The following is a 50,944-nucleotide window of genomic DNA, read 5'->3' on the forward strand; positions in this document are numbered from 1 at the left end:
GGGGGGTGATGTGGTCTCGCTTCGTCTTCCTCAACGTCAGCCTGGCAGCAGCGTTCTGGACTCGTTGTAGGCCATGAATGGATGAGGCGGGGAGGCCAGTCAGAAGGGAGTTGCAGTAGTCCTGAAGATGGAGACAACCAGCTTGACACAGGCGTCATGGGTGATGTAGCGACGGATGGAGGCGATGCGTCGTAGGTGGAAAAAGCAGGTCTTGATGATGGAGATGTGTGTCTGCATGGAGAGAGTGGAGTCGAGAAAGACGCCAAGGCCCTTGACAGCAGGGGAGAATGGAACAGTCGCGTCATCCAGCTGGAGGTCGGTCACAGTGAGGGAAGCAATCTTCTGTCGTGTTCCAACGAGAAGGGCCTCCGTCTTCTCACTGTTCAGCTTCAACTTGTTCTCAGTCATCCAGTTCTTGATTTCAGTGAAACAACTGGAGATGGATCCCAGGAGATGGTCAACGTCCTCCGGTTTGACGCTGTTCTGGAGCTGCGTGTCATCGGCAAAGGAGTTGTAGTTCAAGCCGTGGCGTTCGATGACCAGGGAGAGGGGTTGGGTGTACAGGGTGAAAAGGACAGGGCCGAGGACAGACCCTTGTGGGACGCCGAAGCGGACAGGGACAGGCTGAGAAGAGAACGAATCAGTGGTGACAGTCTGAGAGCGGTTCTGGAGGTAGTTCCGGAACCAAGAGAGGGCGGTGTCGTGAATGCCGAACGTGGAACTGAGGCGATCGACGAGTAGCTGGTGGTCGATCGTGTCAAAGGCCGCGGAAAGGTCCAGCAGCACAAGGGCAGAGACGAGACCGCTATCTGTTGCGTTCAGGAGGTCCGTGGTGATTCGCAGGAGCGCCGTCTCGGTGCTGTGGTGAGGGCGGTACGCTGACTGGTACACTGGCATCAGCGAGTTCCGAGACAGGTGGTCGGCTCGGCGTTTAGCAAACAAACAAACAAAATACAGTATTTGATTAAACATTACTTTCTTCCGTAAAATTATTACACTCCAAAACAAAAACAATCATGGTCTGAGTTGCACTATACTCTGTCTGCCTTTAAACAAGACTGAACATTCCAATAAAAAAAAGAGTGAACAGCGACTCAAAATAAAAACCATAGATGCATGTGTAAGAGGACTACAGCCAGAACTTATTAACAAAAAACTCGACCACTCCAAGGGCTGAAAAAAGAAAACACAAAGCTTATTACTATTGGTGAGATCAACTTCAGTTGCCTGAAAGAAAAACAAACTAATGTGAGCCGAGATTTCATTAAAATGTCGCTGGGTACGTAAGGCCGCGTGATGAGTGGCTGGGCGTTAAGCAAACAAACAAACAAACGTGATGAGTGTCTTTTTCACCGCATGTGTTATGGAATCTACAGCAGAAAATATGGTTTGTTCATTCAGTGCTACACAATTCAGCATTGCACTGGCCAAAGAACCTTTTTTTATTTATTTTTTTACAGTAATAGACATGATTGAAAATGGTTTTAATCATGGATGTTACCATGTGAACTACCGGCACGGTTGGCCTAGTGGTAAGGCGTCCGCCCCGTGATCGGGAGGTCGTGTGTTCGAACCCCGGCCGGGTCATACCTAAGACATTAAAATTGGCAATCTAGTGGCTGCTCCGCCTGGCGTCTGGCATTATGGGGTTAGTGCTAGGACTGGTTGGTCCGGTGTCAGAATAATGTGACTGGATGAGACATGAAGCCTGTGCTGCGACGTCTGTCTTGTGTGTGGCGCACGTTATATGTCAAAGCAGCACCGCCCTGATATGGCCCTTCGTGGTCGGCTGGGCGTTAAGCAAACAAACAAACCATGTGAACTGAAAAAGTAACACACTTGCATCAGTCTCGAATAGCAATAACATGCTGAAGAGACAATGAACATTAATAACCAACCATAAGCATACACACAGCATTTAATTGAACATTCTTCCTTCTGTAAAACCATTGCTCTGCAGGTAAGCTGCTTCTTCTAAGACAATATTTACTGTCATGCCATCTCTGCCTTTAAAAGGGGACTTTATATGCCAGCCTTGTTGGAGCAGTGTGATGAAGAGGTGTCATAAAAAATTGAGGCCCTTCGAGGATTACGTTTTGTGGGAGTGTACAGCTCATCTCATGATGATGATTGTCTTCAACGGCTTCTGGTGCCGGAGCTGCCGTCGACACATGAGGACAAAGACAATAATGATGATGACGATAATGACGGCAGCCGAGACGCCGCCAATGAACCTTGGGTCCGGATATGTAAAGCCTCCCCTAGACGGTCCTGAGCGTGGGTCTAGCATCGCTGGCAACCATAGATCATCCCTTGACAGGATCGCCAACTCTGCGCGCGCGCCAACGCTGGCCCTGTTTCGAACTCCCGTCTGCGGCTGCGAGAGGTTTTGACAGTAACTTTACTTCCGGTGCAGTCTTTCAACACATGGAGAAGAAGACTTTCGAAGGGGCGGTGGAGTTTGTGGCTGAGGTATGTGAAAAGCAAACAAACCAATACAAAAAGATCATTGCTGATGATTGAAATGAGTCATGTGAATCAACAATAAAGATTCATTGTGGACGGCACGTCATTATTTTTGTTTTTAACACTTGAAACGCGAGAGCATCTGACACACTGGTAAATCCGAAGCTGTGCACGCAAGCTGATCAGCAGATCGTTTTTCTGCAGAATTCTCGCTCACATCGGCCACTATTTTAGCTCAGCGAACCGACACATTTGCAGCAGAACAATTTCTGAATGTTAGAAATTCGGCTGTAGATTTATAGATACCCTTTCTATTCCATGGTTGTTGTTTTTTCAGGGGGAAAGTACCGACATCTCAATCGCTGAAAAGATGACGGCATCACCACAAAAGAAACTGCAAGGATTGCCAAAAGTAAGTAAAAATATTGACAGATCTATGTAAAAGACTATGCAAATTTAGAACTGGAACAACAGATATTCAAGAAATAACTGTTAAGTGATATATTATAACTGAACCATTGATTGATTTGAATGTACATCATGCATGGAAGTTAAAAATGGTGCTGGAACTGAAGTCAGATCAACACATCAAAAAGATTAGTACAATATATTTGTTTTCTTTCCCCTCCAGCATAATTCTGTTTTGATATATGCTTGATGTCTTCTGTTGTTTTTAAATTCATTGTCACTTCTAAATTGCATGCTTTATTGCAGAACGCTTGTGCATCTATCAAGAATGACAACTGCCTTTCACCGGAGCTCAGAGGGCTTGTCGACCAATTCAGTAATTGAAAAGTAAGTTTTTGAGTAAGGCGGTATAAAAAAAATCGGCTTGCAAAGTCCCAGTACCTGAAAGATCACTTTCATTCATAGTTTTCGAGCAAAAATACTGCTTTGTTGCACAGAGAGGCTACTGTTTACAAATATTTTAGGTACATGCCTGCCACTACAATATTTCATGTGTTTTTTAGGATCATTAATAGCACATGTCATAGTTGTAAGACATAAGGATTCATGAAAGTGGTTTGTCAACACGTTCTATAACGACAAATGGAATACAAAATTTAATATGTTCACATCCATTCATGTAAAGTGTAGTTTTGGGTTGTTGTCGTGTGTTGTTGGTTTTGATTGTGTGCATGCATCTACATCTTCAGTTTCACTCTTGGGTTGATTTCTGCTATATTTGTGTGTTTTAATTATAATATTTTATTTTCTGTGTTTTAGGTGCAGATCTGGAAGAGAAACTTCTGCTTCTTCATGACTGCCTAGTTCCCGGAGGCAAGGTTGGGAATGCTGCCAAGGAGAAGGCGTGGGCCAGGTACTACTCTGCTTTTTCAACCCAGCATTCAGGCATTACTGAGTTGACAGTATCCCCTGCAGTTTCAGCCTGGATTGCCTTGAACATGTTTATACTGTTGGTGTCTTAAAGGCCTATGAAGAAAAACTAGGGAACCAGTAAGTGCATTAGAAATCAAAGAGGATGAAGAGTACAATGCAAAGTATGTTGGAGTATGTGTTGCCAAAAAGCTAAAACAGAGAGTTTGGTGTCTCAAAAAAGAGTGCGTACAGAGATGAGAAATTGCAGTGTTTGGAAGCCCTGACTTGCGCCCCTGAATTCTACAGTGAAGAGAGTGAAACCACCCCTGACATGACAAGCATGCTGAACAAGGGCAAACTGACCTTTGTCAAGCCCAATGTATTGCAGATGTATCTGTCCATGCAACACAAAGCAGAAATCTTAAACAGAATGAGGCAAAGCGTTGATGATATCAAATAACCAAAGGGAAGTAATTGCTCTTTATTCATACATGACTGTGTAATAGAGTAAGCGAGAGTTGTACAAAACCTTTTCTCCTGGCACCTGAGAGAATAACAAGCATTGAAATATACAAGCGACTTTCATCCTCTCGTGCCAGGAGAAAAGGTTCCGTACAACTCTCGCTTAATCTATTACACATGTCGTATGCATAAAGAGCGATTACTTCCCTTTGGTGATTTGATGTCCATGGAACATATTTTCTGTGAAACCTGTGCATCAACACACAGGCAAAAGCAGATGACTTTATTGAACCATGCAGGAACAGTGATGCTGTTCCGGTGTGTTTTTATGACACTTTGTATTCATTTGATCTTTCACAAGCTGTTCAAGAAGACACTTTGCAAAATGTACTGTTTTTTTTAAATAAGACTCCACCACAAACTGAAGACAATGATGGACAAAATGAAATGTACATGGAAAGAAAAGACTGAGGAAAAAGCTGAAAACATACAATGTTGGACAAAATGAAATGCACATGGAAAGAAAGGAGTTTGAGGAAAAAGCTGAAAACATACAATGTTGAGAACAATCAGGAAGGATCTCTGTAGTGTGTTGTGTATGATCTTTCTTCATGCAGTACAAACTATCCTATCTGATCAAGTGCATGTACATTGAATTTGAACTTCTTGATTGTTGTCTTAGGTGTCGATTTTTGGTGTTAAAATCTGCTGTCGTTAAAATGTACTTCTCTTCCTATTTCAGTATTTGGTTCAGTATTGTATCACATGGCTTGTTCAGTGCCTGTTCTGTATTTTCATGAGTCCATGTAAATTTAAGTCTGCAACATGAAAATTTGAAACATATTAATTTTGCTATGGTTCAAACCTAATTCCTTTGTGTACTTGTTCAAGATATAATTTTGACAGCGAGATATTTTGCAAACAGTTTTCATTTCAAAATCAATTGTCAACCACTTGATAAATGTCTTGCATCGATGCGTCTGATTGTTTTTATGTTGACCACTATGTACACTGGAATTTGCTTTGCTTTCCTAATAGAACATGTTCAGTTGCATACCAGCAACACTTTGTTATAACCTTGAATGGTTGAAAACGACGTTAAACACCAAATAAATAAAGAAAGAAAGAAAGCAACACTTTGTTAACGTTTGAATGGAATTGGAAGTTGTATGAACTCAAATAGAGCATATGTATCTTTGGTCACAGTGACACACACACACACCATACAGTGACAATTAATGCAGGGCCGGACTAGGGCTACCAGGGGGGGGGGATTATGGGGGTTGCGCAACCCCCCCTCCCCCCCCCTAAACATGTACCTCACTTATTTAAAAAAAATTTATTTTTGTTTATTTTATGCCGTTTCATGCAAGGAGCGACCATTTTCCTATCTCAGAATATGACCTACCCTTCAGCTTAAGGGGGGGTCACCCCCCCCCCCCCCTGCTTAGTCCGGCCCTGTAATGTACCAACATTCACTATCTCACTCAGTCTCAATTCACACAATTTGACACAAGAAAGATTCCTATTTATACACATGCATATATTTAATCAATGAAGTAGATACATTCTCAAGCAAAGTTTCAACATGTTGCACCCAAATTAAAGCATAAATTCTTGACATTTAATTTAATTAATTAACGGGAATTAATCAATGCTTTAATTTGGGAGTTTGAAATTTGTCGCAATAATTTCTTGGTCAAGTCTATTTACATTCTCTGCTAAAGAGCTTTACAGTCAAATCCAAATTTCCACACCTAACCTATAAAACACAACATTGCAAATGAAAAAAAAATCATTCTCTTGGCTCAGAATTGGTGTTGAATAATTGTAACACAAAGCGATTTACTGAAAATGTTAATTGTCACTCACTTCAACACTGTCGCCAAGCCAGTCTAAACTGCAGCACGCTGCTTCGGGGGGGGGGGGGGGGGAGGACTTTTTCCTTTACACTTTAAATCCAAACACCATCAGCTGCGTAGAAAAATCACTGAAAATGCTGACTCAAAGTCAAAGTCAAACCTTAACCAAGCTGGCCTCCAGGCTCCAGCACAACAACCTTAACCACCTGGTTCACCTCGTTCTTCGCGAGGCACCACGACTCGGGAAGCTGCTGTACATCACGACACAGTTCTTCAAAGTTGTAGTTGCAACAACCTCTGGCAATTCTGGTGCGGGACGGTATGTCTGAAAAAAAGCAGAACAATAAACCCTTAGTAAAACTAAATTTCTAGAGAAATAAGTCTAACTGTCCATACAAATAGCTGGATGATAGCTAATTAATGGCAGTTGATAGACGTTTGAAGTTGAACGATTTGGTGGAGAATAGGTCGACAAGCTCTCTGAGCTCCGGTGAAAGGCAGTTGAAAGGCAGAAAGAACAAGCGTTCTGCAATAAAGCATGCAATTTAGAAGTGACAATGAATTTAAAAACAACAGGAGACATCAAGCATATATATCAAAACAGAATTATGCTAGAGGGGAGAGAAAACAAATATATTGCACTGATCTTTTTGATGTGTTGATCTGACTTCAGTTCCTGCACCATTTTTAACTTCCATGCATGATGTAGTATTCAAATCAATCAATGGTTCAGTTATAATATATCACTTATCGGTTATTTCTTGAATATCTGGTTCCAGTTCTAAATTTTCATAGTCTTTTACATAGATCTGTCAATATTTTTACTTACTTTTGGCAATTCTTGCAGTTTCTTTAGTGGTGATGCTGTCATCTTTTCAGCGATTGAGATGTCGGTACTTTCCCCCTGAAAAAAACAACAACCATGGAAGAATAGAAAGGGTATCTATAAATCTACAGCCGAATTTCTAACATTCAGAAATTGTTCTGTTGCAAATTTGTCGGTTCGCTGAGCTAAAATAGTGGCCGATGTGAGCGAGATATCTGCAGAAAAACGATCTGCTGATCAGCTTGCGTGCACAGCTTCGGATTTACCAGTGTGTCAGATGCTCTCGCGTTTCAAGTGTTAAAAACAAAAATAATGACGTGCCGTCCACAATGAATCTTTATTGTTGATTCACATGACTCATTTCAATCATCAGCAATGATCTTTTTGTATTGGTTTGTTTGCTTTTCACATACCTCAGCCACAAACTCCACCGCCCCTTCGAAATTCTCCTTCTTCTCCATGTGTTGAAAGACTGCACCGGAAGTAAAGTTACTGTCAAAATCGTCTTTTCCGCTTTCCGCTACTTGCTGAGCGCGCGCAACGAGTTGGCGATCCTGTCAATACACATCTATGCTGGCAACACACGAGACCAAAGGCGTGAACGTTCAAGTTACTGAATTGTGAGGAGGAAAGATGTTAGATAAACTCCTCGTCAGATGTCATAAAAACCATGGATCTATTTGGCGATGGACCGATGTTAAGGATTTGTACTACTACACTTTTGTTGTTAAGAGATACGGAGCCATCCGGTTGAAAAGAAATCTCTCTGAACGCCAGATAATGCGTGTACCTCACTACCGCGTCTGGCTGTGGCCAGCAAAAGCAACATAAGTGTCTTGCGGGTTAGATTTGGTAATTTTGCAGCATGCAGAGGCTCAAAATCGGAGGATCTCAAATATTCAAGAACAAGGAAGAGATCCCAAGCAGGGACTGGTGTTTTGGTTTTAAAGTCCGTAATCGAGGCACCTTTCAGCACTGTCCTAACTGTTTTAATGTTGATGAGATGGCCGATCTTCTAACTTTCAGAGAAGAGGCCGAGCAACCTTGTAAAGACATCCATGATAAATGGTTAGCGACTTGCGTAGACCGAGGAGCTATTGGATTCACTCTGTTTAAAGAACACCAGCTAGTCCATGCAGACCGGTGAGAAGAATAAACAGATCTGGTCGAAGTTCTGTGAGCTTTCTGAGCCAGCGAAACAGTCAAGTCTGAAGCGCCAGCGCGCTTTAGTGCGTTCCCGACAATCTCCAGCCGTGAAGCTGTGGAGACTGCGGGTCTTTGTGACGGATGCCTGTCCTTGGTTGCAGAAGCTCTCCCCTGATGAGGTTTAGTGGAATGGGAGAGCCCTGAGACAGACGTAGCAGGTCCGGGTACCAGTGCTGGCTGGTCCACAACGGAGCTACTAGAACAAGAGAAGGACGTTCCAGATCGGCCTTTCGGAGCACTTTCCCGAGAAGGGACGGTGGAGGGAATGCGTAGGCCGATAGGCCCGACCAGTCCAACTCCAGGGCATTCACTGCCCATGCCTCCGGGTCCGGAAACGGGGAGACGAAGAGAGGTAATCTCTTCGAGAACCGCGTCGCGAACAGGTCGATCATTGGTTTGTCGAAGTGAGCCCAAAGGCGTTGAAGAGCCTGGTGAGAAATGGTCCATTCCGTGTGTATGACACGAGACGACCGGCTCAATGCGTCTGCCAGGACGTTCAGACGGCCCGGGGGATGCTTTGCGGACAACAAGATCTGATGTTGCTGGACTTTAAAATTGGCAATCTAGTGGCTGCTCCGCCTGGCGTCTGGCATTATGGGGTTAGTGCTAGGACTGGTTGGTCCTGTGTCAGAATGTGACTGGGTGAGACATGAAGCCTGTGCTGCGACTTCTGTCTTGTGTGTGGCGCACGTTATATGTCAAAGCAGCACCGCCCTGATATGGCCCTTCGTTGTCGGCTGGGCGTTAAGCAAACAAACAAACAAAAAGACCGGGCGGCAAACCACATGGTAGTGAAAAACCAAAGTCACAATAGAGCCTAAAACTAGGCCACAGCTATAAACTGATTCACTGTAGCACAGCGCAGCGCAGTACGGACACAGCAGGTAGAGAGATTCACGTGCGCGTGCTTATACAGGTAACAGGTAACTGCAGGTAACTGTCGCTGTAGCTCCCTCCACCGCACTCTCCTCCCTGTCCTCTCTCCATAAGGTAAACAACGAGGCATCTCGAAATCACAGTACGTCTTCTTCTTACAATGGCAAACCAAGAAAAAACCTACTTTTTACATTGAGGCAAAAAAAAAAAAATAGGTGTGGTTAAGGTAACATAGCCAAAAAAAATAGGGTAGGAAGGTAGGCAATCACTTTTTTTTATTTTACTTTTTTTTCCAATGTGTACAAATTATACCTACTTGACAGGGAAAAAAGTGTGCGACTCGAGCGCTTTCGCTTTAATTGCGTTTTCTGCACTCGTTTTTTTTTTTTTTTTTTTTTTTTTTACAAATGTAATAAGTTATAGGGTCGGCCCCTAAAAATAGGGTAGGTCGGGTTACCGTAACCACACCTATTTTTTTTTAGGCCTGGTAGACCTGATTGTAAATAGTTTTAAGCATGGAGTTTACCATTGTATTCCCTTCGGGTGACGTTCCTGACTTTGTTTTTCCCACCTTCATACTAAGCTTATTTCTGAAGGCAAGATTATCAATTTTATGTGGGCGCCCAGTCATATGGGCATACACGGCAACGAGGTTGCTGACAAGGCAGCAAAGGATGCTCTAGATTTGACGGTTCCTCGTCTCCCTGAGCAGTCTGTTCCTTTTACTGACTTGCGTAGGAAGACCCTTTGTTACAGCTTAAAACTCTGGCAAGACCGTTGGTCTGCCTGCACGGAAAACAAATTGTATAAAACTCTTCCTGATCTGTTAAAGCCACTTCCTTTAGTGGCTTCAAGTAGAAAAGAAGAAAGTGTTTTGGCCAGGTTACATACTGGTCACACTTACTCACTCATGTTCATCTGTTTAAAAGAGAAGAGGCACCATGGTGCTACGCATGTGATACTGATTTTACTGTGAGTCATTTTCTCACCGAGTGTGCTGATCTGTATGATCAACGAGAAAAGTATTTTGGCACCTCGAGTTTGAAAAGTATTTTTACAGAGGTCAGCTCTACAGCTCTTTTTGGGTTCTTAAAGGAGTCTGGTCTTTATTTTAAGATTTGAATTTTAAACCTGCGTAATTTATTTGACAAATAGGGTCTTGCTTTGACTTTTTGGTTGCCTTCGGGTGACATTACGGATTTTATGTATTAGAATTGTTTTAATCCAAAAATGTGCAACGATTAACTTGTGGGGTCCTGATTTGGCCTATTATGGTCCGCTGGACCCGAAAAGCAACAGCTAACTAACTAATTTTGTTTTTCCCGTCGCGATATAACCTTGAATGGTTGAAAAGGACGTTAAACACCAAATAAAGAAAGAAAGACTTTGTTTTTCGAAATTGGTTTAATTTAAATTTGTGTAATGTTAAACTTGTGGGGTCCCGATTTGGCCTATATGGTCCGCTGGATCCAAAAAGCAACAGCTATCATATCATATTTACCATTGTAAACTGAAAAGGGAAACAACTTGCATCGGTCTCGAATAGACAATAAACAATAACCAACCAACGTCTAAAGTCCAGCTCTACAGCTCTCTTTGGATTTTTAAGGGCGTCTGGCCTTTATTTTAAAATTTGAATTTTAAAGTTCATTGACACGCTAGGGTTTCGACTTAACTTTTGTATACCCTTCGGGTAACGTTCCTGACTTTGTTTTTTGACTTTGTTTTTTAAAATTGGTTTAATTTAAATGTGTGCTATGTTGAACTAGTGGGGTCCTGATTTGGCCTAAACGGTCCGCTGGACCCTAAAAGCAACAGTTAACTAACGTCTAAAGTGACGTCTGTACGCCGAATCTACCTTGAACTGAGAAAGTTAACACACTTGCATCGTTAAATGTCAAAGCAACACCGCCCTGATATCGCCCTTCGTGGTGGACTGGGCGTTAAGCAAACAAACTTGCATCTGCCCCTCATAGCCAAATGGGTTAAAGGGATGTTAAAAATCAACAACCAACCAGGCCATGTGGCTCATATATACTGTCACTTGTGATAGTTTTGTTGCCTGTGAGTGTCCTTTTAATGTTCCTGATATGTAGGTGATAATCAATACACAGTGAAGATAGCACAGATAATTCCCCCAGACATCGCTGACCTTGACACAATCTCGTTATCTTTAAAGAACTGTTTTGATTTGCCTACATCAGCAGGCGTTGGGACGGTTTATCAGTTGTAAATTACTTTACTTGCGAACTATAGTGAGTGTGAGTCCAAAGGCATTCAAAAGAGATTGAACATTCTTTGTGTTCTTTCAAAATAATCAAATCAAAATTGCAAAGTTGATGCTGTATATCAACACTTTTTAAATTAAGGGCAAATTACAGTAAGTATGCTTTTGTAATATACTTCAATTGTGACAGAAAAATGTGCGCTTGTATACATTGCCCAAAAACAAGTTTGAGAAAAACGTGATTGTTCATTTGGATATTATATGTTGTGTCCCACATTTACAGTAGGATTGTGCATACCGTTTGTTGTATTTTAACTATGTACCCTTCTGCTCCTCTAGCATTTAGAGATGATTTTGAAGAAAATCGGCTAATTTCAAACATAAATCTCATTACTTTGGATCATTAGTGTTTTAAGGGTCATTCAATGATTCATGCTTTAAAATCCTTATGATCACTGGTGCCGACCGGCACGGTTGGCCTAGTGGTAAGGCGTCCGCCCCGTGATCGGGAGGTCGTGGGTTCGAACCCCGGCCGGGTCATACCTAAGACTTTAAAATTGGCAATCTAGTGGCTGCTCCTCCTGGCGTCTGGCATTATGGGGTTAGTGCTAGGACTGGTTGGTCCGGTGTCAGAATAATGTGACTGGGTGAGACATGAAGCCTGTGCTGCGACTTCTGTCTTGTGTGTGGCGCACGTTATGTCAAAGCAGCACCACCCTGGGCCCGTATGCTTACGGGGGAAGTTCGCGACAACTCCCGAAGTTTTGAGTGACATCGGAAGTACTTGCCTCACTTTCGTATGCATGGGCCGGAAAAAGGGTTTACCTCGAAGCAAAGCGAGGAAGTAACTCAGGGTATTTTGCGACTACTTCTAAAGTTTTGAGTGACATCGGAAGTACATCCTCACTTTCGCATGCATGGGACGAAAAAAAGAGTTTACTTTGGAAGCTAACGAGGAAGTAAATGAGGGTAAATGTACTACAGCCAGACCCAGTAGTAAACACGCTACTTCCACAGTTTCTCAGTGCAAAAAGGCAGGGCTTTTCTTCAGTTTTTCATGTCAAACCGAGCTGACGCTCCCAAAGAGAGAAAATAGAGGGAAAAGTCGTATCTTCTGCATGCATTTCGTGCACATTTCCCTGAATACAAACCTGAGTTGCCAGCTTTGACTTTTGTTTGTTCTGGGTCATTGGGCACCACTCTTTCATTCCCGCTTATACGAGGGGGTTACTGTGTTTCTATGAAAATGGGCGTCGTTGTGTGCATGTGTGAGTGTGTGTGTGTGTGTGTGTTTGTGTGCGTGCGTGCGTGTGTTTGTGTGCGTGTGCGTGTGTGTGTGTGTGTGTGTGTTCGAGTGTTGAAGTGTAAGTTTCTGCTATTTTTTTGTCATTGCTTTATCTGTGTGTGTGTGTGTGTGTGTGTGTGTGTGTGTGTGTGTGTGTGTGTGTGTGTGTATGTATTTGTGCGAGTGCCTGTCTGCAAGTGTGTGCGTGCGTGCGGGTATAATTGTGCGTCTGTTCCTTCATACGTTTGTTTGCGTGTTCGCGCGTGCCGTGTGTGTGTGTGTGTGTGTGTGTTTGTGTGTGTGTGTTTGTGTGTGTGTGTTTGTTTGTGTGTGTGTGTGTGTGTGTGTTTTCGATGTTATGTGTGTGTTCGACGGTTTGTGTGTGTTCGACGGTGTGTGTGTGTGTGTTCGACGTTATATGTGTGTTCGACGGTGTGTGTGTGTGTGTGTGTGTGTGTGTGTGTGTGTGTGTGTGTACCCACTCCCCACACTATGATGAGCTGACTATATTTGCGCCTTGATATTTTATTCATGTTCTTACGTTTTATGCTGGTTATTGTGATTCACCACACCCGAGTTTATCGTAATTGAGATAATAAAGTGTTCTATGTCTATGTATTATGTCTAATACACATGCACACACGCACGTAGGCTACAAAAATCCAATCTTGACTTTGAACTTTATATAAACATACATCCTCTTCACAATTAACGAGGACAAACGTAATTTACAAACACCTAAGTACAACAATTTTTCTGTTTTAAAACTTCGGACACACATTTTCTCAAATAATATGAAATTCGCTGAACTTACCTTCTTTTCACTACACCTTATATCTTGATTCCCAAAAAATGGAGTTCTGCCTTTTTAAATTTACCAGTAACACAAACATTCGCTCTGACCAAACTATTTTTGTCCAGCAGTTTTACCGATACACAATCATTAAAAAAACACTACAAAAAGAGTTTTAAGTTAACCGACTTTGCTACCACATAAACAACATTTTTTTTATTGTCCCCAACATTCTGGTCAACGAAATCATTATTATAGACAGTCATTCTATTTAAGGACAATTATCACAGCTTTCGTTCAACCAGTTAAAAACAATTATAGTAAAAGCTACAGCGCGATCAACGTTTGCCCATTTACGAACTCGCGATGAGATTTGTTTCTTCTGGTCACCAAGCCTACCGTTTACAAACGCATGCGCACTAATTGGGATTCCCCCAATTTTCTCGACCTTGACCTCAGAACTCTCGAAGCCACTAACTCATAACTCATAACTCATAACTCATAACATTTTATTGATCCAACAAAGGAAATTAATTTAGTCATCAGCACATATAGGTCATTAATTAATAACTATAAAAGAATAAAAGAAGAAAATTCATAAAACCCATGATATAAAAATACCCTACTACTTCGGCGTTCAATTTAGCTCGTGCATACCGAGTAGCTGGCAACTTTGCTTTCGAAGTTCCCACTTCCAATGTCAAGGGCCTCTCGCTTGACATAATTATACGACGATATCGCATCTCAAGGGTCCTTACCCATCCAAAAGAAACCTCCAGCGCATACTACAATTGCAGGACATTCCGTTTTTAAAGGCAGCTCATTGGGAAATTATCTCAGACACAATATCGAAGACGTGAAATGCGTCAATCGAGCAACTGTCGTAACTTGGCTACAATGAGACGGTCTCCTACCTTACACCATAGACACGGACTGTGACATTCTTGTTTAATTTAGGTGAAATGCTTAAAACAGAGTGACTCAAAAGCGACAGTTCGATCAGTTACTGACCGAAAAAAACGTGCTCGAGTCATTCGGCGAAGGTGGCGAGCTTTCAAACCAGCACGACTGAATAACTCAGAATGCCTTTTTTCATCATGCCTCTATTCTACACGAGTAACATAGTGCAGTGGTAACGGTTCCGGACTCTCGTTCAGTTGCTCCGGGTTCAAGTTCCGCCGGGAGCTATATATTTTTTATTAATCTTTTCCTTTTTAAGCCTCCGCAATTGCATTCCGGCTGCAAAAACCGGGTTTTGCCTCTGTGTTAATTTTATTCATTTGCAAAAGAAACCTTCCTATGCTTTGAAAAAATCATATCATGTCTTGACTTTCAACTGTACGCGCGTGTGTATATATGTGTCACTACGGTGAGTATGTGTGTGTGTGTGTGTGTGTGTATTTGTGTGTGTGTGTGTGACGTGTCACTTGTGTCATCATAGTTTCAGTGTGTGTATGAGTGTAGATTGAGAGAGAATGAGAGAAAGTGAGAGAGAGTGAGTGTGTGGTTATTTGTTTGTGACTGTGTGCGTGCGTGTATGGGTGCGTGTGTGTGTATATGTGTGCGCGCGAGCGCGCGCGTGTGTGTGTGTGTGTGCAGTGTGTGGTGTGTGTGTGTTTATGTGTGCCGTCAGTGTCACTTGTGTCATAGTGTCAGTATGTGCATGAGTGTACGTTTGTCTGTGTGTGCGTGTGTCGTAAGAGAGAGAGAGAGAGAGAGAGCGACACTTCTTTGGCAATTTTGGACCAGACAGCGTCTTTATGTTTAACAGTTAGACTGTTCTGAAATTTGGACAGAATAACCGTTCTTTCGTAAAACACTTCTGTCAAGAGTACAGCAATTTCACCATCTGAAAAAGGCGCAGAACGCCCCTCTGTGTCTACTTTCTTTTTGAGCGGCACACGTGCCCTGCCATTTTCGTTGACTGAAATGTTGATAGAAACGTGCGCATGCGTATTAGTAGGGATTCCCCCAATTTCCCCGACCTTGACCTTAATACTCTCGCTGTCACTACTTTGGCGTTCAAGTCAGTTCATGCATTGTGAACAGTTAGAAAGTTGACTTCGGGAGTTCCCACTTCGAAAAGAGGCCTCTACTTCCAGTGTTTCTTACTTCTAGTTCATGCATACGGGCCCTGATATGGCCCTTCGTGGTCGGCTGGGCGCTAAGCAAAAAAAAAAAAAAAAAAAAATCTGGTGCCAAAGTAAAAACTGACAAGGAATCAATGATCACCCTCGGGCTTGCCTTTACAGAGAAAACAAAACCTTTTTGACTTAAAATTGATCTTATTCACCACCCTTGACAAGGTTTGACACTGCCATGCTTATGTTGTTGTACTGGTGTCACCAACCTGCGACATTTTAGGATACAGGCTGTTTATACAGCAGTCCCTTTCACAAGCGGACACCCTTGGACCAAAGCAATTGTCCACCGGGGTCCTGATTTGGCCTATATGGTCCGCTGGACCCAAAAAGCAACAACTATCTAACAACAAAACAAAATGTAAGTCAGGTAATGAATGTATATTACAAAATATCAAAAATCAGAAAACAAAATGACAAACGATTGTTACTTACAGTAATGTACTTAAAATGTTGACACAAAATTATGCCCAAACCAACATCCCTGGAAAATAACATTGATTAAACACATCAATGACATATATGACACAGGGACTGGGTGGCCGAGTGGTAACGCACTTGCGCTCGGAAGCGAGAGGTTGCGTGTTCAGGCCTGGGTCAGGCCGCAATTTTCTCCCCCCTTTCCTAACCTAGGTGGTGGGTTCAAGTGCTAGTCTTTCGGATGAGACGAAAAACCGAGGTCCCTTCGTGTACACTACATTGGGGTGTGCACGTTAAAGATCCCACGATTGACAAAAGGGTCTTTCCTGGCAAAGTTGTATAGGCATAGATAAAAATGTCCATCAAATACCCGTGTGACTTGGAATAAAGCGTTAAAAAAAAAATTCCATCTCACACGGCATTAAGTCTCAGGGCTTGGAAACATGAATACACGCATGCAGGAAAAAAAAAAAGGTAGCGCCGTATACTGTATGGCAGCTCGCTTTCCCCAGGGAGAAAGCAGCCCGAATTTCTGTGAGGTTACCCTCATGGACTATATAAAATCTTATCCTTATCCTTATCCTTATTATGTAAAACATGAATTCTAAACATTCACAAACAAAATATAATATTTGAATTTTAAAAATCCTTGACACGTAGGGTTTCGATTTAGCGTTTATGTTCCCTTCGGGTGACGTTCCTAATTTTGTTTAGTAAAATTGGTTTAATTTAAATATGTGTAATGTTAAACTTGTGTGGTCCTAATTTGGACCCAAAAAGCAACAACTAACTAACCAAAAAAAGTACAAGTTGTGCAGGAACCGGGAAGATGCTGACCATCAGTACAGCAGGGATCATCATGACCCTCTGCCTGCTGAAATCGGCTGAGGCTTCAAGTGTCCGCTTCTTTTCTGTGGATCGCACTCAGCAAAAGGACGGTGCTCCACCCTCAGGAAAGAGTAAGGCAGTGGATGAACCGATAGTGGTGAACGTCAACCTTCAACAGTCGTTCAGCACCATCGATGATCGCTTTGTCGGTGTCACCCTTGACTTATGGTCATTGCTGGACACCTGGGGAACATTAGACTTCAAGTGAGTTTCGTCGTTCATGTTCAGATTAGAAAATGACCATGTTCATGTGAACAGTATTGTTTTCTCTTCGGGTTTTTTTTAATTTAGAATTGTTTAACTGAATGTCTTGTTTTTACGATTTCATCACTCGGGTTTTTGTAATTACTGATCTAGACTGAATTACTGACAGTAACCGTAAACGCCGGTTGTTGTTGTTTCCTGGGTTCTTAAGACAAGAAATACCAATAAACAAACACAACCACAATTCAGCTGGTATACCATTGTCAGTAATTCAGTCTAGACAGTATTCGTAATGTTAAGCAATTAAAATTAACTTATTTGTTCGGTTTCCTTTTTTTAATCAACCATTCTCGCAATGAAGTGATGGACCAAAATGTAAATAGTGTTAAGCATGGAGACTGCCATGTAAACTGAGAAAGGAGAGAAACTTGCATTGGTCTCGTTAAAGTGACAATAAAAGACAACAAAAAACAATAAACCAACCAATCTCACAAGCAGAGTTTTTGAATGTTCCATTACCTAATCAGAAATCAGTATGACCTAGGTTAACTCTTATTGTCACAACGTCTCTGCTGAAGGACCGGCACGGTTGGCCTAGTGGTAAGGCGTCCGCCCCGTGATCGGGAGGTCGTGGGTTCGAACCCCGGCCGGGTCATACCTAAGACTTTAAAATTGGCAATCTAGTGGCTGCTCCGCCTGGCGTCTGGCATTATGGGGTTAGTGCTAGGACTGGTTGGTCCAGTGTCAGAATAATGTGACTGGGTGAGACATGAAGCCTGTGCTGCGACTTCTGTCTTGTGTGTGGCGCACGTTATATGTCAAAGCAGCACCGCCCTGATATGGCCCTTCGTGGTCGGCTGGGCGTTAAGCAAACAAACAAACAAACTTTGCTGAAGGGACATTAACACACACACACACACACAAAAAACCAATCACAACGTCTATTATTTCACATGGGGTATTTAATTATCAGGGATTCAGTTTATTTTGTATTCCCAGATCTCCTTTGGTGCTTTAGCTTTAAAACTGGTTGAATTCAGAGGGTCAAGTATAGTATTTTTTCTTTCAGTTCCAGACAAGTGCAGAACATGGCACGAGCACTGGCGCCATGTTACTTCCGCTTGGGCGGTGGTGGATCGGACTCGATGACTTTTGTTGTGGATGACATTGACACTCATCTTAAACACCCTGTCCCCAACCCTCCTTTATTTAACTTGACAGGTGAGACCCAGCTCATTAACTCAATATCGGGTGTTTTATGATAGAATAATATATATGTAACCTCGGTTTAGGTTTCCTTTGTTAAGTTCCAGTGAGACTGTTGTAAAACCAAACATAACTGCGGCAAATTGTAATACCAACACTTTTACATACAGCTACCCAGTGGATCGCTGTGAACGAGTTTGTGCAAGCGGTTGGCTGGGACTTCATCTTTGACTTCAACGCACTCAAGCGGAACGCTGACGGCTCCTGGAATCCTGACAACGCTCGCCAGTTGCTGCAGTTTTCTGCTGACAGGAACTACACCATTGTTGGCTTTCAACTGGGGAATGGTGAGTTAAATTGACGTAACTATGCAGTCGTCAGCTACATTGGAACCCCCTTTTTAAGAGCTATCAAAGCCCTTTCCTTTGTTGGCTTCAAGTAGAAAAAACGAAAGTGTTCTGGCTAGGCTACACACTGGTCACACTTATATACTAGTATATAACGCATGTCCATCTGCTTAAAAGATGATTCAGCTGCTGCTGCAGCAGCTTCTAGCAAGAAATTACAACGACCACTTCAACTTCGGCTTCCTAACGGTTCGTCGGTATATTCGGCGGAACTTAGGGCCATCATCTTGGCGTTGAAATTAATCTATCAATCGACACATCCGTCTTTTCTGATTGTATCGGACTCGCTTTCAGCTCTTGAAGCTATTTCATCCAGAAAGTTCACTCACCCTTTTTTTATCGACATTCACGACCTTCACACTAAGCTTATTTCTGAAGGCAAGATTATAAATTTTATGTGGGCGCCCAGTCATATGGGCATACAAGGTAACGAAGCTGCTGACAAGGCAGCAACAAATGCTCTGGGGATGGCGGTCCCACCGCTTCCTGAACAATCTGTCCCTTTCACCGACCTTCGTCGAGAGACCCTTTTTTACAGTTTAAAACTCTGGCAAGACCGTTGGTCTACCTGCAAGGAAAATAAACTATACAAGATACGCCCTGAGCTATCAAAGCCCTTGCCTTTGATGGCTTCAAGTAGAAAAGAAGAAAGTGTTTTGGCTAGGTTACACACTGGTCACACTTATATAACTCATGTTCACCTGCTTAAAAGAGAAGAGGCACCATGGTGTCACGCCTGTGATAAGTTTTACTGTGATACATTTTCTCACTGAATGCACTGATCTGTATGATTTACGAGTGAAGTATTTTGACACCTATATTTTGAAACAGATTTTTATGGAGACCAGCTCTACAGCTCTCTTTGGATTTTTAAGGGAGTCTGGCCTTTATTTTAAGATTTGAATTTTAAAGATCCTTGACACGTAGGGTTTTGACTTAACTTTTGTGTTCCCTTCAGGTAACGTTCCTGACTTTGTGTTTTTTTTTAAATTGGTTTAATTTAGATTTGTGTAATGTTAAACTTGTGGGGTCCTGATTTGGCCTATATGGTCCGCTGGACCCAAAAAGCAACAACAATCAAATCAACATCTGCTTAAAAGAGAAGAGGCACCATGCTGCCACGCCTGTGATCATAGTTTTTCTGTGAGCCATTTTCTCACAGAGTGCGCTGATCTGTATGATCGAGTGAAATATTTTGACACTTCTAGCTTGAGACATATTTTTACAGAGGTCAGCTCTGCAGCTCTCTTTGGATTTTTAAAGGAGTCTGGCCTTTATTTTAAGATTTGAATTTTAAAAATCCTTGACACGTTGGGTTTCGATTTAGCTTCTATGTTCCCTTCGGGTGACGTTCCTAATTTTGTTCGGTAAAATTGGTTTAATTTAAATATGTGTAATGTAATGTAATGGGGCGGGGATATAGCTCAGTTGGTAGCGCGCTGGATTTGTATTCAGTTGGCCGCTGTCAGCGTGAGTTCGATCCCAGGTTCGGCGGAAATTTATTTCACAGAGTCAACTTTGTGTGCAGACTCTCTTCGGTGTCCGAACCTCCCCCCGTGTACACTACATTGGGTGTGCACGTTAAAGATCCCACGATTGACAAAAGGGTCTTTCCTGGCAAAATTGCTTAGGCACAGTTAATAATTGTCTACCTATACCCGTGTGACTTGGAATAATAGGCCGTGAAAGGTAAATATGCGCCGAAATGGCTGCAATCTACTGGCCGAATAAAATTTCATCTCACACGGCATCACTGCAGAGCGCCTAGAACTGTACCCACGGAATATGCGCGATATAAGACTCATTGATTGATTGATTGATTAATGTTAAACTTGTGGGGGTTCTGATTTGGCCTATATGGTCCGCTGGACCCCAAAAGCAAGAACTAACTTAAAATGGGGTGTAATTTTACAGAGGTTATGAACACGGTCTGACCCCCCGCGGGTTAGGGGGAAGAATTTACCCGATGCTCCCCAGCATGTCATAAGAGGCGACTAACGGATTCTGTTTCTCCTTTTACCCTTGTTAAGTGTTTCTTGTATAGAATATTGTCAATGTTTGTAAAGATTTTAGTCAAGCAGTATGTAAGAAATGTTAAGACCTTTGTACTGGAAACTTGCATGATCCCAGTAAGGTAATATATTGTACTACGTTGCAAGCCCCTGGAGCAATTTTTTGATTAGTGCTTTTGTGAACAAGAAACAATTAACAAGTGGCTCCATCCCATCTCCCCCCCCCCCCCCTTTCCCCGTCGCGATATAACCTTCGTGGTTGAAAACGACGTTAAACACCAAATAAAGAAAACACCAAATAAAGAAAAGAAAGAACACGGTCTGAGAAAAGTGTAAACAAGTCGCGTAAGGCGAAAATACAATATTTAGTCAAGTAGCTGTCGAACTCACAGAATGAAACTGAACGCAACGCAACGCAGCAAGACCGTATACTCGTAGCATCGTCACTCCACCGCCCGTGGCAAAGGCAGTGCACGTGGAATTGACAAGAAGAGCGGGGTATTCGTTGCGCTGAGAAGGATAGCACGCTTTTCTGTACCTCTCTTCGTTTTAACTTTCTGAGCGTGTTTTTAATCCAAACATATCATATCTATATATTTTTGGAATCAGGAACCGACAAGGAATAAGATAAAAGTGTTTTTAAATTGATTTCGAAAAAAAAATTTGATAATAATTTTTATATATTTAATTTTTAGAGCTTGTTTTTAATCCGAATATAACATATTTATATGTTTTTGGAATCAGCAAATGATGGAGAATAAGATAAACGTAAATTTGGATCGTTTTATAAATTTTTATTTTTATTTACAATTTTCCGATTTTTAATGACCAAAGTCATTAATTAATTTTTAAGCCACCAAGCTGAAATGCAATACCGAACCCCGGGCTTCGTCGAAGAGTACTTGACCAAAATTTCAACCAATTTGGTTGAAAAATGAGGGCGTGACAGTGCCGCCTCAACTTTCACGAAAAGCCGGATATGACGTCATCAAAGACATTTATCAAAAAAATGAAAAAAACGTTCGGGGATTTCATACCCAGGAACTCTCATGTCAAATTTCATAAAGATCGGTCCAGTAGTTTAGTCTGAATCGCTCTACACACACACACACACACACAGACACACACACACACGCACACACACACGCACATACACCACGACCCTCGTTTCGATTCCCCCTCGATGTTAAAATATTTAGTCAAAACTTGACTAAATATAAAAAGGAGGGAATCTTAAATTATTTTTTTTTTTTGGGGGGGGGGTCTTACAAGGGTGTTTCACTGTATCGGTTAAAGAGACATTGAGAACAATAAGCAAATAATGATGCAGTCTTCAGCTGTAGTGAGTTGCGGATTTCAATAGGATTCTTCTAAAATTTTGCGAGGACAATTTGAATCTTGGGATATTTGTGAAGTTGGTTTCATTGATTTATCTGTTAGTGTGTCTGTTATTCTTTGTTAGTGTGTGTGTGTATGTGTGTGTGTGTGTGTGTACGGGGAGATTTTACAAGGGACACCTTTTTAAAATTGGGCAAACAATTCCCTCTGTGGACATAATGCAGTCTTGATACAGATTTTAATTTAATTTAATTTCAAGGTTTCGATGAAAGCCTTGAGTGATCTTTGTTAGTGAATATGATCGCATGTGTGGGACAGAACGGTACCTTACAAAATTGAAATTTAGTGACGTTTTAAGGATGTCATTTATGTGTTTTTTCTCATGCAGAATATGAATACTTCCCTGGTAACTACCAGAAAAATCTGAGCGCAGAACAGTATGCAAAGGATACCGTATCACTTCGGCAACTTCTGACAGAGTTTCCAAACTATTATTCGTCCTTCATCACCGGTCCCGAAACTGTGAACACCGCTGTCCAATATTTCAAAGCGTAAGTTTTCAATTCCCAGGGGTTGGTTGATGCTGGCGCATGAAATGTGCGTGGGTGGGGGAGGGGGGGCTCTTTTTGTGTCTACTCAATAACTTGGTATGAGCAGTCAAGAGGAGAGCTCACATACACACACGCACTCTCTCTCTCTCTCTCTCGCCTCGCCTCACCTCACCTCATTTGCCTGTCATGTGCATGGTCTCCAGCAAATCATGACCTTCAATAAGATGTGTTTTCATGGGTGCATAATGCTTAACATTCTGAGTTGGAAATTTGAATAGTCAAATTATTAAGTTATTTAGTAAGAATATATTGGAAGATGAAATTAATATGTATGATGTGATGTGATATATGATAGTATGTAATATATGGTATATTTAATCTGCACTTTTTCAGGTATTTAGCTGCTGGTGCATACAAAACTGTGCGTGCTGCCTCCTTCCATCAGTGAGTTATATCATTTCTTTGAGGGGAGAAGGAAAAAGAGGGAGAAAAACAGCAACAATAGAAAAATGGAGAGTCTGAATGCAGCTTAAAAAGTGTGAATGCGTACAGATGAATATTGCATGTTGGCTATTATTGAATGTTGAAGGCACGTTAAAAACAATGACTCACTTACTTTCCTTTCCAGATATTACTTTGCTGCGCCAAATGGAGCACTGGCTAACTTCACTGACGTCCAAGTAATGGATTTACTTGTTGCTCGACTGGATGACGTCATTGGTCAGGCTAGTTCTGTGGACCCTCAACTTCCACTCTGGCTGACTGAAACGTCGTCTGCAGCCTTGGGTGGAATGTTCGGAGTTTCTGATAGATTTGTGGCAGGATTTTTGTGAGTGCTGACTTTCCCTTCATGCAGTTGTGTTTTTTCTCGGAAACACTTCAGCTTAACATGACTACATGTTTGTGAGTGCTCACTAAAACATTAAAGCGAAACAATGCATTTTTGCGAGTTCTTGCGGTTTTTTCCTCACTGTTCTGTAAAGGCAGTTGTCTCGGGAACAGTCAAAATGAATTTGCTGTTCATGTATTAAGTCCAATTGTTGTTTTTGAGAATGCTATGGCTTGAGTTGTTCAAGTGTCAGTTGTTTCTTTGTATAGATCTATAAAGGCGCGTCTGTTAAAATCTCTCTCTCTCTCTCTCTCTCTCTCTCTCTCTCTCTCTCTCTCTCTCTCTCTCTCTCTCTCTCTCTCTCTATCTCTCTTACTCACTCACTAATTGCTTCTACATGTTCTTTCCAGATGGCTCGACAAGCTGGGACTGTGTGCTTCCAGAAGCATTCAGACGGTCATCCGACAAGATTTCTACGGAGGCAACTATTCTCTCATTGACGCAAACCTTAACCCTAACCCGGTTGGTACAGCAAATTGCATTGTTTTGACGCTTATTCTAAAGAAGATTGATAATGTGGTGGCTGCTTGAATAACCCTTTTGCATAGACCGGCACGGTTGGCCTAGTGGTAAGGCGTCCGCCCGAACCCCGGCCGGGTCATACATAAGACTTTAAAATTGGCAATCTAGTGGCTGCTCCGCCTGGCGTCTGGCATTATGGGGTTAGTGCTAGGACTGGTTATTCTGGTGTCAGAATAATGTGACTGGGTGAGACATGAAGCCTGTGCTGCAACTTCTGTCTTGTGTGTGGCGCACGTTATATGTCAAAGCAGCACCGCCCTGATATGGCCCTTCGTGGTCGGCTGGGCGTTAAGAAACAAACAAACTGCCTGCATGACGTCAGGCAGCTGACGTCCCGGGCAAATACCCTTTCAATAAACAAAAAGAAAAATAAGAACAATATCAAACAAAACATGTATTCGTTTGTTTTATTCACTTATACATCTAGGACACATTGTAAGTTGTCAAGTAGATACAGGTAATGGTTTGTAAAAAAAAAAAAAAAAAAAAAAAAAAAAAATTACTGGCAGGGATGTGTTGGGTGTTTATTTTTACTCTTTGATACTGAGTTCAGTTAATTTTGCTGGTTTAGCCTGTAGCATCTGATCTTCCTTGACGGTCTCTTCATCAATGACACAGAATTGCTTAGACGACTGAATGTCTAAATCAACATTAGATTACTATTAGGTAAACGTGTTTTATTTTAGTATAGCAGTTCTTGTCTTTTATACACATCGCAGACGGTCTCATCTGGTAACGCTTTTTCTGGACCACAATAACCTTGGAATTATTTATTCAAGAAAATGTTTTGGATTTTATACACAAGTTCGGCGGAACAGTTCTGGTAGAGGAGAAATCGAATGAATGATTATAAGTTGTGTCGTTGACTGATGTATTTAGTTGGTTTTATGTATATCCAAGGATATCGCACAGAAAAGTCTCTGAAGTGTACTTGTATAGTGTGTTTTCATGTTTCGTGTCTGTAGGATTTCTGGCTGACAGTGTTGTACAAAAGGATTGTACGTGGCGCTGTGTTCCACGCTACAGGACGTCACGATGTCCGTGTCTACGCTGCCTGCGCCAACACTGACAAGTGTGTATAAGTATAGACCTGAGAGCTCTCTTTAAGAGTTAGAAACCCTCTGTGTGTGTTGAAGGGGGGCAGGGGCGGCGGTTGTGTGTGAGGGGGAGGGGCTGTCTAGTGTGGAGAGCGAGGACGAGGGATTTGTGTGTGACATGTTTCAGGTTTTCCTTAGATTTCAGACACAGCTGAAGGGGTATTATGTGCATGTTCGACTAGCATTAAGAAGTAAAGTTGCATTAAAAATCAACCACTGCTTTGCTCACCGTTGATAATTGCAAGTTAAGATTAATTTAGGTTGATGTCGTTGGACATTGTGTATGATTTGACATTGTCAGTGTCTGTCCGTCTGACTGGACATATGTTTCTGTCTGTGTGCCATGTTTTCTGACCGTGACAAATAGCGATGTTCCTGTCTCCAGCTTTCCAGCGGGCAGTCTGGTGGTGTACATGCTCAATCCTAACAACTGCACTGTGACCTTTGACCTGCGCCAGTTTAACACGCAGCCTCGCTTCAGCTATTCACTGACTGCAGGAGACAGCGATGGCTTGGTGTCTAAGTAGGTGGCTTGAGCAGTCAACCTTTTTGTACTGTGCTGTGGAAGATAGTAGTCTGCGATAGGGATTCATCATTTGAATGGATAAGGGCCATGAACGTTTGGATAAGATTCATAAATTAGTGTGTGTGTGTGTTTCTCTGTCTGTCTGCCTGTGTGTGTTTGCATGTTTGTGTTTGTCTGTCTGTGTGTGTATCTGTCTGTATGTGAGAGAGAGAGAGAGAGAGAGAGAGAGAGAGAGAGAGAGAGAGAGAGAGTAAAACACAGAACTAATCTAGACTGGCTATCACCGAAAGTAAGTCAATGTTTTTGTTTTCAAACTGACCCTTTGATGATTTCGCAAATATGGTTAAACAAGCCAGATGGTAATTCAGTTATGAATGTTCATGTTTCAGGTTCATGGCCTTGAACGGTGTAAAACTAGAACTGGTGAATGACGAGTTACCGGACTTAAAACCTGAATCAGCGCCCCGTGGTGTGGTGACCGTGCCTGCGTATTCCTACACGTTCCTGGTGTTTCCTGAAGCAGGGGTTTCCATCTGTCTGCACTGAGCGATATGTTCTAACATGTAGAGAATATGAATAGAATATTATTCGGTTTTGAATAACACATTTGTAAGAAACTGAAACATTCATGAAGTCTGACGAAATGTTTTGTTTTGTTTTTTCTTCAGTTTTTGCAGTGCTAATGCTTACTTGCGATTTAACTGGTATTGTTGATTTTTGCGGTCGTGTGTGCTGTGAAAAAGTAAAGTCTTGTTTTGTGCGGCGTTTCTTAGTGTGGTTGCTGTATTGGGTATATAATATACTAAGGCAGCTAAGAATTTCTTAAATTTGAGATAATAGATGAAGTTTCTGTCGTTGCAAGCCCCTGGAGCAATTTTTTGATTAGTGCTTTTGTGAACAAGAAACACTTAACAAGTGGCTCTATCCCATCTCCCCCCTTTCCCCTATCCCATCTCCCCCCTTTCCCTCGTCGCGATATAACCTTCGTGGTTGAAAACGACGTTAAACACCAAATAAATAAATAAATAAATAAATAAATGAAGTTTCTGTACTAAATTTGAAATGTTATCCATGTGTGTACATGCGTGCTTGTGTGTGTCAGTGTGTGTCTTCCACTTTCTGACGAAATCTATCAAAAATGTATATTTCTATTGATTATGGGTAACTATGTAAAAGGAAACAAGTCATGTGAAGTGATGTCAAACTTTTAGTCAATCTTTCGGTCCAAAACTACACCATCAATACACACATAAAATGAGATTAGACTACACTTAGACAGGGTTAATTACCCAATACCCGAAGACAGGTAGTGCTTGGCTTGCAAACATAGGATCAATTTTTCGAATCACGGGATGAAAAAAATCATTTTTTAATCTGTAAAGATTTAATTGAACCAATTTTTTTTTCTTTTGCAATCCAAAAGTTCAAACTGAGTCAAAGATTGTTTGACCACAATGTCAATTTATTTGAAACAGGTCGTGACAGTGCCGCCTCAACTTTCGAAAAAGCGGATGTGAAGTCATCAAAAACATGTATCTAAACAATGGAGAAAACAATTGTGTGAGGATCACATCCGCCGTAATGAACATGTAAAGTTTCATGAAAATCTGTCGAGTAGTTTTCCGGAATTCGCTGTACGCACAGACTTGCACACATACACCACAACCACCCTCGTCTAGATTACTCCCCCCGCGGGTTAGGGGGAAGAATTTACCCGATGCTCCCCAGCATGTCGTAAGAGGCGACTAACGGATTTTGTTTCTCCTTTTACCCTTAAGTGTTTCTTGTTTAGAATATAGTCAATGTTTGTAAAGATTTTAGTCGAGCAGTATGTAAGAAATGTTAAGTCCTTTGTACTGGAAACTTGCATTCTCCCAGTAAGGTAATATATTGTACTACGTTGCAAGCCCCTGGAGCAATTTTTTTATTAGTGATTTCGTGAACAAGAAACACTTAACAAGTGGCTCTATTCCATCCTCCCCCCCCCCCCCCCCCCCTTTCCCCGTCGCGATATAACCTTCGTGGTTGAAAACGACGTTAAACACCAAATAAAGTAAAAGTAAAGTCTAGATTACCAGACTATCTGGAAACATTGTCTAAACTTGACTAAATGTAAAAACAAATAACATTAAAAACGCCACAATTCTTGAGCGGAACAGTATCAATGCAGAGTTGATTGTTTGCACGGTTTAGTTTTCCCGTGCAATCTGGATTTAACCTAAATCTGTGCCGCCTTGCGTAGGTTTCATCAGATACCACTGCCGCCGTCTATAACAATATGTTTGCGGGCATCTAATGATCTATCGCTAATATCAGCCGCTCGCGATTGTTTATGTGTGTCATTGTGTGTGCGTATCTTTGCAGATACTGCGTAGGAATGAGGGCGTGTGAACATCACGATACTTTATTAACAAGTCCCGTGAAGCGATATCAACACATTTAGTCAATCTGTCGGCCTGAAATTAAAACTTCAACACCGAAAACCAGTTATCACGGATACTCATGCATGGGAACTGTTCGCGGATTTCCGCGAAAAGGAAATAAAGTTTCAGCGAAAATAAAAAATTGTCTGCGGCAAAAAAAAAAGTAAGTAGAGGTTACATGCCGAGTCTCAGTGATTATTAAAACTAATGGTCGAAGTTAGCGGATCATGAAAAATGCGAGCTTCAGCGAGCTTTTTCATGATCGCGAACTGAAACCATTATTTTTAATAATCACTGAGACGAGGTATGTAACCTCTTCATTCCTCCTTTCTTCAGTTACTCAAAGAAAAGGAGTTTTTGTGCGAAAGTTTGATAGAATCCAAATCACTCAGTCTACCTGCGCATGCGATTGAATAATGCGCGGTTGTATAGTTCAGGGAAAATCAATCAATTCTGTTAACACTTCTTGTCAGTTTCCCTGTTTTGGACTAAAATCAAGTACAGTTATATGTTGTTATTCTGCTGTGGCGGTAAAGGCAGATAGTGTGTGTTCTGTTCATGTTTTGGTATCGCTTAGGAAATGTTCTTTCTTCGAATGGGACTGTCACGATCTAGTGACATGGACCAAGAAAGTGTCACTCGGTGGGGTGCCTTCTCTTGGTCAATTGCGACAGAAAGCGCCTGTGCGTGAGTCTGGGCTACGGCAGATTTTTGTTAACCATGCATAGCGAGCACGGATTTCACGGGGATGATTTCTGCTGTCGAAGCAGAACTCAGCTATAGCTGAACTTGATATGTGACAAGGTTAGTCACGTGTTTTCGTCAAGGTTGTCTGTGTGAGGACAAGTAACTGGACACTCAAAATTCAGCAGCGAGGAAGAAGGGTCGGTGTCAGAATTCTCCTACAAGTTTGATGGTTTTTCAACACGTTTAAATACTTTACTGGGTATCGACGTGCTATGCTACTTGCTAGGAACTCCATAGTGACAGACCACCTGCTTCTTGGACACATGCTGGCTGACGGACGGGTCGTCAATTTCTCTTCGCCCTGCGGGGATGGTTCTTCACCGCATAAAGTAGTCGGCAAGAGGGTGAATGGTGTGTCGCTGTTGACGAACAGAGGCCATTCAAAGGAGGAAGCGGTTTTTGCTTCCATGAGAGTGCTACATTCATAGGCTTTTTGAGGTAATAAATCATTATTTAACGCTGTTGACGAGTCTGTGTTTGTGGAATGAAATACTCTCTGTTGTTCTTTCCAGGTTAGCGCATAATTTGCTCTTTGTGACGCTAAAATACTAATCTGTATATGGTTTTTGCAGATATGGAGAGAAGGAAGGAAAATAGCTGATTTGTTGTTGTAAAAGTTCGTTTGTGCAGGCCCACGTGCTCTATGAAATATGTAAAGGTGACGTGTTTGATGGTGGAGGGTAAAAGGTTGCGTGGCATGTTTAGTGCACCGATGCTTTTTGTTGCAGCCTTTCTACCTACTATTGTCTGCTGCGTTTTTCTACGCTACGTGACTGCCGACTACGGGTCATCGCTATATGCTGTAACCGGGTCATCGCTGTTGCTGTTTTTCTGCTACTGCTGCTGGGATAACCGGAGAGGCCGTCACCGTCTGCAGGGGTCTTCCGGCAGGCAGTGACGTCACCTACAAGACCACCCTTTATTTCCAGCAGTGGAGTGAGGCGCCTGACTTCCCCACGATTCCCTGCTTCGTTCCACGCCAACCAGCACTCCAATCGACGAAGCAGTAGTGGGGAAGAACTATTTACGGGACGTCCACTCGTAGCAGAAAGCTAAGTGCACCGTGCTATTGCGCCTTTTTCCACCGAGTCATCCTTTTATATTTGTGATTTCTGTTGAGTGGTAACAACGTGAGGGTGAGATACCTGCTTTAACCTGCGTTCTTTGACAGACAGCTATAATATACTTTCCTAGCTATACACGGGATCAGCGTGTTACTATAATTTTCTATATTCTAACTGGCATTTTGTCAGTGACCATTGGTTTTACGTTTTGAACGTAAAAGAACATATTTTGAGCGAAGTCTCGAGGGAGGTGGCGGGTTATTACATAAACAGGCGTCTGAAACTTATACTTTTGTTGATTCTATTTAATTGTATGACTGCGAGAGTGGATCGTGGTGTGGTTAGTTAGAGGTAACTAACCGTTTCATAATCACCTTATGTGATATAGTGAAACGTGACAGGGACAAGCAGACGAACTTTTGCTCCCGTGTTCCAACGTTAAAAACTGTATGAAGTTCAGTTTTCTGGGGCAAAATAGTGTATGAAACCGCTGTATGTTCTTCAAATTGAGATGTGTGCATTTGGTTGCGTGTAATCTGTTTATAGAATAACATTTTGTCTAAAACTAACCGTCAGATTGCAGTCTTTTCCCCCCGCGGGTTAGGGGGAAGAATTTACCCGATGCTCCCCAGCATGTCGTAAGAGGCGACTAACGGATTCTGTTTCTCCTTTTACCCTCGTTAAGTGTTTCTTGTATAGAATATAGTCAATTTTTGTAAAGATTTTAGTCAAGCAGTATGTAAGAAATGTTAAGTCCTTTGTACTGGAAACTTGCATTCTCCCAGTAAGGTAATACATTGTACTACGTTGCAAGCCCCTGGAGCAAATTTTTGATTAGTGCTTTTGTGAACAAGAAACAATTGACAAGTGGCTCTATCCCATCTCCCCCCTTTCCCCGTCGCGATATAACCTTGAATGGTTGAAAACGACGTTAAACACCAAATAAAGAAAAGAAAGAAAGATGTATATTTCGTACATTGGAGCGTTCGGAACTTTTCAATCGCTAAAGTAGTTCCCTCAAAGTATAACTCATCAACCTGTGAGCTATCGAGGGTTCAGGCCCGTTGTTGGGTAAGTGATTTTGGTTGTTGGGTAAGTTACCGAAAAATAACTAGCCCTACACGTTTAGAGAGAGAAAGAAGCAGAGGGGGGAATAAATTAAATGATATAATTATATACGATTGTCTCTCTATCCATTATTTGCTTACACGATAACTATTCAAAATATTTAATTTGGAATTGACTGACGTAGTCCGAAGAATTCATGCATCAACTTCCGTCGCGTATTCGACGTCATAACTTCGCATAACTTATGGTCTCGGTATTTCGTTGGCCTTCATATTTCCTACTTGTAAAATGACCCTCAAAGCTAACCATAGCGTCTGAGTACCTTTGAAGAAGGCCTGCGGGCCGAAAATTTGGAAACAAAAGATGATACATTCTGGCTTGGTGTTGAACTTTGTATTGTGATGTATAAAGCTTTTTAAGCTTTAAAAAGTGTTCCAGCTTTCATTGTGTGGAGTGGTGCAGAGGAAAAAAGAGTTTCTTGAATTTGTGTGTGTGTGTGTGTGCTTCATCGTTGCATCATGTAAAGTGAGGATCAGAGAGAGATTGATGAATGGATGGACGGACGGATTGATTGAATGTTGTAGCGTTAGGTGAGTAGCAGACTGAGCTTATGCATCTTCCGATGTTTTTGTTTTTTGCCGCAATACAATCATATACCTCAAAACAAAAACACACACACATGTCAAATAAAATAGAGATATAAATAAGTTGGGTCAAGATACTCTTCTCGTTGGTGTGTTTTATAGACCACCGAGTGCAACCGTCGACCATTGGCTTATCAACGAAAAAAAAATTATTACAATTTTCAGATTTTTAATTACCAAAGTCATTAATAAATTTTTAAGCCACCAAGCTGAAATGCAATACCGAAGTCCGGCCTTCGTCGAAGATTGCTTTACAAAAATGTCAATCAATTTTATTGAAAAATGAGGGTGTGACAGTGCCGCCTCAACTTTTATAAAAAGCCGGATATGACGTCATCAAAAGTATTTATCAAAAACAATCCGGGGATATCATTCCCAAGAACTCTCATGTCAAATTTAATAAAGATCGGTCCAGTAGTTTGGTCTGAATCGCTCTACACACACACACGCACAGACACACACACATACACCACGACCCACGTCTCGATTCCCCCCTCTATGTTAAAACATTTAGTCTAAACTTGTAAAAACAAAATTTACGTGTCTTTCTTTCTATCAAGTTTGCCGGCAAAAGACAGCATTCTTCAACGGTCTATTCAGTGTTTAATTTTCCCATACTCAAAAATATGTTTGTGTCGGTACACCAACGGTAAGCACATCATAATATTTTCCCGGTTCTTCTTCTTTTCTTCTTGGCGTTCGCAGAGGTTACACAATCAGTCCAGCACTGGTGATAAATGTTGTCGTTTTCTCCAACTCCTGTCGACTGCCATATAGTTTGGTCTGCAAGGGAGTTAGTGACGGCCACACTTCTTTTCGTTCCTCATCTAGTAAGGGACATCGCTGTAAGATGTGTTCCGCTGTTTGGTCTTCTTGACCGCAGGCACAGGTTGGTGATGGCGCCAGCAAGAAGACTCTCACAGACTGTGAGCCCGTTCGTGTGCTGACGTGAATGTGTGTGCGTGCGCGCGTCAGTGTCAGTTTCAGTCACTGAGTGTTTTTACGTGTGTTTGTGTGTGTGTATGTGTGGTGTCAGTCACGTGCCGCAACTGTGTGTGTGTGTGTGTCAGTGTCAGACTCGTGTGACGGGCACGGTGTGTGCCAGTGTGGGTGTGACGGTGCCGTGTGTGTGTGTGTGTGTCAGTCAGTGTCAGACGGGCACGGTGTCCAGGGGCGGATCACATTATTTTTAAGGGGGTCCAAATTTCTTTTAGGGACAATTCGACGACGCGAAGCGTTTAGTTGAGGGCGCAAAAATGGAGCAATCTGGTGCAATCTTAGCCAAGACACACCTACAAAAAAGTAAATGTAAGAAGAAAAATTTGGATCAAAACAAGAAAAATTGACCGATTTGGTAGAACAGCAACCTTTTCGAATATTTCAATGTTTTCTTCATTGCCTATACAGCTTGCTGTCGGATTTACCTTTTTCGTTCCTTTCCCTCCAGAAACATCAAACAAGTCGCGTAAGGCGAAAATACAACATTTAGTCAAGTAGCTGTCGAACTCACAGAATGAAACTGAACGCAATGCAACGCAGCAAGACCGTATACTCGTAGCATCGTCAGTCCACCGCTCACGGCAAAGGCAGTGAAATTGACAAGAAGAGCGGGGTATTCGTTGCGCTGAGAAGGATAGCACGCTTTTCTGTACCTCTCTTCGTTTTAAGTTTCTGAGCGTGTTTTTAATCCAAACATAGCATATCTATATGTTTTTGGAATCAGGAACCGACAAGAAATAAGATGAAAGTGTTTTTAAATTGATTTCGGAAATTTAATTTTGATAATAATTTTTATATATTTAATTTTCAGAGCTTGTTTTTAATCCAAATATAACATATTTATATGTTTTTGGAATCAGCAAATGATGGAGAATAAGATGAACGTAAATGTGGATCGTTTTATAAAAAAAATATTTTTTTTACAATTTTCAGATTTTTAATTACCAAAGTCAACAATTAATTTTTAAGCCACCAAGCTGAAATGCAATACCGAAGTCCGGGCTTCGTCGAACATTACTTGACCAAAATTGCAACCAATTTGGTTGAAAAATGAGGGCGTGACAGTGCCGCCTCTACTTTCACGAAAAGCCGGATATGACGTCATCAAAGACATTTATAAAAAAAAAATGAAACAAACGTTCGGGGATATCATACCAAGGAACTCTCACGTCAAATTTCATAAAGATCGGTCCAGTAGTTTGGTCTGAATCGCTCTACACGCACGCACGCACACACACACACACATACACACCACGACCCTCGTCTCGATTCCCCCCTCTATGTTAAAACATTTAGTCATAACTTGACTAAATGTAAAAACGTTCAGCTTCAAGGGGGCTTCGCCCCCTGGACCCCCACCAAGGGGCTTCGCCCCCTGGACCCCCATCTGTAACCCCCCCCCCCCCCTTTAGTACTTAGCTAGTCCGGCCCCGAGTGCCAGTGGTCGTCCTATTGAAGGTGTTCTTAAAAACAGTTCTAGTCACCATAATTATGGCATCTCAGATTGCCCAAGATTTTACATGGGATGAGAACACCCCCACACACATACCAAAAATGCCACTTGGCACTGAGCACATCAAAGCTGTCCAGTGGTGTTTGAATTGTCGAAGCGGTGGTGGGATGTCAATCTTATCCAATGTAATAGCAATAGCCTGGCCAGAACTAAGATGGCAAGTCGAATCGTTTACACGGGAAGGACTCCCTGTGCCTACTGTGTCCATCTGTGTGCGTTCGTGTGGTGATTTTGGCCAAATAGTAGTGGTATGTGTGTGTGTGTGTGTGTCAGTGTGTGCCCGTCAGTGTGTGTGTGTGTGCCTGTCAGTGTGTGTTTCTGTGTCTGTGTGAGTGTGTGCGTGTGTTTTTGTGAGTGTGTGTGTGTGTGCCGGTGTGTGTTTCAGTGTGTGTGTGTGTGTGCGCGCATATGGTGTGTGCCGTGTGTATGTGTGTGAGCCTCGTGTGAGAAAGTGAGTTCAGTGCGGGTGCGTGGCAGAGCGAGTGAATGCTTGTGGGTATTTGGTCCGGAGTTGTCCTTGTACTAACATCATTGTCCGAGAATGTGTGCACATATGACTGATTCAATTTTCACTGGCGCACACTGACATTCGTGAGTATACAGCCGGGCCCGATCATCAGTGTCTGCTGCTCAGCTGCTGCTGGTGGCGGACTAGCCGTCAAGTTGCAGGGGGGGGGGGGGGGGGGGGGGGTCCTCATTTTAAGCGGATAAAACCAAGATTTATGGGTAAAACTAGGCAATTATTGGGGTCATAAATTCTTCGTTCCGACAGGTCCGACCGAAAATCATAAGAAATATATTAGGAGCAAGGACGCATTCGACTTTCAGGTGCATGAAACGCACAAAAAAACAATGAAAACTCTGATTTTAATATTTTATTGCATAATATTGCAATACTCAATTTTCAGCTAAAATACACACACACCCAACAGAGTGACACGCACATACACACGCGCGCACACATACACATGCATGTGTCAACGGATGCACGCACGCACGGACGTTCCCTTTGTCCTGGAAGTATTCCCATGGCAATATGTGACCCTCCACCACGAAATGAGTCGCATGTCACCTCGCGCGGTTCTGCGCAAGGCTAGTCCGGGGAGTGTCTGGTAACAGTGTGAGGGTCACCTTAGTCACAGGCTTATAACTCAAACAGTTTTCGCTCTTTTCTAAAACGGGTTTCACCACTGGATAGAGCATAAAAAACTCTTTAGGAAAATGTAAAAATATTAAAATCATGCAAAGGTGACATGCGACTCATTTCGTGGTGGAGGGTCACATATATGATGTCAAACTGAAATCATGTTACAGGGTGCCCAATTAGCTTTTGTAAGAACATGTTATTCATTTCTGCAGTAACGCAGGAGAAAAAACAACTCCAAATTTAATCAAAATGCAAAATGACTAATAATGGGCAAAGCGTGGTTTATAAATAACTCATTTTTACATTTAGTCAAGTTTTGACTAAATGTTTTAACATAGAGGGGGAATCGAGACGAGGGTCGTGGTGTATGTGTGTGTGTCTGTCTGTCTGTCTGTGCGTGTGTGTGTGTGTGTGTGTGTGTGTGTGTGTGTGTAGAGCGATTCAGACTAAACTACTGGACCGATCTTTATGGAATTGTACATGAGAGTTCCTGGGTATGAAATCCCCGAACGTTTTTTTCATTTTTTCGATAAATGTCTTTTATGACGTCATATCCGGCTTTTTGTCAAAGTTGAGGCGGCACTGTCACACCTTCATTTTTCAATCAAATGGATTGAAATTTTGGCCAAGCAATCTTCGACGAAGGCTGGACTTCGGTATTGCATTTCAGCATGGTGGCTTAAAAATTAATCAAAGACTTTGGTCATTAAAAATCTGAAAATTGTAATTAAAATGATCTTTTTTTAAACGATCCAAAATTACTTTTATTTTATTCTTCATGTTCTGATTCCAAAAACATATAAATATGTTATATTCGGATTAAAAACAAGCTCTGAAAATTAAAAATATAAAAATTATGATTAAAATTAAATTTCCGAAATCGTTTAAAAAAAATTTCATCTTATTCCTTGTCGGTTCCTGATTCCAAAAACATATAGATATGATATATTTGGATTAAAAACACGCTCAGAAAGTTAAATCAAAGAGAGGTACAGTAAAGCGTGCTATGCAGCACAGCGCAACCGCTACCGCGCTGAACAGGCTCGTCACTTTCACTGCCTTTTGCACTAGCGGCGGACTACGGTCATTGTGAAAAATTGCAGTGCGTTCAGTTTCATTCTGTGAGTTCCACAGCTTGACTAAATGTAGTAATTTCGCCTTACGCGACTTGTTTTCGATTCCATTAGAAAACAAACACACAAAACTGGCCGTATAAAATTTCATCTCACACGGCATCACTGCAGAGCGCCTAGAACTGTACCCACGGAATATGCGCGATATAAGACTCATTGATTGATTGAAAACAGTCCTTCAGCGGGATCTTTGGACAATCGTAAAGACATACCAGTGCCTTTGAGCTAGAGGCATGCTCTAAGAAAAACAAATCTAAACTACAAATCAGTCTCTTTTCTCGGTTAAAATCAACGGGAATTTGAGTAGTTCAGTCACAGATGAAGTTGAAATGTAACAGTAGCAGCAGCAGCCAATAGATAATGTTGGGGAATAACTCTGTTGGGGTTTTAAGGGTCGTGTAAGAGTTGCTTCCCATAAAACACAATGGCGAAACAGTGAGACTTGTAAAATAAGATCTATGGCTCAACTATCCAGTCATATTGTTTCGCGGCCTTAGTGTATCTAAGAGGGCATCGCTCGTCCGTAACTCTACCCCCCCCCCCCCCCCCCCCCCCGACAGGGTTATTTCCGAAAAACGTGTTTTAAGGGCCTTGTCTTTAGCTGTAACACGCTTCAAAAATAGTTCATTGTGTTTCCATTAACCAACGACAATTTGAAAGTCAGAGCTGGTGAAGTCTCGGATCACTTCCTGAATGAAGGAGTCCCACTTTTTCTTCCACTGGGTTTCCGCCTTCTGTTTTTCCATGGGCTGTATGGCACTGTACCTGTAGTGTAAAAACACATGTCAGGGTGGCGGGTTACACTGTGTGCACATCAGTAGGCCTACAACTGAGATACAATGAGCGATGATGATATGGTATCAATAGTCGATGTCGGATTTGTATGGGTTGTGAAAGAGTTTGTTTGTTTGTTTGTTTGCTTAACGCCCAGCCGACCACGAAGGGCCATATCAGGGCGGTGCTGCTTTGACATATAACGTGCGCCACACACAAGACAGAAGTCGCAGCACAGGCTTCATGTCTCACCCAGTCACATTATTCTGACACCGGACCAACCAGTCCTAGCACTAACCCCATAATGCCAGACGCCAGGCGGAGCAGCCACTAGATTGCCAATTTTAAAGTCTTTGGTATGACCCGGCCGGGGTTCGAACCTGTGAAAGAGTGAATACTCTTGCTTTTAGTGAGTCAAAGTTTTTCAAGTGACATATTATAGGTCAGTCACTAGCGAGGGGTGTGTCTGAAACACGTGGACAAGAAGAAGAAGCGTTGAAAGCTTGTTTCGCTAAACGCAATAGTATTCACTCTTTCACAACACGTGCAAACCAGACAAAGTTATTTCCGGAGTTCGTCTATTCACTTTTGCCTGTAGCACAATAGGGAGAGACGGAGACACACAGACTGACAGACAGACAGACAGACAGAGATAGAACAACGGGAAGACTGTCCCATTCTAAATCGCGGCGAAATGAACCTTTTTCATTTCACTCCCACCAACGTGACACCAAAGCCATATAAAACGATTTCAGCCAGAAACTGACATTTTTTTATATTTTTTTTTACTGACATTAAGTCTTCTCACCTGTCAGCGTGATTAACATAACGTAAAAGTCAACGGATACATATATGAACACTCAGCGAATTAACGGCAAGTTGATTCAATGTGATTCAATAGATCCCGCCTGCTTCTCTGTCAACGTCATAAAAGGGACGTAACACTCTACGTTTATAGTAAAAGAACTGACCTCAGTGAGTTATTAGCCAGTTGTTTTAGAGTGGCCAGGCCCGCGTCCTCCCCAATCATCGTCATAAAAGTGACGTAAAAGTCGTGAGAAAGAGGCGCGGCTCCCCAGGCGGCGGGATCGTCCGAGCTGATGACGAGGGGGAAGTTCTCTGCGATGAGAGCGGCCGCTGGGTGGTTGCGGGGGTCGTCAACCAGCTTCAGAACCTGCAGAGAAAAGACAGCTCCGTTGACAAACAGCACACAAGACAATTTATTTTCTAATTCTTCTTCTTCGTTCATTGACTGAAACTCCCAAGTTCACTTATGTTGTGCACGAGTGGGGGATTACGTGTAAGCTTATGCCCGTTTTTACCCCGCCTTTCATGCAGCCATACGCCGCTTTCGGGGGATTTTCTGATTCAAAACACAAGACCAGAACCACCCCCCCCCCCCCCACATACACACACACACACCCGCCAAAGTAAAAGAAAATTACAGAAATAAATATTGGGAGTGTTGGAAAACGAAGGTCTATTTTTATTTGTTAAAAAACAGCAAAAAATGCAGGGTACGCATTATGGAGCAAAACTACACTCACTTATTGCGACAACAATGGTCGGCAAGTCTTTCTTTCTTCTAAACGGGATGCTATCATGCTGGTGTCATCTGAATGGAGTCCGTTAAATCGGGTTTTCTGAATGCTTTAACTGTCATGCAAATGTTAGTCTTTCCGTTCATTTTTATGTTGATCTCATTCGTTCCTAAGAGTCATTCTCTTCGTCTTTTTCTTCTGCGTTCGTTGGTGTCAACTCCTATGTTTACTCGAATGTCTTCCTAGTGGACGCCATTAATGCAGACATTCTCCGTTATCGGGGGTTCCTAAGTGGGCCTGCAAAAAGGAACTGGTTAGGCCAGAGATAGGCTGGACAGCCGTTTGACGGTTGACACAAAGGGTGAAAATCCCTTATTTCCTAAAATAAGGTCGTAAATCTTAACGGCTGTACAAAAAACTCAGGGAGTAACAAAATAAGATCTTATTTTTGTTAAGACCTTAATAATAATTGATGGTCAGCCTTTTGCTGATCTACGGCCAACCATAGAGCCGAGAGTTGTGGATGAAGGACTGACCTGGTTGGAGATGGGGTTGACCTCCACAGCAATGCCCTGCTTTCTGATCCGGTCCTTCAGCAGCGGGTGTTTGTAGAGCGCGTACCCGTGTCCGATACGGGTGGTGTTGAGCAGGAGGGCATCCACCAGGTTGTAGTCCACGGCCGACCCCTGCCAGTCTGTTCAACAACACACGTCATGACACTTTAGGGGTAGGTAAACCACGCAGCGTTTGCAGCATTTAACCAACTGTACGCAGGTGCCAGTCTGTTCAACAACACACGTCATGACACTTTAGGGGTAGGTACACCACGCAGCTTTTGCAGCATTCAACCAACTGTACGCAGGTGCCAGTCTGTTTAACAAGACACGTCATGACACTTTAGGGGTAGGTACACCACGCAGCTTTTGCTGCATGTGCAACCAACTGTACGCAGGAACCAGTTGATTGCAACTGCCATAGAATAAACGTAATATTGAGTGTCCACATAGCGCATAGCGTCTGGTCTCTTATCTATGATGAAAATAACCTTTCCGGGTACACGTACAAGCCAGATAAACCTGTTGACCAACGAAACAAATGTGTGCTATACTTCACTGTTGTTGGCACCCCCTACTGCACAAGCACGAGAATCGACTTATGCTTTGAGCAAATCGGTTTGAGACCCTGCACTTTGCGAACCTTTCGGAACTGATTTTTAGGCTTTTTGCTTTTCCGTTTTTGAGACATTTAAAGTTTAAAAAAACAAAAAAACAGTATGCTCAGTTTGTTATTAGTGTCCGTTGAAGTGCTTCTTTTGGTCCAAACACTGATACAATATTGCGGAACAAGTCAAAGGAAGCTTTTCTTTTTTTTTACTCTCTTGTCTCTCAAAAGTGAAGAAAAGAAGTAGGACCGACTCCGTTTCAAGATAGTTCTGTATCGGATAAAGACCCACCTGTTTCTCCAGCATGGAAGAAGTAGGGTAGCTTAACGGGTGGATTCTGTTTAGACGGGTACAGGAGGTCATCCACGTAGTAGATCAAGGGGTGGTGGGAGTTCTCCTGCCCCACCAGATCAAAGCCCACCACGAAGCCTGGGTTCTGGAGGTACAGCCTCATGGCTTCTTTCACGTCGCTCAGGATGTCCGGCGACGTTTTGGACCTGAACAAGATGGACGGTGAATATTATTACATACGTGCTTTGCCTAAAAATACTGATCAATCAATTCATGTCACTATGCTTATAGCCACGCCCAAACAAGTGCAGCAACAGTTTGACACTGGAGCGCTGTCCACGCTTTTTTTTAAACGCACGAAATGCACGGGATTTGAGAGGAGTTTTGCGCTTGGCATTTTCCAAATAAGGATATCCTACTATGAGTACTACGCTGGAATACTACAATGAATTTTCCAACGGCTACACTGGCTTCGTCTTTCCTGATCGAAAGGGGGTGTATTGTTGATATTTGTAGATAATAGACTCTGCATTTTAATGGTCAAATGGCGATTTCGGTATAAAAATGTAGACAAGGACCTTTGAATGTTGTCCAAGAGAGCAAGTAGCAGTACTTTCTCTTCTATTATCTCTGGTTGTTTTAGCTATTTATTTAGTTACTTTTAAAATAGGTACCTTTGATACCTTAGTTTACCCTATATTTTACATTAACACGTGAGACTGCGTGTCTAAATATTTTGTTTTTGATTGTTGACTTTAACTGTCGACGTTGTTGATTGTGTGTCTGTTTGATTGTTGGTTTGTTTGCTTGTTGTTGTTTGTTGTTGTCCACAATGACTTCATGCCTGATGCAAAAGGATGGTGGAAGTCATTGTATGCGTGTGTGTGCGAGTGAGTGTGCGAGCGCGTGTGAGTACTGTTGTTAGTTTAGCACTGTCTTTTTTTGGTTTTTTTGTGTTCCTTTTATTGTTACATGTTTGTCTACCATAATTTACAATTATTATTTTGACATTATTTCAAACCTGTTATATTAAAATCGTCCGCCAAATTTCATTTGCTTTTAATTTATAAGAGTACGCTCATAAGCCTAGCTTGTTGTGCTCCATGTTCCTAATTTCATGTATGCGGCAATAGTTCCAATGAAATTTATTGAATAAAAACTTGTTTAAACAAACAGGTACATTCAATCCTGTCAGAACGGTTTGGCTTACCACCTCAGATCTGCCCGGCCCAGATGGGATAAGACCATCCTCCCCCACTTGGACACATACCAAACACCATCAGCCATGTTGCTACCTGTGCAGAGCGGGGATTTTGTGTGTGCTGAATCACTTTCGCACATTGACACTAACCTTGAATGCTGAACAGTTAGCTTGGTCACAAGAGGAAGATATAACTGCAAATGTATGTTGCCCACTAACCTGAGAGAGGTATAACCTGGCCCCGGTAAAGTCACATAAAACTATGATAGCACTGAATAATTAGCTTGACCATAAAAGGGTAATATAACTGCAGGTGTAAGTTTTGCACTGACCTGAGTGAGGTCTTGATGAACCTGGCCCCCGTGAAGTCCGGGTACTGCTGAACGAAATGCGCCACTCCCTGTTTGTAGACGTTGAGCACCCAGTCAGCGTCGTGTACTGTGCCATTCAGTTCGTACACCTAGACACACAGTGACACAGACAGGTGATACATCGCTCTGCCTCTTTACTGCTTAGCACTCAAGTCATCATCATCATCATCATCATCATCATCATCATCATTATCATCATCATCATTCGCTTTTTTCCAATTATCTACAAATACACGAACACAGACACATACAGAAAGACAAGCAGACATAAACATGCAGACAGCCACATACACGGACAAACAGAAAAACAGACAGAAACAAGGACAAACAGAAAAACAGACAGAAACAAGGACAAACAGAAAAACAGACAGAAACAAGGACAAACATAAAACAAAGACAGAAACAAGGACAAACAGAAAAACAGACAGAAACAAGGACAAACATAAAACAAAGACAAGACTGACACATAACTTATGATGATGATAATTAGTTTTAACGTCCTCTTAGAACCATTTGGCCTATCTTGGGACAGGTAGAGTTAATATGCTTTATGTGGGGACAAGACACTGGACAAACATGCAAACAGAGAACACATATGATCGTGTTATGTATCTGGAAGTCTGTTGTTGCGATATTTCAAAATGGGGATGGAAGTAATGGTTGTGTACGCGGAATGTGGTTGGACTGGACATAACTTATGTGCGCACGAACACACATACACACTGACACAGACAAAGTCCGAACACACATACGCACGCACGCACACAAGAACGCGGGGCTAAAACAAAAAAAACTTGAAGCCTTGCACACATACACACACACGCGCGTGCGCGTGCGCGCGCGCGCGCGCGCGCTCAAGCGCTCACACACACAAGAGTAGTCATTCAGACAGAAGACAGACCGACTGACATGCACAAAGACAGTCAGACAGACAGACAGACAGACAGACATCAGAGGTGCTCAAACGACACACCAGACTACAGGCACGATCGTCCACCGCCACAACGAAACACACGACAGACATATGTGACCCTCCACAACGGAATGAGTCGCATGTCACCTTTGCATGATTTTCACATTTTTAACTTTTCCTACAGAGTTTTTTATGCTCTATCCAGTGGTGAAAACCGTTTTAGAAAAGAGCAAAAACTGTTTGAGTTATAAGCCTGTGACTAAGGGGACCCTCACACTGTTACCAGACACGATCCCCGGACTTACAAGTATATTAAGCCTAGCGCAGAACCGCGCGAGGTGACATGCGACTCATTTCGTGATGGAGGGTCACATATGGCTATACCGGAGGCAGGAGCCCCCTGATCTCCAGGTACTGGACATTATCCTCCCTGAACTGGAGCATGCCCTCCCACAGGTAGTCTGCGAAGACAGGCGCGTAGAGCACCAAGCCCTCCACCTGAGCGAAGTAGGCCTTGAACCTGGTCCAAGCTGTGCTGAGGTCTGGATAGGCAGTGGTGGGGTCGGCTACCACCATTGACATGTTGTTGTGCAATCTGCCAACAGTGGAGAAAATTAACAAAATAAAATAAAGGAGACTACAAACGGGGGAAAGAAAGTCCCGAATATGCAAGTTATAAAGTACAAAGCAAGAGAAGCATAATTATGCGTGTAATTGTTACACACCTACTGTTGCGATAGACTTACGTTTTGTCAAAAGCTGCTGCATCCCCAGATTCCCGTCTGAAAGCCGACACCAGTCTCCACACACAGGCTGAAAATACACGTCACTGACATATTTATTGCTGACATTTAACACACACACACACCATGGCACACACACACACCGTGACACACACACACACACACACACGGCTGTGACACACACACACACCGTGACACACACAGACACACACAAACACACACACACCACACACACACACACACACAGTGACACACACATCGTGATACACACACACATACACCTGCACTGGCACACACACACACACACACACCGTGGCACATAAACACTCACACACACTGAACAGTCATTTATTATCACTGGCACAATGCTAGACTGAACGCACTGTACCAGCATCTTGCGGCGGGGACTTGTAGAAGTGGAACTTGACACGGAAGTCACTGGCACTGTCAACACACATGTAGCAGTTGTTCCGGTACGTGACGTTGCTAACCAGCCAATCAATGCTCGTGATAGCTTCGTCGTGCACGTGCAATACGCCCCCTGAAGCATACATTATGCAAATGGTTCAAAGGGAGTCAATCAATGCTCGTGATGGCTTCGTCGTGCTCGTGCAACACGCCCAATTGAAGCATACATTATGCAAATAGGTCAAAAGAAACCAATGAAAGCTCGTCAAGGAATCCTTGAGCACGTGTTACACACCGAATGATGCATATATTATGCACATATTTTAAAACTAGCCAATCAATGCTCCCGGTTGCTTTATTGTCGTGCAACACCACCCCCCCCCCCCTCCCCCCTCTCCCCCCCCCCCCCCTGGCGTACACATCATGCACATCGGCCTAACAGAGCTAATCGTGGATTCATTGGGCATAGGTCAGCAACAGCCAATAAGCAATAGCTCTGTACCCCGTCAGGGCAGAGTAGCAGGGACATTCAAGATAAGATTGAGATCAATCTGTAATTTCTGAGAGCAGTGGGTCAAAATTGAATAAGCAAACACCTTTTTATGTATGTATGTATGTATGTATGTATGTATGTATGTATGTATGTATGTATGTATGTATGCATGTATGTACGTATGCGTGTATGCGTGTGTGTGTGTGTGCCTGTGTGTGTGTGTGTGCGTGTGTGTGTGTGTGTGTGTGTGTGTGTGTGTGTGTGTGTGTGTGTGTGTGTGTGTGCATCCAGTAGGAATTCGGCAGCACCCAGAAAGCTCTTAAATTTAAACAGATATATCGAAGTGCTAGATTGTCCCAGAAAGTGATCCGCTTACCCTTTGGCATCTTCTTGATGATCTGAAAGCCCCTGGTAGCTTCCATGTCAGCCCGTGCCGTCATGTTGAGAAAGTTGTAGCGGGCGGCGAAATTAGACCCGTTCAGTCGAGTTGCCTCGATCAGCTTTCGCTTCTCCAGCATCAGAATTCTGTCCACAATTTGTTCCTTGTGGCTCAAACTGGAACCGGTTCCTCCAGTCCGTAAACTTTTTTCTGCTTCGATCAGGGCGGATCTCTTTGCCGCATAGCCTGCTGGGATTGCTGTGACGCAATGAATCAAAATGGCCGCAAGGCCAAGCAAGCAGACGACACTCATCCAGCCCGGTCTTGTTGTCAGTCGGTCCGCCATCTTTGGTCTGGACAGCGTGAGAGGAATACATGGTCAGAGAAGTGTGAGATACCTGACTAACTATTATTAGCATAATAATGTCATTTTTGTTGCTCTTTGAGCCCCAGGTAAAACCAACGTTTCAGCTTGGATGCATCAAATAGGATTAATTAGTTAATTCGGCCTGAAATTGAAATGTCCACAACAAAAGTAAAATTGGTGTCATTGCATTTTTTTTTTTATTAGTACGCCAATGTTAAACGGCTACTTTTCTTTCCGTCTTGACAACAGTCAGTGACCAGGTTTTACATGGGATAAGGGCATCGCTCAGCTTCGACACACACACACACACACACACACACACACACACACACACACGCACGCGCGCACGTTTACTGACGTCCTAATGTATTTTTTCACTACAGTATCATAATTTTAAACTTTCTGAAGGTATAGTTATTTCTATTTTTGAACATGGCAGAACAGAGACCTATATTTAGACGTATGGCTATATAGGCCTATGCTTTGAATGAGCGCTCACATATAACTCAACATGCATATTTTTTAGAGTACGATCACTTTTACCTCTTCAGGTGCCATTTTTCAAAATAGGGGTAATGGTACGTTTTGCAGGTCGGTGCAAAATTGTATCCGTCAATTGGTTTACATGTTTGATATGTGATTGTGTGACCTCTGTTCTGCACTTTGTCATGATTTTGTTAAAATCGCTCGGAGGCTCCATGAAATATGTTCATTCAAATTGAAAAACTGATCTAATTTAGCCCACGAAAACGTAATGTAAATACGCTATTTCCAGCCATATCGGAAAGACACGTTACGATAATTAAAATACTGAGGAACACACCATTACAACAAATGTAAACCAGGCATTAATACCACTTACAAAATAGGTCCTGTGATTGTAATTGATCGGTCAGATACTCCATTCAACTACCCAACCCTTTGTATGATTCTTGGCATGTCATCACATTCAAAATTCTGTATCATAAAGTCTGTCCAATTGATTTCTCTATTTTGTTCATACTTGTTTAAAATTACTCTGAAAATATCACAGGCAAAATGTTAGCAAAATCTATTTTGGGGGTCAATCGGTGTCTGATGTCTTTAAGCTCGAGTTTGGTGTCACTCAGGGCTCAGTTCTTGGGCCCATACTTTTTGTCATATGTACTAACAGACATTATCACAAATACTGTCCAACCTCTCCTCTCCCCATCAGCTCTTCGCTGGTGACACACAACTAAGAAGTTTTGGCAAAGAACGCTAACACAAAGCACTGTTTGACACAAAGATAGATGCAGAAATAAGGCGCTCAACACGAGAAGCAAAACTATATTCTGCGAAAAGAAGGATCATTTCGAATCTAAACTAAAGAAAATAAAACATAAATGTGGCTTAAACTTTTGTTGCATCTGCCATCTATCTACATAACCTAACCAAAATCCATACATTCTTTTCTATCCTATTTTAAAACTGCAAGAAAAATAACAATCAGAACAAAAGAACTAACATGCCGACAAGACACGGAAAGAAGGCTGCAACGGACGAAGAAAACTTTCGGGAGGGGTTTGGTGCTGACTTGAAAATTACCCTGTCTTTAATATTGCATGCTTACGTTCCTTTTCACCTCCCAGCAAACAATTTTACGTTGTATGCACGTTATATTCACGTTGGGTTACGTTGGGTTTACGTTGCGTTTCAACGTTTTTTTACGTAGATTTGTATGGACGAAATCACGTGGGAATAACGTTGGAAAACAACGTTGCATTTTACGTGACACCAACGTGAATGCAACGTGAATTATTGGTGGAGGTGGATTGTTCGTAAAAACATTACGTGAATTTTACGTTGTCACAACGTGAATTTTTGGTTGTGGTTGTGGTTTGGTTGAAATTGCGTTGCATTTTCACGTAATGTCCACGTGAATGGAACGTAAATTTTAGGTCAAAATTTAGATCAAAAATTACGTGAATTCTACGTTGACACAACGTAAAAGTTGTGTTTTGGTGCATTTTTTTTCTGATAAAATTGACGTGAATTACACGTCGACACAACGTGAATTTTTGGTTGTGGTTGTGGTTTGGTTTGATTTCGACGTGAATGCAACGTTGAGAGTGAATGTAGGTTTTGGTAAATGTATACACGCACACACACCAACTTTCACACTCAGTCACAGATCATAAGGACTATTACATGTAACACCATAAACTCAAGATACGATCAACAATTTTATTTCATAACAAAAACATGCATATTATGTTGCGGAGAAACTAAAAATGCACGCAGCTTTGCAGCGCAACAGCACAGCATATTCAATCGATTTCATTCTTTGTCCTGGTGGTCCTCTTCTCCCAGGCAGTCCTCTATGCGCCTCTTTGATGCTGGTCGCTAAACAAAACAAAGACAGCACATTGATATTAGTGACACCAGAGCCTCCATAATGTCTGGAGTAGAAATACACATCTTTTCAACTTAGGTCACTTTTTAGTAACTTTCCACTGCCTACTATGTCTCTGGCCTACTGCCAACTGAGTGTTGACACTACATGTATTTCTTTTTAATATATGAAATAAAGCATTATGTCCCTTCTTCGAGCCTTGTTGTGTCAGATTTAGGCCGCAAGCCAAGACAACAAAAGACTGTGCGCCAGTGTGTATTCCTTCCATAAGAAATGAAGTATTTCAAACGAAAATTGATCGTTTCAGAACAGTTTGGGGGTATTTTATTTGTATTTGCATCATTAAGACATTTGACCTGGAAGGGAAACTGTCTTTAATCTGTGTACAAGAATTAAATGTTTGTAATTGTCCAAACACAAATAACATCCGTTACTGCCATATATATATATACGAATCACACACACTCACACACAAACTCACACTAGCGCGTCACCTTATTCCCACTACTATGAGTTATACACAACTACAATAAGCGATAAACGTTTTATATGCTGATCAGGATGCAATGAACTTTGACACGCTCCAAAGCCCATTATAGGGGCCGGTGTCCGTCTCTCTCCTTGAGGATAAAAGGGCTCACAGCCTTTTCAACATTGTTATCAAAATCAAAGTCTTTCGGTAACCTGGAAAGCTCCTCGGAGCTAGTACTGTCTCAATTATCCACCGATCGCCGTAGGTCGAAGTTGAAGACTATCAAGTGTACGCATGTTGTAGAGGTGGAAGGTGCACAGAAAATGGAAGCAATCATTACAATCAAGCTTTGTTTGTTAAATACACTACTCCTTGTCGTCGGAAACTAAAAGTTATTTGGTTTGGGCCTTTTTTTCACAGATTATACATTGTAAATGAAAAAAAAGCAAAATGAAGCAATACCAAATAAAAACAAAATGTTCAGAAACATACATGATACATGGGTAGTATCAAAACGGTTGGTTGGTTAGTTAACCTAAGCTTAACGTCCTCAGAGAAACTAGTGCCAATTAGGGACATGAAGTGGTTATATATGCTGGGACAAAACGGTTGGGAAAAAGGAGAACTTTAAAGTTGCCATCAAGCAAGAGAGGGATGGGTGGTTTCAACTTGCAAGGGTAATAAGAAAGCAGTGAGAGAGACAATTAAGGGCGACATGTGCGATCAAGTTGAATTTGTAAGTCCAGCACCTATAATTACAAGTTTTGCACGTTATATTTCCAGTGTTATCCATACCAAGAAGGTTCCTTTTTACATTTAGTCAAGTTTTGACTAAATGTTTTAACATAGAGGGGGAATCGAGACGAGGGTCGTGGTGTATGTGTGTGTGTCTGTCTGTCTGTCTGTCTGTCTGTGCGTGTGTGTGTGTAGAGCGATTCAGACTAAACTACTGGACCGATCTTTATGAAATGTGACGTGAGAGTTCCTGGGAATTATATCCCCGGACGTTTTTTTCTTTTTTTCGATAAATACCTTTGATGACGTCATATCCGGCTTTTTGTAAAAGTTGAGGCGGCACTGTCACACCCCTTATTTTTCAATCAAATTGATTGAAATTTTAACAAAGCAATCTTCGACAAAGGCCGGGGTTTGGTATTGCATTTCAGCTTGGTGGCTTAAAAACTAATGAGTGAGTTTGGTCATTAAAAATCGGAAACTTGTAATTAACATTATTTTTTTATTAAACGATCCAAAAACAATTTCATCTTATTCTTCGTCATTTTCTGATTCCAAAAACATATAAATATGTTATATTTGGATTAAAAACAAGCTCTGAAAATTAAAAATATAAAAATTATGATCAAAATTAAATTTCCGAAATCGATTTAAAACCAATTTCATCTTATTCATTGTCGGTTCCTGATTCCAAAAACATATAGATATGATATGTTTGGATTAAAAACACGCTCAGAAAGTTAAAACGAAGAGAGGTACAGAAAAGCGTGCTATGCAGCACAGCAAAACCACTACAGCGCTGAACAGGCTCGTCAGTTTCACTCCGTTTTGCACAAGCGGCAGACTACGGTCATTGTGAAAAAATGCAGTGCGTTCAGTTTCATTCTGTGAGTTCGACTGAGCTTGACTAAATGTTGTATTTTTGCCTTACGCGACTTGTTTTCTAACCTTCATCTGTCCGACACGTGCGATCTCACCTTTTCTGTGAGTTATTTTTTCCCTCTAACATCTGGTTGCCAGACTTCCGTCAACCTCTTGTCAAATGTCACACTGTGATTCTCACGTATCTGATCGCTTCTTTAAGAGCACTTGACAGTGCAGCTAGTGTCCAGTCAATCACTTCTTTCAGACGGGTCATAAAATTGCAAAGGCTCCTAATTGCCCCGCTCCTGTACGCTTCGTTGGGAAAAGTCGAAGAGGCTAGCGGAAAACTTTGGGGGGAGGATCTATGGGGGGGGGGGGGGGGGGGGATCTTAGATTGAGAGGAGACGGAATGCATGGAACGGAACTTTTATGAATCGTTTTGTAGTTTTTGTGTCTGGGGCATGTAAACAAAACAAAAATGAGCAAAATTCTGAGAGAAAAACGGGAGCTTTATCAAAGCAAATTTGTTTTACAGTTGTTGTGATTATTTAACGACAAGAAGAGACACAATACAATTTGTTATACTTTTGATTTCTAAGAGTTAAAATCAATTACGCAGATATATTATAAGTCTAGAAAGCCATGACGGTGCCAAAATAGCATGATAGCATTTTTGAATATTTCACTAATCAGAGCAGCAGAATTCTAACTTCATTATATAAAATCAATCTAATCAATGAATTTAGTAAGCACTGAAGGCATCGTGATCGTTAAAAAATCTCACAACTTAAGAACATCATACCTCTGCATAAATTACGCTTATGCAGTATGTTTCTTCCGATTAATGCAAACACTTTTTTTTCGCAGAGCAGGGACCCGGCATTGATACCGTCACCTGAAAATCAGTGGCTGTGTTGTAAGACCTACATTTTGTAATTGACAATGACTTGAAAAGGCACGTGTCCTAAGCATATAGGAAAGGTAATACATGTACACTCAGCGGTGTCTTTTGCACACTGCTATCTGACAAATTATTTAGAGCGGTCATCAGAAGCAGGCGACGATAGTCGAGTGATTTATTACCCACGGGGGGGGGGGGGGGGGTTGAGGCTGCAGACAATTAACTGTGAACTGAGAAGGGGTAAGCGGTGGGGGCGGAGGGGGGGGGTAAAAGGGAGGGGTGACAGGCATAAAATAATGAAAACTTGTTACGGTCCGACTTTGGGTTTGGTGTGTGTTGGCTACGCTGATGTCTCAAGTAGACTCACGTTCATAAGGGGGTGGGTAAATCAACATGGTCGGCAATTTTATGATCCAGGTCGACAAAAGACAGTCAAGTGTGTAATTAGCCAATCAGTCAGATGATGACATCAAGGTGTCAAGTTCTGAATTCTTCTCATACCACCGTTCCGACCTCATCTCTCGGACAAAAGTTGGACAACCAAGTTTTGGAAGAAATTTTCAAGGAAGAATGACATCACAGGTTTCTGGAAAGCAAGGATTCGGGACAAAAGAAAGAATAACTGACACTATAACACACACACACGCACGCACACACACACACAACACACACACACACACACACACACACACA

General features: G+C 42.1%; 2 protein-coding genes across 2 annotated transcripts; one reads left to right on the forward strand and one right to left on the reverse strand.

Annotated features, from left to right (window-relative positions):
* Window positions 1–11,261: 11,261 nt before the first annotated feature.
* Window positions 11,262–26,575, forward strand: LOC138978079 (heparanase-like). Its single transcript, XM_070350705.1, has 11 exons — window positions 11,262–11,398; window positions 16,689–16,976; window positions 18,046–18,197; window positions 18,353–18,529; window positions 22,328–22,490; window positions 22,884–22,934; window positions 23,119–23,319; window positions 23,730–23,841; window positions 24,867–24,973; window positions 25,384–25,521; window positions 25,914–26,575. Exons 2-11 carry the CDS (start codon window positions 16,714–16,716, stop codon window positions 26,068–26,070), a joined length of 1,521 nt encoding a protein of 506 aa, XP_070206806.1. The 5' UTR covers window positions 11,262–11,398; window positions 16,689–16,713; the 3' UTR covers window positions 26,071–26,575.
* An 8,269-nt stretch (window positions 26,576–34,844) lies between these two features.
* On the reverse strand, window positions 34,845–45,001 carry LOC138978080 (adenosine deaminase AGSA-like). The gene is made up of 9 exons (XM_070350706.1): window positions 44,536–45,001; window positions 43,647–43,799; window positions 43,262–43,328; window positions 42,900–43,110; window positions 41,564–41,691; window positions 40,031–40,236; window positions 39,114–39,271; window positions 38,008–38,210; window positions 34,845–37,027 (listed from the first exon to the last, which is right to left on the reverse strand). The coding sequence occupies exons 1-9, from the start codon at window positions 44,882–44,884 to the stop codon at window positions 36,901–36,903; spliced, it is 1,602 nt and encodes a 533-aa protein (XP_070206807.1). The 5' UTR covers window positions 44,885–45,001; the 3' UTR covers window positions 34,845–36,900.
* Window positions 45,002–50,944: the final 5,943 nt, after the last annotated feature.

Source organism: Littorina saxatilis, linkage group LG10, assembly GCF_037325665.1.
Source record: "Littorina saxatilis isolate snail1 linkage group LG10, US_GU_Lsax_2.0, whole genome shotgun sequence".
Taxonomy (NCBI): Eukaryota; Metazoa; Mollusca; class Gastropoda; order Littorinimorpha; family Littorinidae; genus Littorina; species Littorina saxatilis.

What these genes read in the sequence shown, in the direction of transcription:
- LOC138978079 (XM_070350705.1), top strand. Translation starts at nt 16,714, where the DNA reads ATGCTGACCATCAGTACAGCAGGGATCATCATGACCCTCTGCCTGCTG. An exon ending in TGGGGAACATTAGACTTCAA is followed by an intron (nt 16,977 to 18,045) that starts GTGAGTTTCGTC and finishes TTTTTCTTTCAG; the next exon opens with TTCCAGACAAGTGCAGAACA. An exon ending in GCCTGCGCCAACACTGACAA is followed by an intron (nt 24,974 to 25,383) that starts GTGTGTATAAGT and finishes TCCTGTCTCCAG; the next exon opens with CTTTCCAGCGGGCAGTCTGG.
- LOC138978080 (XM_070350706.1), bottom strand. Translation starts at nt 44,884, where the DNA reads ATGGCGGACCGACTGACAACAAGACCGGGCTGGATGAGTGTCGTCTGC. An exon ending in CATCAAGAAGATGCCAAAGG is followed by an intron (nt 43,800 to 44,535) that starts GTAAGCGGATCA and finishes TGTATGCTTCAG; the next exon opens with GGGGCGTATTGCACGTGCAC. An exon ending in TCAGGGGGCTCCTGCCTCCG is followed by an intron (nt 41,692 to 42,899) that starts GTATAGCCATAT and finishes CTGTGTGTCTAG; the next exon opens with GTGTACGAACTGAATGGCAC.